Here is a 72,089-nt window from a genome sequence, read left to right as displayed (position 1 = left end):
ATCTATGTCAACGAGCCCAGTTTCTGAGCCATGGATCCTTTGAAAAGACCTGCATAGAGGAATTCTATACCAGAATTAATGAAGCCTACCTACCCGAAGGAGTCTCGGCATGGACCTCATATTTCCGAACCCTCAATGCCAGTCAAATACAGTGGACACTGGGGTGGTTACCAATCAACGAAATCATATACATGCCAGCAGCCATGCCCCATTTTCTCTTGATGGGACTTAAGAGCATTCAACCTTATGCGCCGCATCGGGTTTTAAGGCAACTTGGGAGATGTGAAATAGTGCCAAAAGACGAGGATCTAAGCACCCAGGTGATTGAGATCAGTCCCGACGGCCAGTTCCCTGAAGCAAGGGTCCGCCAAATTTGGAGCCAATGTCAATACTTAGAGGCAAATACTTGTGTACTGAACCGGGCAAAAGGGGAAGTTTCGCCCGGATATCAGGCTTGGTACAAAGGGGAAACGTCGTCTGGAAGGCCGGCTAAAAGACCGCACCTGCAAGAATTTGCCAGGTCCTCACAAGAGCATTGGGGCTGGTTGGCCAAAGAGCGGGAATATCTTGCCGAAGCAGGCAAACTAAAACAACAAATTCAGGATATGAAGTTTGAAAGCCAAGTACAGTTTGCTGCCAACAAGGGAGAAAAGAACAGATTAATCAGAGAAGGCGAGATCCTCAAAGCTTAGATCCGGAAGATGAAAAGGGATGTCGACAACCAACCGAGAAGCCGGGCGGATAAAAGGTTGATAGCAGGGTTAAGGAATAAGGTTGCGGAAGGTCATGAAGATTTGGAAAGATCCAAGGCTAGCATGGCGAGATTACGGACCAAATGGGCAAAAGGTACAATGGCCCGAAGGCAACATCTACAACAAGTCATGAGGGATTATGAACTGAGCATCGGAACATTAAGGAAAACAAACCCCACTCTTCAGGAGCGGATCTTCCAGCAGAAGCAAGATGCCCAAGCAAACAGAAGACGCTGGCACGATGCAATTAACAGAATGGAAGGGCAAATGGAGAAGTTCCAGGATCGACTCGCCAACAATGCTCAAGCACTAGGATTGAAGAACCGGTGCATAGAGCAATTGTTCGCGGAAAGGGACAACATTAGAGGAATGATTGATGAGATTGGGCACTACATCTACATGAGATGCCTAGCATGTGAGCAAATACCTCGGAAAGCCCTCCTTGCTTCCATCATGGGCTGCGTTCACCGGATCATGAATGAGTTGAAAAGCTTGCAGAGAGACCTTACACCAAAAGTTGCGGAAAGGCCGAACGATGCCTCGTGAGCCCCCAAGTTGGAATTGTAGCCCCTAGTTCAATTCTTGTTTAATTAGCCTTTTTTTGTCTTCTTATGTGTTGTTTTATTTTCTTTCGTCAAGTCAGGTTAAGAACTTTGGGGTCTGTACTATTGTTGTTCTTGGTTTAAATCTGTAATAGCAAATTTTGATGATGAGTTATGATTCCAAAAGAATTTTTGTGTGTCTTTACTTTGTGGCAGAACTACGCCCGGTCTGATTCGCGCGGGGACGTGATACGTAGGCAATCCACATAAGATTCGACGGCCATTAATAAAAGAAAAGAAGAAGAAAATACAAAAATAGAATAAAACACAGGGGTTCCCAAAGTACTTTAAAAGGACAAATAAGCAAGCCGGGATGACGCATGTTGTTTGAAATAAAGCATGCTAGAAACGGTTAACTGCCTAGGAGCATTGCATCCCCAATGTGTTGTTATCAAATCTGTTAAACTCTAACGCTAACAACTTTGTTCTTGTTGTCTGAATCCAGACAGTTAGTTGTTAAAGAATTCTGGCAACACACCCTTACCAAACCAGATCCAAATGACCGGTAGCAACAAGCATGACACTTCAGAGAATAGTACCGAGGAAGAAAGGCCGATGATCCAGTTGTTAAAAGAAGCGATGGAAAAGATAGAAAGAATAGGACTAGAGATGAATGCAATGCAGTTAGCTCTAGCCAAAGCACAAAAGAGCCCTGAGCCACTAGGGCACATGCCGGAATACCCTCACTCCGGCCCTTCAACAAGCCTCCCGAATCATCGTTATCATCAGGAGAGAAGCCCCCATAATTCCCAAGCTCCACCACCCCATCAACCTCTCCCAACACCAAATGTTCCCACTTTTGTGGGACCCACCGCAGCCACCCTTCAAAGATCAACTAGCGAGCCATTGTTTCAGGCTCATGATACGCAATACTATCCCCCCTGAACCCACATTCAATGCACCAGAACCCCATACCTACAATCCGCACTTGGAGGTACCGGCAGAGATTGAGAAGCTGATTAAAGTCCCGGAGCAAGATGAGGTATTGAGGAAGTTCAAAAGCCTGGAGTAGTCCTTCAGGAACTTGCACGGATTGGGCAACCAGGTCAGCGTGGCCTACAAGGATCTATGCCCTTTCCCGGACGTCCAACTCCCGGCTGGGTTTAAGATGCCTAAGTTTGATTTATATGAAGGGCACGGTGACCCCATGGCACATTTGCGTGGTTTTTGTAGCAAAATGAGAGGGGAAGGTGGCAAAGATGAGCTGCTGATAGCTTATTTCGGCCAAAGTCTGAGTGGATCGGCACTAGAATGGTATACCAGGCAAGATTCCAGCAGATGGTACACTTGGGATGATCTGGTGCAGGCTTTCGCATGTCACTTTCAATACAATCTCGAGATAGTCCCCGACCGTCTCACATTGCTGAGGACCGGAAAGAAGCCTGGGGAAAGTTTTCGCAAGTTCGGGTTCCGTTGGAGAGAACAAGCGGCCAGAGTTGATCCTCCCACGAGAGAGGGAGAAATGGTGGACTACTTCTTGCAAACACTGGATCCAACTTACTTTGATCACTTGGTGATGACGGTTGGAAAATCCTTCAACGAAGTAGTGAAGATAGGGGTCATGATAGAAGAGGGTCTGAGGTCTGACAAAATCCTGAATTACTCGGCACTCAAGGCAACGACCCAGGCTATTCAGAGCAGCACGGGAGGTGCGCTGGGAAGAAGGAAGAAAGAAGAAATTGCCACGATTGAGGCAAGCAGTTGGTCCAGGTCTAGCAAACCACACTACAACCAACCCAGAACCCACAGGCCAAGCTACCCATACAGCCCACCACAGCACTACTATCCACCTCAAGAACCACCTTTCACCGTCCATCAAGCCCAGACATACACTCAACCTTCGGTTCGCCCACAATGGCGTGCGCCAGCTCCCCACAACCCATACCCACCTTCACATAATACCTACCCACCACCACAAAACACCTATCCTCCACCAAAAACATACAGGAACCCTCCGGGGGCAGGCTTTCGAGGGAGTCAAGCTACCAGAAATGATAGGCTGCAGAAACATAGAGCCTTTACTGAGTTGGGAGAAACCTATACCGCCGTATTCCACAAATTGAGATGGTTGGGTTTGTTGAGTCCTGTCGAACCTAGAGAGCAAAACCCCCCACCCCAAAATATGGACAGATCAATAAGTTGTGAGTAATGCTCATGAATGCTGGGGCATGATACTAAAAAATGTTGGAGGCTGAAGCAGGCAGTACAGGATCTTATTGATGCCAACAAAATCGAGGTCCAGACGCCGGAGGCACCTAACATCAATCAGAACCCATTGCCAATACACCATGAGGCTTACATGATCGAGTTGGTGTATGAGGGAGGAGAGCCGTGGAAGCCCTCACAAACAGTGATGATGATCCAGGCCGCTCCGAAAGAAGGATCGGCCAGTGGAAGACCGGAGATACAGTCGCAGGGGGAAGGCGTCGAGCCAGTAGTGATATTGGGAAAGAGTCTGTCCACCATAACAAGCAAACCCGAGCCAGCCAAGTTGGTAATATCAGGGATTCCACCCATACCCGCAGTTTTGTTAAAAGGGGTATACAGGGAACTGGTCACCATAAAGCCTGTAGTCCAGCTGCCGATGATTGATAGCAAGGCCGTGCCTTGGAAATATGAGAAGGCAGTGGTGATGTACAAAGGAAAACAAGTGGAGGAAGATAGTTGTGAAGAGTAAGGGCTGACTCGATCAGGATGGTGTTTTGCTCCAGTGGGGTTGAGAAGACCCAACCCAGCTGCAACCAAGAAACCTGTGTCCGAAGAAGAAGCTGAGGAATTCTTGAGGAAGATGAAAGTGCAGGATTATTCCGTGGTCGAACAGTTGAAGAAAACACCGGCCCAGATCTCGCTGCTATCATTACTAATCCATTCTAATGAACATCGTCGGGCCTTGATGAAGATATTGAATGAAGCTAATGTGCCCAATGAGATTTCTGTAAACCACCTGGAAACAATTGCCAACAAAATTTTCGAGGTGAACAGGGTAACATTTTCAAATGATGATATACCAGTAGAGGGCACGGAGCATAATAAAGCTCTCTACCTAACTGTCAAATGTGAAAATTCGGTAGTTACTCGGGCATTGGTGGATAACAGCTCAAGTGCCAATATTTGTCCATTATCCACCCTGAACCAGTTAAAGATCGACCACGGAAGAATCCACAAGAATAGCATTTGCGTCCGAGGATTTGACGGAAATGGAACAGCCACTGTGGGGGATATTGTACTTGAATTGACCATCGGTCCAGTCCAGTTTACCATGGAGTTCCAGGTATTAGATGCCTCGGTATCTTATAACCTTCTGTTGGGACGACCGTGGATCCACGCAGCTAAAGCAGTGCCTTCCACCCTGCACCAATTGGTCAAGTTTGAGTGGGATAGACAAGAGGTCGTACTGCACGGCGAGGACACTGCGTGCACCACGGGTGGCGCCATTGTGCCCTTCATAGAGACCAATGATGACAAGGGTCCTTGGGTCTACCAGATTTTCGATGCGATGTCGGCAAACAAGATTTCTGAGGGTGAGATTATCCAGCACCCTAGGGTAGCTTCCGCCACGATCATGATGGTCTCGGAAATGCTGGGTAATGGGTTTATACCGGGAAAGGGCCTGGGAGTTGAGCTTCAGGGGATTGTCCAACCTGTCTCCCTGCCCAAGAATTTGGAAACCTTTGGGTTGGGGTTCAAACCAACTGTAGTAGATGTGAAGCGAGCACGGAAAATGAAGAGGAAAGTCTGGTTTCTTCCCAAACCTGTCCCACGTCTCTCAAGATCTTTTGTTAGAGCAAGTGCCAAGGGGTCACCGGTCCCAAAAATTCTTGGACCATTGATTGGGATGGACGGGGACCTGAATCAGAGTTTCGAGAGGTTATTTGCTGATGTCAATATGGTAGAAGTTGGAGAGAGTTCCAGCAGAGCTGATATACAATTTGTGGGGCCTGAGGCCAAAACCAACAATTGGAAGGTTACTCCACTTCCCGTTCGGGGAGAGTCTTGGCAGTAGGCTTTGATTTATGCTTTTCTTGTTCGGATTATTCCAGGGTGTAATCCAAATTTTATCTTTGTATTGTAAAAGTGTGAACCCTGTTATCCCGCAAGTTTAATAAAGTTCTCTTCTTTTGTCTCATTTTAATTTTGTTTTGTTCTTTTTCTTTATGAACAGTTCTCTTTTTACTGGTTCTAATGACATGGCATGCACAACGGATCTTCGACCTAGTCTAATAAATCAATCCAAGTCTGACTTAATGATACAAGAGGTCGTATGTGACAATGAATTTGAATATGACGAGGATGAAGCCTTCAAAGAGATAAACCGAGAGCTGTACCAATTTGAAGAGAAACCCAAGCCTAACCTAAATGACACTGAGGCTGTGAATCTAGGGGACGCGGATAATATCAGAGAAACCAAAATCAGCATCCACATCGAGCCAAACGTCAGGGAAGAATTGATCAAAACCCTCGTGGAATTCAAAGACGTTTTTGCATGGTCATATGACGATATGCCAGGTTTAAGCACCAATCTAGTGGTTCACAAATTGCCCACTGACCCGGCATACCCTCCAGTCAAGCAAAAGCTAAGGAAATTTAAAACAGAGATGAGTGTAAAGATCAAAGAAGAGGTGATGAAGCAGCTACAGGCAAAGGTCATTCGAGTCACTCGATATCCCGAGTGGTTGGCCAATGTGGTGCCAGTTCCGAAGAAGGATGGGAAATTCAGGGTGTGCGTCGACTACCGCAATCTCAACAAAGCAAGTACCAAGGATAACTTCCCGTTGCCCAACATCCATATCTTGATCGATAATTGCGCCGGGCGCGAGATCGGATCCTTTGTGGACTGCTATGTAGGATATCATCAGATCTTAATGGACGAAGAAGATGCAGAAAAGACAGCTTTTATTACACCGTGGGGAACTTACTGTTACCGGGTAATGCCATTAGGATTAAAGAATGCCGGGGCAACGTACAAGCGAGCAATGACTACTGTGTTTCACGACATGATACACAAAGAAATTGAGGTGTACGTAGATGATGTGATCATAAAGTCTTGGCGTCAGGAAGACCATGTAGCAGACCTAAGGAGATTTTTCCAAAGACTCCGAAGGTATGATATCAAGCTCAACCCGGCCAAATGCGCATTCGGGGTTCCATCAGGAAAGCTGTTAGGGTTCATCGTCAGTCGACGGAGTATTGAGTTAGACCCATCCAAGATCAAATCCATCCGAGATTTGCCACCGCCAAAGAACAAAACAGAGGTAATGAGTCTGTTGGGGAGACTCAATTACATCAGCAGGTTCATCGCTCAACTCACAGCAACTTGTGAACCCATCTTTCGGCTGTTGAAAAAAGATGTTGCGTTAGACTGGACGATGGAGTGTCAAGAGGCTTTCGACCAAATCAAAGGGTATCTGTCCAATCCACCTGTGTTGGTTCCACCTAAGCCAGGGAAGCCCTTAATTCTTTATTTGACGGTCCTGGAAAATTCGTTTGGTTGTGTACTGGGGCAACATGATGTCACAGGAAGGAAGGAGCAGGCCATTTATTATATTAGCAAGAAGTTTATAGTGTATGAGGTCAAGTACACTCAACTCGAGAAAACATGTTGTGCCCTGACTTGGGTGGCTCAGAAGTTGAAGCACTATCTGTCCTCGTATACTACTTACCTCATATCCCGTTTGGACCCATTGAAGTACATTTTTCAGAAACCTATACCTACAGGGAGGTTAGCAAAATGGCAAATTTTGCTCACCGAGTTTGATATCGTCTATGTGACGAGGACGGCCATGAAAGCCCAAGCGCTGGCCGACCATTTGGCAGAGAATCTCGTTGATGAAAAATACGAGCCTTTAAGAACGTATTTTCCCGACGAAGCAGTGATGCATACAGGCGAGCTGGAATTACCCAAAGAACTGGGTTGGAAGCTTTTCTTCGATGGAGCCGCGAACGCGAAAGGGGTTGGAATAGGAGCAGTACTCATTTCTGAAACAGGGCATCACTATCCTATTACAGCTCAACTACGCTTCTATTGCACCAATAATATGGCCGAGTACGAAGCTTGCATTTTGGGTCTACGATTAGCTGCGGACATGGATGTCCAAGACGTTCTGGTCTTGGGAGACTCGGACCTCTTGATACATCAGATTCAGGGTGAGTGGGAAACACGGTATTTGAAACTCATACCATATCGACAATGTTTGCACGATCTGAGCAAGCGATTTCGATCAGTGGAATTCAAACATATCCCGAGAGTTCATAACGAGGTTGCGGATGCATTGGCCACCTTAGCATCAATGTTACACCACCCTGACAAAATGTATGTTGACCCTTTGCACATCCAGGTTCGTGATCAGCACGCTTATTGCAACACGGTAGAAGAGGAAGTAGATGGCGAGCCTTGGTTTCATGATATAAAGGAGTACCTCAAAATGGGGATATATCCGGAACAGGCCACTAGAGACCAAAAAGAGCCCTTCGGTGTTTGTCGAATGGTTTCTTCCTCAGCGGAGGAGTGTTGTACAGAAGAACCCCGGATTTGGAATTGTTAAGATGTATAGACACTGGTCAAGCCACGATGGTTATGGCAGAGGTACATGCTGGAGTTTGCGGGCCACATATGAGCGGATATGTATTGGCAAAGAAGATCCTTCGAGTAGGGTACTATTAGCTCACCATGGAACATGACTGTATCACTTTCGTGAGGAAATTCCATCAGTGTCAGATACATGGAGATCTGATTCATTCTCCACCAACGGAGTTGCATACAATGTCAGCGCCCTGGCCGTTTGTTGCATGGGGCATGGATGTCATTGGGCCTATCGAGCCGGCAGCATCCAACGGCCATAGGTTCATTCTGGTGACCATCGATTACTTCACCAAATGGGTTGAGGCTAAAACCTTCAAGTCGGTAACCAAAAAGGCAGTGGTGGATTTTGTTCACTCCCATATCATCTGCAGATTTGGGATCCCAAAAGTGATCATTACGGACAATGGAGCAAATCTTAACAGCAGCCTGATGAGAGAGGTATGCCAACAATTCAAGATTACGCACCGCAATTCCACCCCATATCGTCCCAAGGCGAATGGAGCGGTCGAAGCAGCCAATAAGAACATCAAGAAGATACTGCGGAAGATGGTGGAAGGATCTAGACAATGGCACGAGAAATTACCCTTCGCCTTGTTAGGTTATCGCACTACAGTCCGGACTTCCATAGGTGCAACTCCTTATTTGTTGGTGTACGGAACTGAGGCAGTAATACCAGCGGAGGTTGAAATTCTGTCCCTCCGGATTGTCGCTGAAGCCGAGATTGATGATGATGACTGGGTCAAAACTCGATTGGAACAGTTGAGCTTGATAGACGAAAAAAGGTTGGCAGCAGTGTGTCATGGTCAGTTGTATCAGAGGAAAATGGCCAGGGCGTACAATAAGAAGGTATGCCCCAGAAAATTTGAGGTAGGGCAGCAGGTATTGAAACGGATCCTCCCGCATCAGGTCGAAGCAAAAGGCAAGTTCGCCCCACATTGGCAAGGGCCTTATTTCGTGACCAGAGTGTTGTCCAACGGTGCTTTGTGCCTAACAGATGTCGAAGGAAGATGTGTCGACATGGCTATCAATTCTTACGCAGTCAAGAGATATTATGCCTAATTTCTTCGATTAGGATAGTTATTGGTCGTTTGTTTGTATTTGGTACTTCTTGGATAATGAAATGACGGAGGCAATTCTTTCTTCTATCCAAACACTTTAACCCTTGCTTTCCCCTTTGAGCTTTAAATTACTCTTTCATACCCCTCTTTTGGAATCACTGATGGGAAAAAGATATGAAAAAGGAGATGAAAAAAAAATTTTAAAAGAAAACGAAAAAGAAAAAAAAAGATAAAAGTTGCAAGAAAAACAAAGCCATAGGAACTACGTTTGACCTGATTCCTTAAAGAGGATACGTAGGCGCCTCACGGCTCAGTCATAGTGTGCGTAATGCGCATAGCTCAACATAGTGTAAATATGAAATTCCCCAAGCAAGAAAACTGGGGCAGGAATTATGTTTGGAATATCCAAAAGGGTTTGATTCCAAGAGTTGTAACGCTTCACCCATCAGTTTGACATTTGTTTGACATACAAAACCAACATCAATGCCCAAAAGACCTCCCGATCAACGTCCGAGAAGTGCCAAGTTAGGACAATGGAAGCCGAGGATAATATGCTGATCTCCAGCAAAGAAGGGGATCATAAATGAGAAATGAACTGATAGCCAGAAAGAATCTCGGAAAGAGAGAGTCATGTCGGCAGTACCCCAACTCCCCGTCGAAGGGCAAAATGAGAGAGTCTCATCGGTGAAAACCTTCGTAGGCACCATAAGGCGACTGAAGATGAGAGATATAAAACGAGAGAGTCTTATCGGTGAAAACCTTCACAGGCACCATAAGGCGCCGGGAGCTGAGAGAAAAGAGAGAGTCTTATCAGTGAAAACCCCTCGAAGGGCACTGTAAGGCGACAAGACAGATTGACAAAAAGATCCGCGTTCGCAAAGAAGTGGACACCTATTTACCCCCAGCGAATAAGGCCATCAGGCAGGTTGATTGATACAAATAGACTGGGTCGAGAATCCATGGAGCACGACATGATCATAAGGACCAGTTATGCCATCCAGATAAGTTCTTTTCTTTTCTTCTTTCCCTTCCCAGCGTTTGTTCAGAGAGACTTTTCTCTTTTCCTATTCTTTCATTTCTTTCCAAAAATTTGTTTTGAAAAAAAAAATTTAGAGTTTACTACCAGGGGCCAAATCGGTATGAAGGAAAGACGAAGGAGTCAGGCCAAAAGTCGAGGCGATAAGACAAAAGGCGTTGGTTGCAAAACCAAAGGACGAATTGTTTAGAAAGTTAAGGGTGACGTGAAGAGAGCGGAAAACGACGGGTGAAGGACTTGTGGACCAAGTTCCGAGAAGGTTTCCCCGCAGAATGTCGATAAATCACGGACCCAAGTCCGAAGTGGTCAGACACCACAGGAAAGAAAAATTGATCAGATGCAAGATAACCCTAACAGTCCTAAAGGTTATCCCCAGGCAATAAAATTCTATGCCTTGCAGTTCTGGGAGGAAATAAACTCCTAAGGGAGTGGTTTCGGGATTGAAGGGGACTCCCACAGATTGTTCTGTAAAGAGAAAGCAGGGAGGGGATAAATGGAAAACCGTCCCCAGCAGGCAGGTCACCCCCAGCAAGCAACTTTAGTTTCGGGAGCACAGAGCAAGGAAAAGAAAAGAAAAATCATCCCCCAACGGGAAGGACACGGCTGCCCACCATGATTAAAACTAACAAAATCCTTTTTGTCTGCTACAGGAAAATAAAGGTTGATGATGGCAGAAGGACGCGACGCAGGAAAGGTCACCAAAATTGGGGCAGAGAATTTTCTGCCATTTTCAACATTTTTCTCGAGAAAACGGGGAAACATACGCCAATATTTTCATGTTTTAGTTTAAATAGGCGCCCACCTGTATAATGAGAGGAATATTTTCATGTCTTAGTTTAAATAGGCGCCCACCTGTATAACGAGAGGAATATTTTCATGTTTTAGTTTAAATAGGCTCCCACCTGTATAACGAGAGGAATATTTTCATGTCTTAGTTTAAATAGGCGCCCACCTGTATAACGAGAGGAATATTTTCATGTTTTAGTTTAAATAGGCGCCCACCTGTATAACGAGAGGAATATTTTCATGTCTTAGTTTAAATAGGCGCCCACCTGTATAATGAGAGGAATATTTTCATGTTTTAGTTTAAATAGGCGCCCATCTATATAATGAGAGGAATATTTTCATGTCTTAGTTTAAATAGGCGCCAACCTGTATAATGAGAGGAATATTTTTATGTCTTAGTTTAAATAGGCGCCCACCTGTATAATGAGAGGAATATTTTCATGTCTTAGTTTAAATAGGCGCCCACCTGTATAATGAGAGGAATATTTTCATGTCTTAGTTTAAATAGGCGCCCACCTGTATAACGAGAGGAATATTTTTTAGTCTTATACTTCAGATTTTGAGATCAGTAGCCCACCAGAAGATAGAAGGTTACAACAGGGATCCCCAGTAGGAAACAATAAAAGTCCCCGGCACCAGAAAGCAGGAGGTTGCAACAAGAGGTCCCAGCATAAATTCGAGCGCCTGAGTCAAAGGAAGCAAAGACGCGTCTTGAAAGAAGCGCCTTGTGAACATTGAATTATGCCCAGCATAACAAATCTGATGAAGAGAGTTGTACCTCAGAGGAACCGCCGAAAAGCTTAATGAAGAAAGCCATGTCCCCAGCGGACCAAGCAAAATGATGAAAACTGGTATTCAGAAAAGCAAAGGGCCAGTGTCATCCCCAAATTCACGGAAGAAAAGCACCGGAGGAAACACCAGCCAACAAGAAAGCAAGGCAACAAGAACAAGTGGAAGATAGATAAGATCTTATGATCCGTAGTCTAGCCTAGCTTCTTGTTTTCTTTTAAGCAAGGTGTAACAAGGAGATCAGTAAGCAATAACAGCATACAGCAGCATGCAATAGCACACAACAGCAGCGAACATTACAGTCACACGGTAGTCCCAGCTACCAAAATTTCGCGAACTACATTGACCTGATTCTCGTTCAGCCCAAGATATGTAGGAAACGTCTGAAGCAAAGGTTCGGTCAAAATCATTTTCAAAAAATGCTTCACACGGAGTACTCGGATGAGCAAAAATCGCTCACTTTATCTTTGCACAAAAACACTTCGTGTCTTCGGGCAAAGAAGGGCAGCTGTAAGCACGTGATTTTTGCTTCACGGACAATCACTCCAAAAGAAATCAAAATAATAACAAATGGCCTCGCTGTACAATTTTTGGATTTTACGTGACATGTGTTGGTAGTTATTTGTGGTTCTGTCCATTTTTTCATTTAATCTTATCAAACAAAAATACAAAAATATATATGTCGTGTGTAATTAAACCATAATTCGGTTATTAAAAGGAAATTCACAAAAAAATATGCATCTTTTATTTTACTTTGTCGCCATGGTGTGATTTTACCTATTTAAATATTTTAATATGTGTGTGATAATTGTGTTAAGTGTTATTTAATGGGTGTTTTAATTTCATTTTAATTTAGTTGTGTTTTAAAATTAGAAAACAAAAGAAAAGAGTGCAAATTGTTTCAAAAATCAGATTGGGCCTATTTTCTTTTAAAGATTTGAGGCCCAAAAGCAGCCCAAGTCCGCCAGTCCAAACAACCCCTCCCCAGGCCACCAAAATGACGTAGTTCAAAACCAAAACTACGTCGTTTCAGGGACAGTTCATCTCAGCCGTTCAAACCAGGTCGATCTGACGGCCCTCGTCCCATCTCCCTTACCCATTCCTTAACCCGACCCAATGAAACCCGGTTCGATCCATTTGATCCCGGACCAACCCGATCCCCTCTTAAGTGGAACGACGCCGTTTTGCATTAGCCAAAGGATCCTGGCCATCAATCTCACCCGATTCAACGGCCAGAATCTAAACCCCTAATTCGTATATAAACCTAACCCTTGACCCTGCCCCCTATCCAAGCACCCCACCCTGTTCCTTCGTCTCCCTCAGAAAAGATCCCAAACCCCCCGAAACCCTAGCAGCCGCCCCGGTTCCCTCTCAACATAAACCCGGCGGCAAGGACGCCGGTGACTACCATAGTTACACCACTGGACCTACAAGCCACCCTGAACACAAATCCCTGGCCACTTAACTTCGAATCATCCCCAGGGTGCTCGAATCTTCAATCAAAGATTCGAGCCGAAACCCTAAGTCACCGGATGAGTTCCAAACTTACACCACAACACCCCTAGACTCCCTCATGCCCTAATCAACTTTGGTTCCGGTCGAATATAGGTAGAACCCTTCGAACCCCAAATCTGAGCTCAAGAACCCTAAAAGCCTGGCCTGGTTCGTTTTGATGTAAGTTTCCGGTGTAATGTTCTTTTCTTTCTTTCTGTTTATGTGATATGCATATGTTCGTAGATTTGTGCTGGATTTTTGATTATTTTTCTGTCAATCCCCCCATCTTCAAAGACCCTTTTGTTTGGTCGATTTCTTTTTCTTCAGTATTAAGTGTGTGTTATAAGATGTCTATTCGCTTCGATTGATGTTGTCGACTAGTTAAGTTTCGTAAACTCCATGTTAAATGTCCCGAGTATTGAAAGGATTTGGTGCCCTGTTTAGTCGATGTTGTTTGTCGATTTATTTTTCATATAATGGTATGTATAGTTGACTTGAGTAACGTCGTCGTATGCTAATTAGTCGCTAAATCAACTAGGATCCACTTAACTCTTACTGCCTGACTTTGGTTGAATAGGTTATTGTTTATTAGCTGTGGGGGTTCGAACTAGGTTTCACTTAGCTATAACTGGCAGATTCAACAGAATGAAAGGGTGGGGGCAGGGCAGTAATGATCAGGGGTTTTGTTGGATAATTTTGTTGTCAAAAACTGACAAATTTAGGATGAATGGCTGTCAATTGGTTAATCAAAATACTATTAATCTAGTATTAGTGTGGACAAAACATAAGAGCATGGGAATTTAAAATGAATACTTTATTGAACCCATGACTCTTGAATGAATCAATATGACAAGCATGCTATAGTGGAGAACCAAAATGACTTGCATCAAGAAGATGCTTAGGCATGGGAAGCTAAAGGGTATGGGGAGGAAACCTGGGATACGGGGCAGTCTTGTGAAGGCCTTTTAGGCCTATAAATAAGCTGATTCTTTTAGCAAGAAGGGGTTGGAAAAAATTGAAAGAAAAACAGAAAGAAAATTTCAGAAACACTGTGAACTAAATATTGTCTGAAACTGCATAAAAGACTAAGGTGGTCAAGCTATCTTTGCCAAGTCAGTTATTCTAGTTGGTTGTCACTATTTCATTAGGGTACTCTGATTGCTCTGTGGGATTACTACTGTATTCGGGGCTTCTGTATGCTGCTGACTGGTTCTGGTCTTATTGCTATTGAAGTTGTTGTTGATTATTCACCGAGTTGTTGTGAACATTGAACTGTTGTTGCTATTGCATTGAATATTCTGGGTTTTTCTGCTGGTTTACTACTCTGTTTTTGGGTTTTTTGTTTGGTGCTCGACCACCTGTGGGTTTATCGTTGTTGAAACTGTTGTTGGTTGTTCGTGAACTAGTGGTTATGTTGTTGCTGTTTGTTACTGCTGTATTACTGCTGCTTGGCTGCTTGCTGCTGATATTCTTCCTCTTCTTCTTGTTCTTGTTGTCTGAATCCAGGTACACATACTAAGTCGATGTAATTCCATGTTTGAAGTTGACATTTGAAGCATGAATACACACAGGAAGAAGTTGGAGTTATAAACTGAATTTAGTTTTCTTTATTAATTGTACTTAAGCCATTTTATGTATCATTGATATGTAGACTCCTGCCAAAGAGCTGTATAATTGGACCATTTTATATACGCAGTCATTTAGCTTATGAACTCCCTATACAGGTCCTTAGCTAAAAGAAGGATATGATGCTGAAAAGCACCCCGCTTACTTCAGTTGTTTGTAAAGATGCATGTCAAACTAGAATTAGGTAAATGGACTTCTAATTGTCATGACAGCCTAATTTCAGTATGCAAATGGTTTGAATTAGGATTAAAACTAGGTCTCAAAGTCCTTCCATGCCAACAGATCGCCTATTTTAAACTTACAACAAACTGTTAAATGAAATAGTATCATGTTTATCTTTCAGCTTTGCAAACTCACGTATAGGCGTAGAAACAAGCAATTAGGCTCATAGCGGAATAAGGACAACCCAAGTCCCGTATAATACCATATGCATTGGACCCCAGCCCACGATTTGGCAAACGGATAAGCCATACGTGCCCTTGTATTTGGAATTTCATAAAATTTCTCTTTTTGTTTGGAGTTCGACCATAACAATTTTAAGTATGTAATGGGATTAGGATCCTTTTCCCTCTTTCATTTTAGAGATGGACAAAAATAGAAGAATGTAGTCGCTTTAGGATATCCTTTTAAAATAAAAATGAGACGAGTCTCGTCAGATAAAACTCACCAGCTGCGGGGCCCTCGTTAAATGTACATATTAAAATACTTAGTTTGCGGGATGGACTGTTTAACGAATTTCATGGCCTTCCCCAAAATAATAATGCGTTAGATTCGTTAGGCGCGATCTAATTAATCTTACCTTCTTAAACTCGGGTGCACATTTATGTGACCAAAATCCAAATCTCAACGGAGTCGAAATGTGGCTCTAATCACGGGTACATTGATTGTAACATGGTCCGAGATGCATGTCCACGACGTTGCAAATTCCTTTAAAAAATAAGAATGGGATGAGCCTTACCGAAGAAAAATACAAAATTGCGGGGCCCTCAATAAATATTTGCTTTAAAATTGCTTAGACTTCGGGATGGACCATTTAGCAAAACTCCATGGCCCTACCTAGAATAACAATACGCTAGTTGCTTTAGGCGCGCCTTTAATAATTTATTTTCCTTAACTCGGCTGCACATTTATGTGACCCAAATCCAAATCTCAACCGAGTCTAGATATGTCAACAACTACGGGTGCATTGATGCAACGTGGTTCGAGATATGTTTTCACGACGTTGCAATTCTCGTAAAATACGATAATAAAAGCGGTCAAGAGTTAAAATTTGCACATAAGCTCATACTTGTATAAAATCAGATAATCAAGCCGAATATGACAGTTGAGCGACCGTGCTAGAACCACGGAACTCGGGAATGCCTGACACCTTCTCCCGGGTTAATAGAATTCCTTATCCGGATTTCTGATGCGCAGACTGTAATATGGAGTCATTCTTTTCCTCGATTCGGGATTAAAATTGGTGACTTGGGACACCCTAAATCTCCCAAGTGGTGACTCTGAAATAACAAATAAATCCCGTTTCGATTGTCCTTTGATTGGAAAAAACTCTTATGCCCCTCGCGGGGATGGAAAAAGGAGGTGTGACACTTGTTGGTCACCTGTAGATAAAGAGATGCTACGGACAAATATTTGTATGAAATTTAAAACATGATGCAGATTCCCCTTGGACCATGAAAGTTGCCTTCGGATAGTTAAGGATGACATCCTTAGACCATGATGTCCTGGGCCATAAATTATTTAATGAGGGATTCGCAGGCCATGAAATGATATTCTCGAGCTATGAAGATGGTGCCTCCGATCTATGACGCCTTTGAATAATGATATGCAAATTTGAGGGATCCTTAGGCCATAGCATGGTGTCTTCCAGCTATGAGGATGATGCCTTTTAGACTTTGACACCTTTGGATACATTGGCGATATTTCAGCCCATGAGATGCAATAATGCGATGTTAACAAGGCAAGGCTCAGTCTTGTGAAATGAAGAGCAGAGCTTAACCCAATCTAAAAGAAAATAGACAGTACTGGAATAGAGAAATATTCATGCAAGGAGGGACAGTGCTTAGTCCCATGAAAATGTGGAGGCAGGGATTAGCCTCATGCAAATATGGAGGCATGGATTAGCGTCATGCAAGTGCGGAGGCAAGGATTAGCCTCATGTCAATACGGAGGCAAGGATTAGCCCCATGCAGGTATGGAGGCAGGGATTAGCCTCATGTAGACATGGAGGCAGGGATTAGCCTCATGCAAATATGGAGGCAAGAATTAGCCCCATGCAAATAGGGAGGCAAGGATTAGCCTCATGCAGGTACGGAGGTAGGGATTAGCCTCATGCAAATATAAAGGCAGGGATTAGCCTCATGCAAATATGGAGGCAAGGATTAGCCTCATGCAAAATATGGAGGCAAGGATTAGCCTCATGCAAGTATGGAGGCAAGGATTAGCCTCATAAAAATAGGGAGGCAGGGATTAGCCTCATGCAGATATGGAGGCGAGGATTAGCCTCATGCAAATATGGAGGCAGGGATTAGCCTCATGAAAATATGGAGGCAAGGATTAGCCTCATGCAGATATGGAGGCAATGATTAGCCTCATTCTATGTGGGACAAGGCTTCGTCCCATGCAAAGAACGAGTAGCAAATAAGAGTAGAATATTTCTTAGCTGGAGATATATTCGATGTCTGATGGCCGGATTGATAGTGAATTTGCTTTGTGGATACATGTTTGCAATTGCTATCGCTACGTCAAATGTGCCTGCGTTCAAAGAAAAATTGTAAGTTGTGAGGGAAAGGTTGGTTCGTACTTTTGTCCGCTGGCCTTGCTTTGCTCCGTTCTGGAGGCCTTATTCGAGTTTCCCTGGGTAACGCCTGACTGTTATGAAAATAGGGTTTTCGAAAATATATGAACTAGTGAGTCATTTGGGAAACGTATTGATATATCAAGTGAGTTTTATATGAACTAGTGACTGTAACACATTTCAGAGACATGTCGCTTCCTCATGTTAGAATTTTGAGGGTCCTCTTCAAAATTCTGCCCTAGTTTGGTAGATAATCCTTCGGCTGTTTGTGGGTAATGAGCCTTGAACCTTCTTCAGAATTTTGAGAATCCTTCTCAAAATTCTGCCCCAGTTTCTTAACCGATTTTTGACCGCCTGGTATATGTTGGTATTGGTTGTACTTGCTCTGGAATTTTGAGGGTCCTCCTCAAAATTCTGCCCTAATTTATGACTTTGGAGGGGATGAAAATTTTATTATGATATGACCAAACTCATAAGACTGTTTACGTATCCCCTCTTAAACGAGAATCATGTCAAGCATAGTTCAATTACATCAGATGAGTAAATGTAAATAGTCTAAGCATAGTATCTCTTGACTGCGTCTGAATTGATTGGTTTTGGCCAAATTTCTCCATCCATTTCTACAAGTATGAGTGCTCCTCATGTCAACACCCTGTGAACCATGTAAGGACCTTGCCAGGTTGGAGAGAATTTACTTTTGGCTTCATCTTGGTGTGGGAAGATCTTCTTCAGCACTAACTGTCCTGGTGCAAATTGTCATGGTTTGACCCTTTTGTTGAAAGCTCTAAACATTCTGTTCTGGTAAAGCTGACCGTTGTTGATACCCATTTTTTCCCTGTATATTTTTAATATGCAAAATACTTTCAAAATAGCAAATGTATACATATATAAGTATGTCCAAATGCTTTATTATTTTTTTTTATTTTTTTTAAGATTTTTAAATCAATTTATTGCCCTATTTTATCCATAAAAACCCAATAATTATTCCCAAAATTATCATTTTGGTGATTCATTTATGGAATTCTTATATTTATGATACAATATAGCTAAGTTAATTTTTGCATACTTTTACAAATTTATTTGGTATTTTAAAGCTAAATTGCATATAATTGTAATTTTAGCCTCTTTTAGGATTAATTATGTTTATATTCATAAAAATTAGGTCTGTATTTTTAAATAGTAAACTATGTGTTATAAATCATTTTGGTACCCTTAATTTATTTTCAGAAATTAATTTATTATTTTTTATAAATCAAATAGGAAATATTGGCTATTTAAATGTTAGCCCAATTTTATTTCGATCATAGCCAAATTCTGACCCCAATTAGACCCAATCTGAAGCCCAATTACCCTGACCCAATCCCCGTTCGAACAGACTCACAACCCACTTAAATAACCCAACCCGGATCCCCTACCTAACCCTCTCTATCCCGGTCGCCAATATCTGCCCTTTCCTTTTTTAACCTGAATTAACCCCTAAACTTAAATCATTTCTTACCCACCGCCGCCCCTGAATCCCTTTCTCTCTCAATTCTCTCTCAAATCCTCTCGAACCCTAGCCGCCGCCCTCAACTACAACCCTAATATCTCCCAAATCAATGGCTTCCAAGGTCATCAGAGGCCTGTTTCCACCCCCCATGACTTCTACGTACTCGATTATTATGGTCTCGAGGCTAGGTCTTGAAGGAGCTTGGTTGTCACGCCCCGAACCTGAAGAGGCGTGACTGGCACCCGGTGCCATTGTGGCCCGAGCGTACCACTCTGCAACTCTTTTTTTTTTCTTTGTAACTAGCATGGGTCCACATGGCCACAACTCATAATGTACAACTGTAAGGGGCAACACTGGATCACTGAACCATTTTTCTTAAAATATGAACACATATGGGTCATCAAGGCCTCTAACATAATATACAAAATGAACCTCTGTCTACAAAGCCTCTAAGATTATTTGACATCAAATGGGACAGAGAACCGACATACCCATAAGTCTGTAACAAAAATGCATACCAAGACCAAGGCAAGTCCAAAGAATGGATCTCGCCAATCACCGCTGAACTGGACAACCTACTGTGGTGGGGGAGCTGCACCTGCCTGTCTATCAGGACCTACAGCACGACATGCAGCGTCCACAAATAAAAGGACGTCAGTACGAATAAAGTACTGAGTATGTAAGGCAGGGAACCATAAATACGATCAGTAATGTAAGCAAGGATAGAGAATATACAACCTGTAACATCTTAGTACCTCTGAGGGCTACTTACATGAAATGCATGATACATATGTATAAATACATAAACCTTTAAAGCATTCGCCTCTGTGGGCATCATCATCATCATATCGTACCCGGCCATAATAGGCTCGGTAGAATCGTACCCGGCCACGTGGAGCTCGGTAAAACCCAACTGATCAGTGGTTGCACAATAGGTGTCGTACCCGGCCAACTATAGCGTGGCTCGGTAGAGTAAAATAGATACATATATATAATGCATGCTCGACTCATGGAATCACATTCTAAACCTTTCGGAGTGACGTAAGGTCGGTATCCTCTGTACACATTATTAGGAACCTTAGTAGGATTTAAGGATCATACACACTTGTTTAGAATAATTTTATAAGGAAAGAACAACATTGACAACCTTAGTTGCTAGGAGTAGAGTCATTATGAAATAACGTATCATTTATGTTCATTTCATTTTAGATCATGCCAAAAGAAAGAAGAAAGTGCCTTAACATACCTGGCCACAAACTGATTGGCTTTGTAAATTGACGAACCTGCATCAATGGTATCTAGTGCGGTTGCCACAACTGGGACTGAATCAATATTTTATTTAACTCGATTCTCAACCATTTGACTCTTAGAATTATATAACTTTTATTTTGTGTTATAATAATTCAGGCAGCATTTTCCCCGTTGCTACTATATTCCCAGGTTCACAACGACAACCAACAATAACAATCAACAAAATTAACTTGGAGCAACTCCAATTCAGCCCAAATACAACATTATTAGTAGCATATACCAATCCTTGCTTTCAGTTCCGCATAATACAAGTTAATTCCTTTATTATAGCACGAGTTCAACTCCAACTACACCAAAAAGGAGTAAGATCTTACCTCAATTCAACTTGCAACAATCATTGATTCAGCTTGTACTATCTTGCACAACCTCTAACAATAAGAAGGAACAGAGGGATTATACTTCGCTATGAGTCTTAGAGGGTAAATCACGTTATAACCTTGCCATGTTGTTACTGGTTTGTAGAAAGATTAATTGATGTTATGTTTGTTTTATTTTCTCCTACAAAAGGGATCATCAAGTTGAGATATGGCTAATGTCTTGTTTTTGGTCTAACCATGGTGAGATGTGCTGACAACAATCTAAAGCAAGTGTGAGAATAAAAGGGCACCTATTTTATTGACTAATGAGTCATCAACGACAAGGTGAGGGGCTGCCACGCGGGGATAGGGTGGGTAAGTTTAATCTCTATCCGCTTATTAGGTAATTAGGTAATGTCCTGTTACCCGGTAGTTAACCAATTACCCGCATAATTTAAAAATTACCATAAATTACTTAAAATTTTATTTATAAAATACTTCGTATATACTTTATATATTATACTATCGTGATCATATGGTACCTTGTATGGTACTAGTTTATAATTATCGGGTATTATCGCTCGACCCGTATTAATCCAAATTGGCCACTTTCAACGAAACTCGTTTTCTTTAATTCGTGTACCTTTTATCCTTCAGGACACTTATTTATTGCTCGTTATAAATAATGTAAATACGTTAATGTCAAAATGAGCTCATCCCCGAGTCTACGTCAATTAACTGAAGACGAAACTTTTTAACGTACGAAAACACGAGATGTAACATCTTTTCCCCCTTAGAAACATTCGTCCTCGAATGTTGACTGATGATCTTATCATTTTTGTAACTTATAACTCTTAGGATGTTACATCATTCCATATTCCCCCTTTAAGGGTGTACTAAGAGCTGAAGCCACGAGGATCTACCTATGGATGTTTTACCTCTTCATCTTTGGCGTCGTTTCTCAACATTAATGATCCTTACTTGCCTTGCGACAATCCTTCTCTACCAAGGATGACAAATCCCCTTACGCGCGAGGGTGACACTTAATGTAACTGGTACATACAGTCTCTTAAGCTTAACTTTGCTAACATTTCTTGCTTTAGGGAAGCGTCTTCCCGAACGACCATTCTCTGAATTTCTCATGAACCTCCTTCTGTTGTTCATCCTATTATTTCCGGATTGCGATATGAAATTCTCATGATGCTGACTATTCCCAATTCCCCCAGTCCCTAATTCATATTTATTTTACTTTTCCTCTTGGTGATCGTGCTAGATTTGCGAACTTATTTCTCGAAATGAGGACATGACTGTATGGCCTATACGCTTTTGTTGTCCTAAGGCCTGTCACCCATCGTCTCTTCCTTTACTTGACTATAGATTTTGTAATATTGTCATCTTTTGATCTACAGTTGTCATTCATGTACCACATCTTACTCATAATGCTTCATTTACTCTTTTCTTATTTCCCGCTATCATTTATGCCTATCACTTTATTATGAAAACTCGAACAAGATATTCTTTTTCTTTTAGCTTCCCTTTTGCTCCATCCAGTGGCTCTTCAAGTTTCTTAACGTTCTTGCTTTTCTAGGGACGCGAGCCACACTAAGATAATATGTATCCCTTCAAGGCTTATAGTGCATGTCTTTGTAGTACTCATATCTGGCTGCACTATTTTAAAGTGTACTATTTGGGTGTCTCACAAGGAGATCTATTAGCACATTTACAATATCCTTCGGAAATGCCAACTGACATAAACAATTCATCCATCTTCTTATACTACTTCTATTAACCCCATAGGGCATATCTGGAATGGGTGCGACCAGTTGTATGCACCTCTATTACTATTGAATATAACTCAAAAAGCGTATGTTCCTCTGTTTGAATTATAAACATTGTTAACCTTTGTTAACTAGGCACCTCGTAGTCTTCTTCGTCTTACTTCTTCTTTTTTTTTGTTGAAACATTTACTTATCTTCTTAATCTCTCATTGTCTTACCATAAAGATGGATAGGCATTCTTGTCTTAAGGCTTCTTATTAGGAAGCTTACACCTTTTAGTACACCCATAATCTGCTAAAAGATCTCATATTTACTTATTGTAGGCATCATACAAAAATTCAATTCCTCTGACTCAACTCTTCCACAACTATCTCTCTTTCCAACCTTCTTTCCGGATGTAGGTATCGTCGAATAAAATAGAATTTCAGAATTTGAATTCTTATAATTGAGCTCTACCACACGATCTAGAGTAATAAGAAAGAGTGAAATCCTAAATGCCCTGTAGCCTCCTGCTTATAAGTGTGGTGCACGACACACCCATAAACAAGACTCTACTAGACATGACTTGTAGACTCCCTAGGACAGAACTGCTCTGATACCACTTTGTCACGCCCCGAACCTGAAGAGGCGTGACTGGCACCCGATGCCATTGTGGCCCGAGCGTACCACTCTGCAACTCTTTTTTTTCTTTGTAACTAGCATGGGCCCACATGGCCACAACTCATAATGTACAACTGTAAGGGGCAACACTGGATCACTGAACCATTTTTCTTAAAACATGAACACATATGGGCCATCAAGGCCTCTAACATAATATACAAAATGAACCTCTGTCTACAAAGCCTCTAAGATTATTTGACATCAAATGGGACAGAGTACCGACCTACCCATAAGTCTGTAGCAAAAATGCATACCAAGACCAAGGCAAGTCCGAAGAAGGGATCTCGCCAATCACCGCTGAACTGGACAACCTACTGTGGTGGGGGAGCTGCACCTGCTTGTCTATCAGGACCTGCAGCACGACATGCAGCGTCCACAAATAAAAGGACGTCAGTACGAATAAAGTACTGAGTATGTAAGGCAGGGAACCATAAATACGATCAGTAATGTAAGCAAGGATAGAGAATATACAACCTGTAACATCTTAGTACCTCTGAGGGCTACTGACATAAAATGCATGATACATATGTATAAATACATAAACCTTTAAAACATTCACCTCTGTGGGCATCATCATCATCATATCGTACCCGGACATAATAGGCTCGGTAAAAAACATACCCGGCCATCATAAGGATCGGTAGAATCGTACCCGGCCACGTGGAGCTCGGTAAAACCCAACTGATCAGTGGTTGCACAATATATGTCGTACCCGGCCGACTATAGCGCGGCTCGGTAGAGTAAAATAGATACATATACATAATGCATGCTCGACTCATGGAATCACATTCTAGACCTTTTGGAGTGACTTAAGAACATTATGGACATCCCTACCATCAATATGAACCTTAGTAGGATTTAAGGATCATACACACTTGTTTAGAATAATTTTATAAGGAAAGAACAACATTGACAACCTTAGTTGCTAGGAGTAGAGTCATTATGAAATAACGTATCATTTATGTTCATTTCATTTTAGATCATGCCAAAAGAAAGAAGAAAGTGCCTTAACATACCTGGCCACAAACTGATTGGCTTTGTAAATTGACGAACCTGCATCAATGGTATCTAGTGTGGTTGCCACAACTGGGACTGAATCAATATTTTATTCAACTCGATTCTCAACCATTTGACTCTTAGAATTATATAACTTTTATTTTGTGTTATAATAATTCAGGCAGCATTTTCCTCGTTGCTACTATATTCCCAGGTTCACAACGACAACCAACAATAACAATCAACAAAATTAACTTGGAGCAACTCCAATTCAGCCCAAATACAACATTATTAGTAGCATATACCAATCCTTGCTTTCAGTTCCGCATAATACAAGTTAATTCCTTTATTATAGCACGAGTTCAACTCCAACTACACCAAAAAGGAGTAAGATCTTACCTCAATTCAACTTGCAACAATCATTGATTCAGCTTGTACTATCTTGCACAACCTTTAACAATAAGAAGGAACAGAGGGATTATACTTCGCTATGAGTCTTAGAGGGTAAATCACGTTATAACCTTGCCATGTTGTTACTGGTTTGTAGAAAGATTAATTGATGTTATGTTTGTTTTATTTTCTCCTACAAAAGGGATCATCAAGTTGAGATATGGCTAATGTCTTGTTTTTGGTCTAACCATGGTGAGATGTGCTGACAACAATCTAAAGCAAGTGTGAGAATAAAAGGGCACCTATTTTATTGACTAATGAGTCATCAACGACAAGGTGAGGGGCTGCCACGCGGGGATAGGGTGGGTAAGTTTAATCTCTATCCGCTTATTAGGTAATTAGGTAATGTCCTGTTACCCGGTAGTTAACCAATTACCCGCATAATTTAAAAATTACCATAAATTACTTAAAATTTTATTTATAAAATACTTCGTATATACTTTATATATTATACTACCGTGATCATATGGTACCTTGCATGGTACTAGTTTATAATTATCGGGTATTATCGCTCGACCCATATTAATCCAAATTGGCCACTTTCAACGAAACTCGTTTTCTTTAATTCGTGTACCCTTATTCCTTCAGGACACTTATTTATTGCTCGTTATAAATAACGTAAATACGTTAATGTCAAAATGAGCTCATCCCCGAGTCTACGTCAATTAACTGAAGATGAAACTTTTTAACGTACGAAAATGCGAGATGTAACATTGGTCCAGACCTTGTTCGGTTTCAGTTTATGGATGTTCTCTGGTCATCTCTAACCTTTCTCCGACCGGCCATGGCTATTCGAGTCTGACTCTTGACTCTCCTTCTTAGATCGATGATTTTCAAAGCCTTTCTCACCACTTGGGGTTCTTCTGAAACCCTAACCTTTAAGGTTCTCTCGATTTCTCTTAGATCTGTTTCAGATCTATGTCTGCTCTGAACTTGTAAGCGCTTTTCTCGAAGTTTCTTTTAAAACTCCGCTTTCAAAACTCCTTATCTTTCTGATTAAGGTTTTGTTAAGTTATTTCGAAACCTTTCTTTGATTTTTTCTAATATATTTTGCTGTGTTTGCTCGTATTATCCTTCTGCCTGAGTTTGCATGTTAAAACCCCTAATTTCTTTTAACTATTTATTAGACGAATGTTTGTTTGCCTGAGTTTTTGTCCGATCTGTTTGTTTATCCTCTTTTTAAGACTCTTCTGTTGTTGAAAATCTTATGGTTTTGGGTTTGAGATTGTTCGTTTAAGTGCATGACTCGATTTGAAGTCTTTATTGCAAAATCTCTTATTCCCTTTGCTTGATTCTTCTGATTCTGGGTTTCTATCTTCTCTAAAACTCAAATATGCTCTAAACCCTAATTTTTCTAAAGGGGTTTTCCTTACCTGCTATCCTGAGATCTTTGCATACCTTTAATATTCTATGTTTACTTCACTACTGACTCAATGTGATTTGACTTACTGAACTATCATGCTTCGAGTGTTGTTGTCTACTGAATTTTCGTGCTACTATTGTATGCTATTTCCTCTTGCCAACAAACCTGGACTCGCATGTATAACGTTTATGCACCCTATTTATATGCTAAAATTCCTTCTTTGTTTGTTCTTCAAGCTTATGACTAATTTCAAACTTTTCCTTTGTGAAATTCTTATTTCACTCGCCTATCAAGGTTAATTGATTTCTTTTCCTATTTTATCTTACTGAATCCTGTCCAAGAATTAGAATTTCTCTTCACCTAGACTCGATTTCTTACTTGTTATTTTACTACTTCTTTTATGGCAACTGTCAGCCTGCTTTTTAAATTGATTGCTTTCCTTATTTTGAACCTGCCATCGCCCATTAAGCAAGTGACCCCTTAATTAAGGGCAATCACTTGTATAATTGATTCTGAATAGGATTGCTTCCATGTTTATAATTTATTACCTCTCTTTCACTCGTTTTCAAAACTATAAATACCCTATGCTTCTTCTCTCTCAAAGCACACGAACACTTTAGTTCTAAACTCACACTTACACTCAAACACTCTCTCTTGCTTTACTATTACTTGTGCTGCTACCTGTTTAGCCGGCTGAAAGCCAACGCTATATTTCGAAGTCCTGTTACTTTTCTTTACTGCACTTTGCTTCTTTGGCTGGTATGTTCTAATTAAGTTTTCAGCATCAACAACAACATGTTTTCTTTACTGTTTCTTTCTTCTTGTATGTCTCCTGTTGTATTTAACTAATCTCCATTGTTAAGCATACTGCATTCTGCCTTCCTTTTTCTGAATTAGTGTTTCCTTATCGTGGATTGAGCACCTTAAATCCCCACCCCCAATATGTTTAATAACTTGTGGTTGGTTTGGGGCATGACAGCATTGAACATTGCTCAGCATGACCCAAACTTGATCCTCATAGGATCATAACCTCCATGTTTCCCTTATACGTTGTATGTTCTGGTTGATTTGCAAGCATGACAGCACTCCATATTGCTGTGCATGCCCAGAATTAACTCATACCTAAGTATATAGGCTCCTTGCAATGGATTCCCAATCCCCTGCCCCCTTTGTATGAATTTATCAACTCTTTGAAGTGTTAATGACTGACTCTCATCACCCTTTCCCTCTCCTTTATTTCCCCAGTCCTTAGAGCTTAGTTTCTGCACTTTTCACTCTCTTCTTTGACTTAAGTCCTGCCCCCTTCATGTGAGCCTTGACTTGGGACCCATGAGCTCCCTCTGAACTTGGACACATGAGGGTTGGCATTTCCACACTGCACTTGTCCCTATTCTGGTTATGAAACTTGGGTGTGAGCACTTCCCGGGGTCCTATTGAGGCCCTTAGGGAACTCTGACTCACTCAAGGCTGAGAAAGGATTTGGATCAATGGTATTTTGAGTTGGTTTATCTCATAACTCAGAGAGGAAGTCAAGAATCAGGCTTCCTCTGGTTGTAATCTTTCTTTGTACTTTTTCTAATGTAATTTATTATTCTAGTTTGTAATAATTTGTAATGAACATTTGGGGCTAGCTAGTAAAAAGGGTTGGGTAATTATGCATGCTCAAGGGTAGAAAATATGCCTATAGGACCACTTTTAATTTTGCACTTTCAGACTGCATTTAGATAATATGCCTATAGGACTGCTCTAATTCTGCATATTCACATTACATTTAGAAACCATGTCTATAGGACTTGTTCAGCATCACATCAAGATAAGCTGCCTATAGGGATCTAAAATTCTGCACATTTGTCACCATTTAGATATCACGTTTTTTTAGGGCCCAATTGGTTATAATCCAGTAGTATGCTGAAATCAGTAACGCATAGAAATCATGCCTATAGGGGTTCTTAAATAAATTTGAGTCGTTCCATTCATATTCAATGTCAGATATCATGCCCATGTGGACTAGAGTCAGTAATAGTAGATACCACCATCTGCAAAATCTGGAACTAGTCTAATTTAAATTCGTCTATTCTGAACCTCTATTTAATAATTCCCTTATTTTCAACAAGGTTTAGCAAGCATGCTTATAGGATTTCAAGCAGTACGTTTTGAGTTATTACTGTTTTACCACCTCCTGAATTAAGTAGATATCATGCCTATAGGACCCATCTAAACACTTAGGCAAACCTTAGAGTAATAACTGTAAAACCGAATCCGCCTTTGTTAATTGTTACAACCAGCAGGCAGGCCTGATTCGAATTTCTTATCTGAGTTATGCAATAGACTAATCTGCCTTAATAATTAACTTCCCTCATATTTATGTGCTTTAAATCAGACCTAAAAAGTATGTGCAAGTCATGCTAATTATGTGCTCTTGTTTTGAGGAGGTATACATGAGCCTTTTGTCTGTTTACATGCTTCCCCTTTATATGCCATATTATCTGTTTTTGTATGTTGCCATAGATTTTTATCCTTTGAAACCAATCAGCCTAATATCCCCTCCCTTTAGGAATAGTAGTCCTAAGTGCCTCCGGGACTAATAGGAACGGGACGAGTAATAACATGCAATAGTAATCGAGACCAATCCGTGCTGTAATACCTTAACATGGTAGGAAGAGTATATATGGATATGATAACCGGTGCGCTAATGCCACGTGTAACCCCTCTTTTGAGGAGTGATTACCGGGTATTGCATTGATGTGATCAATATTTTTATTAAACCTAGGACCCCCTTTTTCTTTATTTCCCCCCTTTCTTTTTTTAGCATTGTAACCCCTTAAGATCAGCTCTTTTAATTGTTCTTTCAAACTTTGTTTACTTTCAAACTATTGTGCATTGAAATCCCCTCTTATTTGAGCCTTATCTGCTTATATGTTAATTGCACCCCAAATTCACAACAATTGTCTGGCCGGGAACCATACTAGTGGATCCTGAGGGGTGCTTAACACCTTCCACTTGGGATAATTTCAAGCCCTTACCTTGTCTCTGGTTATCAACGTAGTTATAAATGAACCTTATTAGTGTCTTAATGCACCTTATCATTAGGCGGCGACTCTTCAAATGCAAAATCCAGTTCCCAAAAGGAACGAGTTGTCCCTCCAAATGTCATAAACCTGATTTTGCGAGAAAAAGAGGCGTGACAAACGTGGCATACTGCATTCATCCTTTTTCCATCTATAAGGGCCAATTGTTCATAGTGGATCCTTATCCATTCTGCATCGTTGAGTTCAGCTTTCGGTATGATTCTTAAAGAAGGAATCTCTACCTCGACTGGAATGACAGCTTTGGTACTATAAACCAGCATGTAGGGGGTTGCCTCGGTTGATGTGTGAATCGTGGTGCGGTATCCCAACAAAGCGAAGGGTAGCTTTTCGTGCCATTGTTTGTGGTTTTCTACCATCTTCCTTAGTATCTTCTTGATGTTTTTGTTGGCGGCTTCTACGGCTCCATTCATCTGAGGTCTATAGGCTGTGGAATTCTTGTATTTGATTTTGAAAGTTTCACACAGGGCTTTCATTAGATCACTGTTGAGATTGGCAGCGTTATCAGTAACAATGGACTCGGGAACTCTGAATCGGCAAACGATACGATCTTTCACAAAATCTGCGATAACCTTCTTGGTTACAGCTTCGTAAGTTGCAGCCTCTACCTATTTTGTAAAGTAATCAATGGTTACCAGAATAAACTTGTGTCCGTTTGAAGCAGTAGGCTCAATTGGACCAAAGACATCCATTCCCCATGCGTCAAATGGCCAAGGTGAGCTTGTTGTATTGAGCTCATTTGGTGGCACTTTTATCATATCGGTGTGCACTTGGCATTGGTAGCATTTGCAGACATACTAGACGCAGTCTGTCTCCATGGTCATCAAAAAGTAACCGGCCCTGAGTATCTTCTTGGCTAGGACAAAACCATTCATGTGCGGCCCACATGTCCCAGCATGTACGTCCTCAAGTAGTTTAGAAGCATCTTTTGCGTTTACACATCTTAGCAGTCCCAAATCAGGAGTTCTCCTATACAAATTTCATCTGCTATGGAAGAAGTGATTGGATAATCTTCGGAGTGTGCGTTTCTGAGTGTGGTTCGCATGCTCCGGGTATTCCCCTTTCACCAAATACTCCTTGATGTCATGGAACCAAGGTTTTCCATCTATTTCTTCTTCAACGCACAATATTCCGGCTGATTTTGAATTCTCACCAGGATAGGATCAATGTAATTCTTATCTGGATGTTGTATCATGGATGATAAAGTGGCCAATGCATCGGCAAACTCGTTCTGAATTCTGGGCACATATTGGAACTCTATCTTCGTGAACCTCTTTCTTAATTCCTGCACATGGTGCAAATATGGCAATATCTTGGAATTTTTGGTGGCCCGTTCTCCTTGTACCTGGTGCACAAGCAAATATGAATCACCGATTACCAGCAACTCCTGAATATTCATGTTGATTGCCATATTGAGTCCTAGTATGCAGGCTTCATATTCTGCCATGTTGTTGGTGTAGGGAAATCTGAGTTTAGCAGATACCGGATAATGATGACATGTTTCTGATACCAAAACTACTCCAATGCCCACTCCTTTGAAATTTGCAGCTCCGTCAAAGAACGTGCTCCAACCGTCATATGCTTCGGTAATGTCCTCTCCTACGAATGACACCTCTTCATCAAGAAAATACATTTTCAAGGGTTTGTATTCTCCTCCCACCGGGTTTTTAGCAAGATAATCTGTCAATGCTTGTCCTTTGACCGCCTTTTGAGTTATGCATATGATATCGAACTCACTAAACAGTATCTACCATTTGTCTAACTTTCCAGTCGGCATGGGTTTCTGAAATATATACTTCAAAGGGTCCATCCTGGATATGAGGTATGTAGTATAGTCATAGAAGTAATGCCTCAACTTCTGGGCCATCCAAGTCAAAGCACACCAAGTATGCTCAAGCAGAGAGCACCGTGCTTCGTAAGGCGTGAACTTTTACTCAAGTAGTATATGGCTTGCTCCTTCCTCCCTATCTCGTCATGTTGTCCCAAAACACATCCGAAGGCTCCATCCAATATAGATAGATAAAGTAGCAAAGGTCGTTCTGGTACTGGCGGGACCAGAACTGGTGGTGTGGATAGGTACTCATTGATCTTGTCAAAAGCTTTCTGACAATCCTCGATCCAACTTGTCTCGACATCTTTCCTCAGCATCTTAAAGATGGGTTCACATATAACTTTGGATTGTGCTATGAAGCGACTGATATAGTTGAGACGTCCTAGGAAGCTTATCACATCCTTTTTGCTTCTAGGTGGCGGTAATTCCTGAATAGCCTTGACTTTAGACGGATCCAGCTCGATCCCTAGGCGACTGACGATGAATCCTGTCACACCTCCTTTTTACACTACCCGAAGGTAGTACAAGGGAGTTTTTCCAATTTAAGTGACATTATTCGAAACGGGATTATTTATTCATTTTTTATTCAGAGTCGCCACTTGGGATGGTTTGTTTTCTGGTGTCCAAAGTCATCGGTTTATTTTAAAATCCCAAATCGAGGAAAATTCGACTTTCCTTTTGAAGTCTGCGAACTAGAAATTCTGAATAAGGAATTCTGTTAACCCGAGGGAAGGTATTAGGCACCCCCGGATTCCGTGGTTCTAGCACGGTCGCTTAAACTATTACAATTGGCTTATTATCTGATTTTAATGCATGTTTTAACCTATGGTATATTTTAAACTTGTTAGACCACTTTTAATTATTTTAAGGAAGATTTCAACGTCATCTAAAACATGTCTTTGGATCACGCCACATGAAATGCACCCGCAGTCCAAGACACATTTTATTTAACGTTGTTGAGATTTGGATTTGGGTCACATGAAATGCACACTCGAGTTTAGGAAAGTAATTTTTTAAACAGCGTGCCTAAAGCAACTACGTACTTTCAAATTTGCGAGGGCCATGGAAAATTCAACTAAATGGCATGTCTCGATTTCTAAGGATTAAAATTAATTAAATAAGGGCCATGTATTTTTTAGATTTATTTGGCACGGCGCACCTTGATTTATTTTAAGAGTCTAACTAATTAAGGAAGGCTTCATATAATTCTAATCGTTTTTAACTAAGAATTAGGCCTTACTTATTAACTAATAGGCATAGTATTTAAACCAATTAACTCAAAGAAAAATTGCTCCAGCAAATAGCAAATACACGAACCCATTTAAAATGCCTTCAGGCTTGGGCCCAAATGAGCCCAATTCTTAGTGAGGAGCGGACGTCCAAGGACACTGAACGTGCTATTAATTTGGGAATTAAACGTTCATTAATTGGGCCAGCTTTAAGCCCAAACTTTTAGAACCAACAATTGTACAAAATGAATTAAATACCAATCAACCAAGAACTATATGAAACATGAAGTTGAACTAACATTTTACTTCTGAATTTTAACCATTTAACACAAAATTAACTAGCTAAATTTCTAATTTTATCTTTCATGCATTTTTGGGTCAAATTTGCTATGAGAATAATCCAGCAGCCAAACGAATGAGTTACTGGGCTCAAGAAACAAGCCCAAATAGCAATGTCTTTGCCAATGACCTGAGAATCCAAGGCCCAATGAACCCAAACCTTGCAAAGAACAAAGATGAGGATCTAGACTCAATATCGAGTCCATACCAAAGCAAACTACCATTTACACCCAAACAACAAACTGATAAATCTCATCATTACACAATAACTGGGACACAAAGAATATTCAAATGCTATTAAGAACACATGACCGACCTCAAACTACACAAAGATTCATGCTTGAATCCAATCCTAGGTTAAACTCACAAACAAAACTTGGACTTAAATTCAATTAACTCTTCCAGCAGCAACAAAGTCTAGGGAATTAACACCATTTACTTGAAAACAAACTCTTAAAGAGCACAAATCCATTTCTACAGCATTCCAATGACATAAGACAAATGAAATAGCATGTATAATGTATGGTTTATTTACAGAACTATTAAAGAAATAGAGGGACACAAATGAAATGGGATTCAAAACAACTTGTATTTAGTCAGGCCTCAAACTCGAAACACATGTTCTTAGTCACTTGTTGACAATGGTTTGGAAAATACCTGGGAATAAGAAGGAAGCAGAAAGAACTGAGGAATCAGTAGACAGCAACAGTAGAACAAAGCCCAGATTCAGCAATAACACAGTAAAACCAACTCAAGAACAGTTGATGGAACAGTGGAAGAACAACAAATCAAAACCCAACTTCAAACCAAAACTCAAACCACTTCTCAAACTAGAAGTATAACTATGGAATTTTTTGAGAGTTTTAGCTAACAAAGAGAATCAGAAATCCAAAACAAGCAGAATTTTTGGTAGTATTCAACAAAGGATTGCAGGGATTTCAATGTTTTTCAGGGTTTTCCAAAGACTAGCCGTTTCAAAATTTTTTCAGGATTTTCTTTAGTCTCTCCTCTCTCTCCAATCTGCCTTGAGCCTGAAGAAAGGATGCCTTTATAGGCAAGCTTTTTAGGGAAGCAGAGTGAATTCAGTTATTGCTTTTTTACCCCTTTTGAAATTTTCATTTTTGTTGTTCAATCCCTAGCTTAAAAATCAGTTTTTCAAATAAGTCCCAAGCCCCACCTTCTAGGCAGCTTCCAATTATTAAAGATTCCCTCACCTAGAATCCTAGACTACCCCTTGAACCCCTGCTATTTACTTCAGAAAACTCATGGATCATGGGTCAAATTAACCCAATGGCTTAAACCAAAATGCATGGGCTGCCTTTTGCAAATGGGTCAGAAGGGACCCAAAGCCCAAACTAAAATCTGTATTCTACGGAAGGCAGAAGAAAAGAAAAAGCCATTCAGATGATTTCAAAACTAAACCTAAACAAAAATGACTAACTACTAATCACAAGTGAGCATGGAATTAACTAAGTTATTAAATCGAAATAAACCTAACTAAACTATGAGACTAAAATAACAGGGCGAAATCAGAAGTTTGACTATGACATTAATAAAACTAAACAGACCAAAAATCCGAGAAAAGCTTTAATGGTGTGAAAAAGAGAAACAAATAGAACAAACGAACACAAACTCAATTCTAGGCTAAGAAATTTGGTCGAGTTTCAATTTTGGTGAAAACTTAACCGGAGGAGAGGAGAAGAAAAGAAGAGGAATAAGAGGTAAAAATAAAAATAAAAAATGGACAGAAAGATGGAGAGAACTCACCGACTAAACTTGAAATACCATTCGATACCCTGACTTACATGAAACTGATGTTAATCACTTGTTCTTTGTCAAGAACAAACGAACAACATCAATTTTGTAGTGAATCAGCCTTCTGATCGTAAAAAACAAAGGCATGGGTCGATGCATGCCACCGGGTTCAACAGAAATTGATTTTGAACTTTTAGGGTTCGAACTTAGATTTAAGATTCGAGAGGTTCTGGCAAGATTTGAGGGAAAAGGAGTGAGGATTCGGAACGGGGAGGTGAAGGGGAGTCTGTGGTGTAGATTTAGGGTGGATTGGAGGCGGCGCCGCCGGCTTGAGTCGGTGGGAAATTAGGGCGGCTCTAGGGTTTCTGGGCGTCTCTGAAGGTGAAAGAGACGAAGGAGATGAGTTAGGGTATAGGGGGGTCAATCGGACAGTTTTATATAAAATAGGGCTCAGTTCCGGACCGTCCGATCAAGTAAGATCGACGGTCCTGATCAAGGGGTAATTGAAACAACGTCGTTTTGGTTCTGAGTGCAGACCGGGTAAGGGAATGGATTTAGGCCGGTTTTGAACTGGTTTATAAGGGTATTGGGGATAATTTATTTGGGCCTGGTGACATTTAACTAGAATGGCCCAAAACCAAACCTGCTTTATTTCCTTTTCTTTTCTCTTTCAATTGTTATTTCAAAAATTGAAAATAAACCTAAATTAATCCCTAAACCAAATTATCCTACCAAATTAACTCTAAATAATTATTACCACGATCAATTAAAAAAACCAAATTAAAAGAAAAACTACAAAATTCGAAGCTAAAAATTAAAAATGCAAAAAAGAGTTTTTTATTTTTTATTTTTTTTGTGATTTTTTTTCATTATTTTATTGTAAAACATACTAATTTACTAATTAATCTAAAAAATGTAAAATTAAATCCTAAATGCAAATGCAATGTATTTTTGTATTTTTTATGATTTAAATAAAATTAAACATGCACACAAAATGCAAACAAACAGAAAAATTTCTACAACAATTCTTAAATCACAAATAACTAAAGGAAAAATCTAATTTTGGGAGTTCTGTAGGAGTAATTCATGTGAGCAAAAATCACGTGCTCACAAATCCCAGTAACTTTCCTGCAGGAACCTCGAATGCACACTTTGTGGGGTTCAGCTTCAAGTTGTACCTCCTTAACCTGTCAAAGAATTTTCTCAAGTCTGCTATGTGATATGTGGCCCTCTTGGATTTGATAATGACGTCGTCCACATACACCTCTATTTCTCTATGTATCATATCATGAAAGATAGTTGTCATGGCTCTCATGTAAGTAGCCCCAGCGTTCTTTAGACCAAATGGCATTATCTTATAGCAGTATACCCCCCATGGTGTAATAAAGGTTGTTTTCTCTGCGTCTTCTTCATCCATCCAGATCTGGTGATAACCCGCGAAGCAATCTACAAAAGATTGGAGTTCATGCTTGGCGTAATTAGCAATCAGGATGTGTATGTTTGGCAGTAGGAAGTCGTCCTTGGGACTAGCTCTATTTAAATCTCGATAATCAACACATAATCTGACTTTCCCATCTTTCTTCGGTACCGGCACAATGTTAGCTAACCAGGTTGGGTACTCAGCAACCCTGAAGACTTTAGCTTTGATCTGCTTGGTAACTTCCTCCTTGATTTTCAGGCTCATATCTGGTTTGAACTTTCTGAGTTTCTGCTTCACTGGCGGACACATGGGATTAGTAGGCAACTTGTCAGCCACTATGGACGTGCTTAGACCGGTCACGTCATAATATGACCATGCAAAATATCCTCATACTCCTTTAAGAAGCAGATGTACTCTTCCTTTTTTGTTGACGATAAGTTAATGTTGATGCGAGTCTCTTTGATGGTCTCGGCGTCCCCCAAATTTACTGCTTCAGTTTCGTCCATGTTGGACTTAGGCTTATTCTCAAAATTTTCAACTTCCCTCACAACTTCCTCAAGTATCTTGTCTTCTTCATCCGAATCACTATTCTTATGTTGCATTGCCTCGTTATATGTCACAGTCACTAGTTCATCAAGAAAAGTAATAATAATGTTATAGAAAGAAAAATATAAAGATAAAAATAAATAATAAAGATAAATGCATTTGATTTATACTTAAAACATCCAAACGAGTACGGCTCGATGAATCGAGCATTTATTTTGAAACAAGTGAATCTTAAAAACAAATTATTGAAAATCTTAAATGCCTAGAATGGCTATAGGAATAAAATCTGCCAAGCTACCCACAGACTTGGCGGGCCCGGGATGGTGTGGCGGTCCAGTTCCTGAGAACATCTCCCTTCTCCACAGTCTGAATAGTGAGGCCTCCTTCCTCCTCCTCAATTATTGCACTGCAGTACACGTCTTCATCTTACAAGAACAGATTCCTCGGCCCTACTAACACTTCTTCTTCTGTAGATCCCCATATTATGTCAGCTTGGTAAAAAGTCTGATCCAGATGCGACACATGTTGCGCGAGAGGGTAATAGGGTCCGCGCCATGGAGGCGACAATCATCATACTCCTGCCATGTATACTGATATCTGAGCCCGAAGGTAGTACTGTGACGCTTCAGCTATATCGGCTTAGTAATACCCTAGAGATTTCTCCCAAGCCCTTTGTCGGGTTCATACCCGGACCATACCAGTATGCTTTCTATTTTGCTACTCCACCATTTGTCTTTCTCGACGACATTGAATGATCGATGTGATGATAGGTTTTCCCTCCTAACCTTCTTCTGTTTCCAATAATCGGGATGGTTTGACTGGTGTAAATAAGGTTACTCCCATCTCCGTGAATGATTATCTCCTGATGGTTCCATTCGAATTTCACATCTTGATGTAGTGTGGAAGCCACAGCCCCAGCGGCATGTATCCATGGTCGGCCCAACAAAAATTATATGAGGTCGATATGTCGAGCACTTGAAATTCAACGTCGAACCAAGTTGTCCCCATCTGTAGACAAAGGTTAATTTCCCCAATCGTGGCCCTTTGGGATCCATCAAAAGCTTTCACATTTATGCTTCTTGCCTGTATTTCATGGAAACCTTTGCCCAGTCTTTTAAGAGTATCCAACGGATAAATATTGAGGCTTGAACCTCCATCAACCAAGACCCTGACAATGAACTTGTCTTCAAATTGCACTGTGATATGCAATGCTCTGTTGTGATTTAACCCTTCAAGTGGCAACTCATCTTCGTGGAAGATTATCTTATGGCTTTCCAGCACCTGCCCTACCATATTGGCCATCTCCCCGCAGATGATATTGTTGGGCATGTAGTCTTCACTTAACACCTTCATCAAAGCATTTTTATGATCCTCTGAATTTTGCAACAGTGACAGTATGGTTATCTGAGCTGGGGTTTTGTTCAAATGGTCAATGATAGAATATTCCCTTATTTGCACTTTCCTCCAAAGGTCATCTGGTCCTATTTCAATGACAGGCTGTTTGGCAGCAGCATCCTTACTTGGTCCTCCCAGGTGTTCGGGTGTATAGATTCTCTCGGTCCTGGTCATTCCTTGCGCAGCATCGGATTCCCCCATTTTTGCATTCCCTTTTCAGCTAGCCTCAGTATCATAATCCCAGGGTATTGCTTTTGAGTCGAAAGGAGATGTGTTTGATACTGTCACCGTGAAAGGTGTGGCCACTTCTACTTTAAATGGAATAGGGATGGCTGCAGGCGGAGCTACCTCTACCTCAAACGGAGCTGATGTGGTTACCTCAACTTTGATCGGTAACTGAGTTTGTACTACAATGGTAGTGAGTATGGCTGCAAGTTTAAAGTCATCGCCTTCCCGAATAAACCCGATTGACCCCTTAGAATCCCATTCTTCGTTGGTTCTATCACATGTATCCCGCCACCCCTATGATCAGGGAGGGGGTTGTTCTGGACATTGGGTATGGTTTCATTAACCTGTATGACCTTGTTGTCAATCAGCGTATGGATCTTATCTTTCAACGTTCGGCATTCGTCAATGGTGTACGCTTTCATACTGGAATGGTATGTACAGGTTTTGTTTGGGTTAACCCATTGGGAGGGGTTCTCTAATGCCATAGCAGGAATATGAGTGACGTAACCAGCGGCTTTCAGCCTTTCATATAGCTGGTCGATGGGTTCAGCAATAGTAGTGTACTGTCTTGGTGGCTTGCGGTCAAAGTTTGGTCGTGGTCTTGGAAAATTTTGGCGAGTTGGAGGTGATTAGAAATGGGATGGTTGGGAATTATAGTATGATAGGCAGTGGCTGGTTGGGAATATCTGGGAGATGCGGGTTGATATGTGGGTGGTGATGCTTGGTATGTGGGTGGAGGTGTTTGATATGTAAGTGGAGATTTCGAGCCTTGAGCTACCATTACTACCCCAACGTCTCTTTTCTTTGATATGCCTCCTGATTGTAATGCTTTATTTGTGGTATGTAATGCCTCAAAATTCATTACCATCCCACTTTTGATGTCTTCCTCAATTCTTTCCCCAAGCTTGATGATATCAGAGAATTTATGGTTTTCAATAACCATCAATCTTTCATAATACTGCGGATCTTGTGCTCTGATGAAGAACTTGTTCATCTGTTCCTCGTCCAAAGATGGCCTGACCTTGGCCGCTTCCAACCTCCAACGAGTAGCATACTCGCGGAAGGTTTTAGTGGGTTTCTTCTTAAGATTCTAGATGTAGAAAACATCTGGTTCATTCTCTGTATTGAACCTGAATCGGTCCATGAAATCTGACACCATACTCACCCAATTGGACCATTTCTTGGGATCTTGGCTGATGTACCAGGACAAAGCATCTCCAGTAAGACTCCTCATAAAGAGTTTCATCCGAATCTTTTCGTCTTTCCCGACCCCGACAAGCTTGTCATAATAGGTCCTTAGATGAACCCTAGGATCACCTGTACCGTCAAACATCTCGAACTTGGGAGGTTTGTATCCCTCCGGCAGTTCTACATCTGGCTGTATTCATAGGTTTTCATAGTTTAAACCTTCTAATCCCTTGTCGCCTTCGATACCCTGAACTCGACTCGTCAACTTCTTGAGTTCTTCAGCCATGTTTTTAATGAGCAGGTCCTTCTCGATGGATTCTGGTGTATAGGATATTGGTTGGATAGAGTGAGGTATGGTTTTCATGTATATGGGGTTGTTCTGGTGAGTGCCAAGTGCCTGGGTGTAATGGTGGTCATTGGTAGAGTTTTGAGGGTCAGGAATGGGTTTTGGTGTATTTTAGGGAGTATGATAAGTGGCGGTAGGTGGGTAATGAATTGGTTGATAGTGATGTTGTGGAGGGGTTGGTATTGGTAGGGAATTGAGATTTTGGGGTGGGGTTGCATATTGGTTCGGTGTAGGAGGGTTTTGTGTATGTTGGTTTGGTGTGTTTTGGGGAGGTGATGGGTTCTTTGTGTTTTGTTGGTTGATGTCGGGGACGTTTAGGGTTAGTGATAAGTTTGCCAAGGTGCGGACCTGCTCAAGCTCTCCCTGTAGCTCCAATATCTTTTGTTCCAACCTCGAGACTAGATCATTTGGTGTCGGAGTACTCCGACCATCTGAAGATTCTGCGTTTTCAGCATTCTCCTTTTGAATACCACTTAAGTCGTCCATTTTCGCTTTTCCTTTGCCTTTTGTATTACTTGGAGGAGGATGAGGTGGAGGGCCTATAGATTTGGTGTGATATGCTGATGATGCCAGTATGAGAGAACGAACCTTGGGGGATAGGAATAAGAAATAAAGAAAAAACGAAAAGGTAAACAAGTCAGTAAGGATTCTGAAATATTTGCAATATTTAAACACATATTGCGGGAATGTAAATTCGTGTCCTAATTTGGGAGCCTCGTTGTGCCCGAGGTAGGCCTAGCGACAAATAAATTTGGAGAAATTTAGTGCCAATAATTGCCTCATTTCATTAAAGTAAAAGTACACGACCCAAAACGAAACTAAATAAGATAATGTCACTAATGGTTCTTGGCCTTATTACATTTGAAAGGAAAGCAAATAAATCTAATCTAGTTGGTCCCAGAAGGACCCTTTCCAGACTGAATGCTCTTGTCGGTCAACTCTCCCAGCTCATGCAGGTTCAGCAGCAGGAATGCCCTCCTTCGTTTCCTTCAGCGTTCTAGTAGTCAGTGACCCTTTTTCTCATCTTCTCTTCCAACTCCATTAAACTGTACTCCAGGTATTCCAGTCTCTCACTGGATTTAACAGTTCTTTCTTTCCACTCATTAATCATCTCCATATCAGCCTTGTACAATGTCATATACTCAGCTTCAGACTCTCGAACTCTTTTCTGCAGCTTATTGTACTTCACCTCAGCTTTAGCAACCTCGTCTATGACCCTGTTTCCTGGCCCAGCCCTTAGCTCAACGACCCTAGTTATGTTGTCCTCCAACGACGAAGGGTAAAGGTATAAGTGGCCCGCATGATATCGGTCTGGCTCAATAGTATCCTTCTCCACAATAATCTTTAAGGTTCACATGTGTTGCACTTCATTCTTATACGGGATGGCGTCACCTTGGAAATTAGCTCTGAAGTGACACATTTTAGCGACCCGTGGTATGATTTGTCTCCTTCCTGCTTGTCTCATAACCCTAAAAGGAGCGTAAAGGTATATTCCCCTCAACCCAATCAACACCAAGTACGGAAAATCCCTGGATCTAATGATGAATTCATCGGTAGGGAACCACTCAAACATCCACTGGACTTGATCCTCAATCAAATTTTCGAAAAGTTGTACCCATTCCACAGCGTCCTCTAGTTGAGCAAATGTGTCTGGAATGTAGTTCATTCTTTTTTGATGATGGAAGGCTATATGATCATTCCACGGCCTTCATAAAAATTCTTGACAGTATTGTCCTTTTTGGAGATGTTCCAACAACCAGACCTATAGCAGCAAGTTGCAACCCTCGAAGAACCTGAACCCCTTCTAACACTGCTCCAAAGTCCGATACATGTCTGCAACGATCATAGGAATGATAGTGTATGTATCCCCCTCGATCCCGTCCATCAGAGTTTTAGTCACCATGGCTAACCTAGTATGGATCCTATCCCCTTGGATTGGGAATACCAGTATGCCTAAGAAATACATAATAAACACGAAGACCCTATGATGAATCCAACCTAAAGAAGTGATTGAGAACTTATCATCAAAAATATGGTAGGATCTGTTGTGACTGTATCTTTCATAAAGGAACTCAAAAGGTATGTAGGAGTCCTTTAGGCATTTCAAGTTGTTATTTTTCTTCAGCCCTATCATCTTCAGAAATCCCCTAGCAGTGCAATTTTTAGATGCCAACAGATTAGGACTATCCCAAGGTAACCCAGCAAATCCTCTTATCTCTTCTAGAAGGGGTGTCATTTCTATGTTCCCAAAACGGAACACAGCCCTTTCCTTGTCCCAAAACATAGTTGCAGCCTCGACCAGCATTTTGTTGAGCTGAAGATCTATCAGAGAAGGCAAGTTTCCTAGAACTCGTTTCACATGGTTTTGGTCACACGAAGGAAGATCCTTCCACCAATCTAGAAAAAGTGAGGGTGTGCTAACCATACCGAATCTAGGGACCTCGTGCCTCATTTTCTGCAAAACAAAGAGAGTTAGGCCCTTTCCCCCTCCAGGTTCATCTATTTATACAGTAATGATTAGCATATTTGCATTTATTTCTCCAAATTAATGTACATAATTGTGGTTACATCCGTTGAGATAATGGAAAACCCGATGGACTTTTGGACAAGGCTTGTTTTAAAGGGTTATTATGCAGACAACATATTAACCTGGCTAGGTTTGACCATGATGCATATACAATTTAATCAGTTGAGGGGGAAAGGCATAGAACCATCGAACGCACCGCTGATCGACTAGTTTTACCGCAAATATGCCTTTTCGAATTTAAAGGGTGATATATACGAAGAGCGCAAACACTCATCAAGCGTTGCTATAGGATTACGCACGAGTGGAGTATGATGATGAGCATGATTTATGCATCAATAAATAGCATGTTGTCAAGTATTTGCACATAAGAAAATGATAAATGCAGTATTTAAATAATTAAAAGACAGTTACAGAAAAGAAAATAAAGAGACAAGTTAGTTTCAGGAATAAAAGAATCATAAATGCTTGAAAATAAACAATTAAATTCAAATAAGGGGAAAGGGTACATGGGATAGAGCATGCTTGGACTAATTCACAAAAGATAAGCTCATTATGGTAAGAGCCTAAAAATATCTCCAGCAGAGTCGTCATGCTGTCGCACCCCCTTTTTCCCTTTTTGACGGGGAAGTCCGAGTTTCGATATTCATGGTAAATAACTCGTTTCCTTTTGGGAATTAGGTATTTGAAGAGTTGTCACCTAACGAATTATATTGCGTTAGGGCACCTTAGAGTGATTAACTCATATAACTAGTTTGCATTACCAGAGATTAGGGTAAGGGCTCGAAATAACCCTGAGGGAAAGGTGTTAGGCACCCCTCGCGGTCCACAAAGGTGGGTCCCGGCCAAACTTAAACTATGTGAATTAGTCATGTTAACAAGTAAACAATTTTAACACATATTTGCAAATAAAAGCATGTTTTTGACATTCTAAGTACACGTATGATTCAAGTAGAGAAAACAAGGTAAAAGGTTTGAACAATTCGCACATATGTAAAAGAAATTAAATTCATTTGAACAACGGGAGTTGGGAAAGAGGGGTCCTAGGTTGGTTAGCCTACAGGATCATACCCACACAATGCCCGATAATCACTCCTCAATGAGGGGCTACACGTGACATTAGCGTATAGTCATCATATCCTTAGTACCCAATTCCCTCCCATAGGCCATAACCTAAAGCGTTCTAGCAAACCTTGAAAGGTGTTTTATGTGTGCACTACTCTTCCCTTCCTTGTGTCTCTGGAGGTATTTAGGACCTCTAATTTAGGTAGTTCTAGAGCATCCTAAGGTACATAAAGGAGAAAATCTAGGCGTCAATCAAAACAGTTAGTACTGTATTAACGAGAACAACTAAAGGCTCATATTTACCTCCACAAACATAACAAATAAGTGCACGTCTCAAACAACAGTTTCAAGTATTTAAGAGAAAACCTTAGAACATGATATCTAGGTGAGCAGCAATTATACAATATTGAATTAGGACCAAAAAATCAAAGACCTATTCAGCTTGCCTACTGATTTTAGACTTGTTTGAATATGAGCAGTCACAGATAACAGAACATAGTTTTACAGTTGCATGATTTTTAAGCGCCCTATAGGCTTGCCTAGGAGTATAATAGTGATGTGCTATGAGCATGGTATCTATTATTGATTAGGAAGGCAGTAAATCAGTAAACAATTTTAAATGGGTAATTTGGATCCTATAGGCATGCTTTCTAGTGATATTGATTAACACGAAAAGAGTAGGTTATTTAGTTAAACTGATTCAGAACTTACCAGTATAAGCTTAGAGTTAAACTAATTTTAATTCTAACTAAATTGGTTTTAGATCCTATAGGCATGATTTCTATTTGAACATAAGGCAGAGCAAACAGAATTTATTTTATCAAAGTGAAAATCCCTATAGGCATGATATCTAATTATAAAGCTGATTTAGATCCTATAGGCATGGTATCTAATTATTAAAAAAGCTGATTTTGATCCTATAGGCATGGCTTCTAGTTGTGTGAAAGTAAAGCATGCAGAATTTATCTAAACCAAAGCAGATCCTGTAGGCATATTATCTAACAAACACATTTGAATCGAAATAGACCCTATAGGCATGTTATCTACCCGATTTTACCCACAATATGCAACTACCCACTATTTCTCACTAATCACCCTAATATTTGTTTACAATAATTATTACAGACCAAGAACTGAATATAAATTACATAAATAAAATAGAAGCTAAGCTATAGGGAGCCTGAAGCAAGCCCAAAACAGTCATGGTGTACCAAGCCCTTACTGGTCTCAAATGCCCAAAGTTCCATAGCCCAATTCTTGTCTAGATGTGTCAAAGTTCCCTAAGGACCTCAAGGATCCCGTGCAGTGCTCACACCTAGACTTTCATCAGACAAAGACTGATTATGTGTAATGTGGAAGTGTCAGCCCTGATATGCCAAAATTCGGAGAAATCTCAAGGATCTCAAAGCAGTACACATACCAGAGGGGCAGGACTTAGTTAATCTAGGAGTAATGTGAGAGTGCATAATGACTTGAAAGAGTTTGGTAAACATTATAAAGAAGGTCTTAGGAATAGGAAGAATTTTTTGAAAATCTGTATTAGTTGAAGTAACACAGTAGTTGGAAAGCATGAAAAAAAACATCTTGAAATTAGAATACCAATCCTAGAACAGCTTCAGAAAACACTTTGGCAAACAGACTTCACACAAGGGAAAAGGGGTAGGGGACACCTAGAATGCACCTTAGTAATAGCAAACAAACACACAGATTCCTCAAGAAGTTATGGAATTGACAAGTTAGTTATAAAGTTATGTTGAGAACACATGGGTCTTAGACACAAATAAGATCTCATTAGTGAAGTACAGCAAGTTAGACTTAGATGAACAAACTAGACAAACACTTCATGAAGCATTCAAGGTTTTAGAAATACTAATCATATACAAAATAAGCAGAATTTAGACATGCTGTCTGAGACAGTAAACACACAATGCAGCTAGGACATACTAGTGAACAAATTATCTAAAGCATGATTGGCATGCTAAACAGTATACTAGCTATAGCTTTAAACAGAATAAACTTAAACATGCTGAGTGACACAGTAATATAGGCATGTTGATTGCTCATTGAATAGAATAGCAAATAGAATTGGAAATCACAACTAATGAACTGCAGCAACAATGAAAACACATAGTTTTGGAATGGGAATTGAATTAGGACATACCAGTTAAGGAGAGAATACAGAGTATAGAGCAAATATGGTGCAAGTAGCCAGCTGTGGCTTACAACCGGCTAGATTAATAAGAGTTGCAAGTGACAGAAGAGAATAGACAACTTTTGAGGGGGGTGAGAGTGTAGATGAACTAGTGTTCGTGTGTAGAAGTGAGGAGTAAAGGAGAGTATATATAGCAATTAAGAGCAAGGAAAATAAGGTAAAAGGAATCAACCCTTCTGCAATTAAGGAAGTCACAGAATTATACACCAATTTAGTATAATTTTTCCTTAATTAAGGGTAATTAACCAACGATAAAGGTAGAATATATTTAAGGAAAGTAAACCAAATGGGTAATTAGGAGTAAATAGACAAGAGTTTAATTAAGGAAATGATCAGTAAAGATCACGGTTAATTGAATAAGGTAAGAAAGCTAATCAAGATGGTAAATAAAGGAGATAGTCAGGAATTAGCACATAGGTCTTAACAAAACAAACTGATAAATCAAGAATCCAAATCAATCACTGATTTAAGGAGAAAAGTATAGGTTTACCATGAATAGGTAAAAAATGAGCATAGACATATAGAATCAGCAGAAAAGTCGAACCAAGAACGTCAATAGAGGCACATTAGGATCAAAAGACATCGAATTAGGCTAAATAAGAATCACAGAAACCAAAGCATAGGACAAAGCAAGTACACAATTAACCTAGACAAATTCAGAATCCAAACAATAATGTCAAAAAATTAGGGCTTTTAGTATTAACAAGTTAGGGTTAAAGCAAACCTCATGAAATCGGTTAAAATACACAAGAAACAGAAGATTAAACAATCAAAATTATCAAACGTTTTGGGGGAAGAAAATTTTGGGAAACCTTAGTCATAGAAGTCAAAAACTTGAAGTATTATAGTGTTTAAAATCGGTCAGTAGTAGAGAAATAAGAGAAACTTGAATAAAAAATCACAAAAACTTGAAAAACATTTTGAGTATTAGAGATTCAAACAGTAGATAGCAAAGAACCCAAAATATAGTGCTTAATCGGTTAACAATAAAGAAACGAGAGATCTTTAAAGAAAAGTCATTGACAAAGTCAGAATCCTTCCAGATCTACAAAGATCGGGACGGATTCATATCCAAAGATTAGGGTTTTGAGGAGAGGGGGGAGGGGTAAAGAGAACCTGGTCTTGAACCAGAGATTTGAACCATGTAACTTCAATAGAAATTACTCGCAAACCATGGACGAACCCTTGAAGAGCTTTGAACGAGATCTGGACCAGATCTCTTCGAGGTTCTTCCACAAAAATCACATAATCGAATAACCAAAGGATGGGATACAATTAGAGGCTTTGTACGGCCATAGGATGCTATAGATCGGACAAGGATTCAAAGGATTAGGATTGATATTGGGTGAACAGCGATTAGGGTTAGGGGTTGGTTTCAGAAAGAACTAGAGAGGAGAGGATCCAAGGGCGGCCGTATGGAGGAAATAACTACGGTTTAGGGGGGTCGTGTGATTAAAAAAGGAAAGGGCTAATTGAGGTTGTTGATCTCTATGATCAACGGCTGAGATTGAAAGGGTGTTAGGGTCGGGTCGGTGTTAAGGTTTGGGCCGGGTATATTTGGGTTGAAATTGGGCTGAGTATTGGGTCTTAGGATCAAAATTGAATAGAAAATAGGGCCAGATTTTAAATAGCCAATTTAACAACTAAATAATTTATAAAAATAATAAATGAGTACCAAAATGTCTTTGTGCAATAAAAATAATTTAGAATAGTTATTTAACATTTTAAAAATATAAAAGATCATTTTATGCATAAATAATGTAATTATACATTAGTATGGGCTATTTTTTGCAAATATGTGTAATTTAGCCTAAAAAATATATATGTAATTACAAAAAATACACTAAAAATATTTAAGCACTATGTTGGCATAAAATAATGAATTTATGTGACTAAATCATCACAAAAGGTAGTATGTAGGATAATTATTGGATATTTATATAATAAAAGAGGAGAAATAAATTGATTTGGAGCCTTTAAAACTATAGAAAAATTATAAAAATGCTTGTCCATGCTTATAACTGCATATGTACTATTTTGAAAATATATATAGGTATAAAAATAAGTGAGAGAAAAATTGGGTATCAACACTCCGCCTGCTGACTACTTTTCCAGGCCGAACGATGAAGGGACTAGGTACACAGAAACTTCTCCAGTATATTTACGAAAAAAACAGAAACATGTAATATTCTCCAATGAATGAAATAAGGCAGCATCTTTACTCTCCACCAAGTCTTTTTACACCTTACATTCGACCTCACTCGAATTTTTCGACATTCGACCTCGCTCGAATTTTTTGACATTCAAACTCGCTCGAATTTCTTTACATTCGACCTCACTCGAATTACTTTACATTCGACCTCGCTCGAATTTTTAGACATTCGACCTCGCTCGAATTACTTTACATTCGACCTGACTCGAATTACTTCATATTCGACCTCGCTCGAAATACCTTACATTCGACTCTGCTCGAAGACTACATGCAAACAGCTGAAAAATTGGGGACTTCACCGCAGAGCAAACAAAAAAGAGAGAACGAAAATCCGGAAACATATAGCAAAATGCAATCATTCCATTTCAATTGTCAAAATGCAACTTTTACAGAGGGTTTCGAGAACGCCCTCACAACATAGCAAAACAAAACAAAAACTAAGTACAAACAGCTGCATGTCGCATCATCCCTATCGGCGTACTCATCATCATACCAAGGATCAGAAGCAAGCCTATCCACGTCGTCGTCATCTTCATCCCCACTAGGCGTACTAGGGGCATAACCACATGCTTCATGGGCCGCACGCGCCTTGACACGGACGCCCTCAAGTTCTGCTTCGGAAACTTTTCCAGCTGCCTTCAAAGACTTATACACGTCAAGTTGAGCCTCGGCGTGAACCCACATCTCGTACAACTGCCGCGGCACACCGGGATCAGCGAGGTATGAGATGTAGACAGCTGTGACTGCCATCGTACCTCCTCGGCCTTCAAGACAACGACCTGCTCATTCAACCCAGATAGCTCCACCTCCAAACCCTAGATCTGTTCCTCTAACCTCGCCACCTTAAGCGACGATATCTCCATCTCATTATCCCGCTCAGACCTACAAACACAGATGGCATCTTTTAAGGCTGCCGCTTTTGCCATAGCAGCCATTTTGCCTTTCTCGGCACGGCTCAGTTCGTCGACCTTGGTGCTCAGCTCGCCCCTTAGATCAACAGTCCTCGCCTCCTTCTACTCTAGTTCGGTCGTTAAGGATGTCATCTGCGCTTGAAGGTCAGCATTCTCAGCCATCACCCCCTTGCTCACCTCGAGCTCATCCTCCTTAGCCTTTAGAGCTGCCTCAAGCTCATTGCACCTACCGATGACCCTCATTAGCTCATCATCCCTCTCCCTTAGCTCATCATATTTCTTCGTCAACTCAACATCTTTCTGTTTAAGCTCGTCACGAAGCGATTGAAATTTGCCATCCTGGATTAACACATTGGCCAGCATTTGGTGCTTAGTACGGTACTCCTTGTACTTGGAGGTCACCTTCTTAAAGATGGTCGTCCTCCGCTCCTCCCGCTGGTCACGCTCGATACCCATGATGAGTGTCTGACATGAAAAAGAAAGGAGTCAATAGAAGAAAACTACACATGCAAAACAAATCCTAACATTAAAAGGCACTTAGTCGCAGAGCCCTGACAAATATACTCAACGACAACTCCGCATCGCTCATTGCCTGTAGTGTCATGTTATCAAAAGCTGCGCACAGGGGAGCAAAGGATGGAACCGCCCGTTTTGAGTTGGCCAAAAGGTCATAACGCACAGGAATGATTATGTGCCGGTTAGCACCCTCCGTCCTTATCTCAACATGAGTATTCCTATCCAGGAAGGTACGTACCTCCTCCAGGTCGATGTCAGACCTAGAACCATCGTCCTCCACAGGGACCGCTCTATTTCCCCCAGCCACTGATGACGCACCACATTCTGCGGCCTGTATAAACTCTCCGCCATCACGAACCCCCTCAACCCTAGAGGACCTCCTCTCTATAACGGCACCCGCCGTGAAAATGGTCTCTATGTCTGGTGCAACTGTAGATGCCGATTCCAAAGCAATGACTTTTTCCGGCTCAACATCAGTGGCAATGGCCTTCCCGATTTCCATCCTTCATTTTTTTCTCGACGGTGACTCCTCGTTGTTAGATGGTTTATCTACAAGATGATAGATGGGCCGAGAAGAGATTTCATCCCTCACAGCAACAGTTTGAGGGGCGGAGGCCCTCATCAGCGGAGCTTGAGTACGACCTCCCCGAGCAGACTCGGCTAAAGCAAATTACATCCCCGCCGACGCGACGGCTTGGCGAAATATCGGCACTGGAGCCTTCTTCTTGAAAATTTGCCGACCTAGCACCAAAGGGAGGTCGCATCAAAGAGCAATGGTAAACAACAATATGCTGAAGTAAAAAATGGCACTTACTGGACGGGATCTTGGGTCCAAAACGCTTGTGAAATGACGTCCAATTGCGAATTCCCACGATGTGAGGTAACACACGAGCACCCAATCTTCCTTATCAAAGATAGGAGATGGTGCATGCCTCTCAGCTAAAAACTAAGCAGGCCACGAATGAGCAAAAAATGAAAGAACGAAAGAAGATAACGTGCATACGGTGAGACACTTACGATTATAGTTCCACTACTCGGGAAACCCTGTCGAGTCCGCTACCAGGTGTCGGTCTTGATGAAGAAGTACTTATGCCAGAACTTCCGATTCGTTTTATCGGCCATCCCGACCACCAACCATCTAGTCCCACGATGTCGTAGGTGTATCAGAGCACCTCTATAAAAACTGGGAGAAAACAGATACAGCAGGTGGCGAATGTCGACCTCGCAGCCCAGCAACTCTGCATACATCGTCAGCATCAAGAAAACTTTATACAAATAAAGGGAGGGTTGTGCTGGGCAAACATTGTAAAATCAACAAAACTCCTCCACCAGCGGAAGGAATGGAAGAGTATAGCCAATCAAGAACGGATAGATGTAGAAGGCGCAGTATCTGGGTCGATGAACCTCCACAATGTCGCTTCCATCCCGAACAATTTCGACGTGAGGAGGAATGTGATATTTGGATCGGAGGTCGGCTATGTGAGGCGGCCCCGTTTCTGAATGTCTCTGAGCAGGAGTAGGAGCAGGCTCCTTTGGAAAATCATTCCTAGCCAAAGGGTTTTTGGGGACTATCTCCTCCGCCGTAGGAAAGCTTTCATCCTCTTCAGTCATAAATTCATCACCGCATGGAGGAAGGGCCACCGATAATGGAGTGGCATTGGAAACCTCATCGTGAACTTGAGGAGATTGAGACATATTTCAGCAATGCAACAATTTCTGACGAAAGAAACAACAACTGGGCAAGAAAGAAAGGACTAGAATTGAAGAAGCTACCAGAAATCAAAAATAGAAATTGGAGAAGAAGACCAGAGAAGAATAGTACTCAGGCAAAGCAAGGAACGGGAAAACTTCCGAAAAATGAAGCCCCCCACCTATTTATAGGGTTGAGTGGTGCAAGAATCAAAACAAAGGACCGCCAATGGCACCAAAATCGAACCGGCAGACGTGCAGACGCTGCATCAGGAAGACGCGAAATGATGACGTGTGTGGCCATGACGTCACCTCATGTTAGCTACATCAACCGTAGTCTTGCTGGCTACACCGTTTTCTCGACCTCGCGCAATTCAATTTATTCAACACAACCAAATTTCTCCTAAATGGACGCAAATTAGGTCCGCTTATCGAGGGCATGACTGGCCACGACCTCAACAAGTGGAGGGACTAACTGTATTGGTCTAAATTTGGCAACTTGGTAACGGTAGATAAAAATGATCGAGGACGGGGTCGACCACGGCGTAATGGCGGGAATCCATCTTCGAGAAGACTGTTGTCGAGGACGGGCAGCTGGGGTAAAGAAATAATGCTAGGATAGGTTCAGAAGTGGATACAAGGAATATTCTTTTGGATATTCCTTATTTTGTACTTTTTAGGGTTTCTTAGAAATACCCCTTATAAATAGGAAGAGATAAGAAACAAAAAGGGGATCTTCACTTTTTGATAAAAACACATTGTAAAGGTTGACTAAGAAATAATATACAAAAGTTGTCTTGTTTACTGATTATTGTATTCAAGCGCACGTTGTTCAATCTTTGTTCATAAGACCCAAAGATTCCATATCCATCTTCGCTTTTCATCCTTCTATGTCGCTGACAGGAGAAAGGAACATCTCAATTATACAACAATTGGGTAGTAGATCCTTTTGTGGATTTGCCAATGGGGTACGGAGAAGAGGGTCGACCATGGCGTAATGGATGGAATCCGTCTTCGAGAAGACTGTTGTCGAGGACGGGCAGCTGGGGTAAAGAAATAACGGTAGGATAGGTTCAGAAGCGGACACAAGGAATATTCCTTTGGATATTCCTTATTTTTGTACTTTTTAGGGTTTCTTAGAAATACCCTTTATAAATAGGAAGAGATAGGAAACAAAAAGGAGGTTGACTAAGAAAGAATATACAAAAGTTGTCTTGTTCACTGATTATTTTATTCAAGCACACGTTGTTCAATCTCTGTTCACAAGATCCAAAGATTCCATATTCATCTTCACTTCTCATCCTTCTGCGTCGCTGACAGTCGAAAGGAACATCCCAATCATACAATAATTGGGTGGTAGATCATTTCTTATTACATTTATTGTCATTATCTACATTTATTGCATGTTCATATTACCATATTCATTGATAATCATTGAATATTAAATCTACTATTTAATACTCCCTGACACTATTTATATTGCAAATATCCTACAATATTTGATCTAGAGTTTATTACATTTAATTAAGATTCACCCTTTACTTCATCATTAATTGGTTTAACAAATGGTTTAATACTTTTTGATCAAACACGTCTCCTGAATTATGATACAATTCACATATGAGAGAGGAAGAAAATTAAAGAATGAAATTTTTTATAGGTTCTCATATATACGTTGGAATCTAAACCGATAGATTAGATATTTTAACCACATGGATAATGAGTAAGAACACTATTGATTTTTATAGGGCAGGAGAGGGAAACAGAATAACTTCTTGCCAAAACTTTGCAATTATGAGAAGCAAGATAATCTCAAAGGTCAATATAATTTTCTAGTATGGAGTCTAAGTTATTCGTGTTTTTTCTTAAAAGATTTTAAAAGAAACAATCAAAATGTAGTTCTTTGTTAGGAACTACTACACACATGAACCAAATCATATCTGAACTACACAATACACTTTTGTCTTCAGAAAATGAAAAAAATAAAACGCAAATAGAACCTAACCCCCTCGGGGACAATATCCTACGTACTCTTTTATCTTGAAATGGTAGGGAAATTACCGGTTATATCCACTCATAAGCAAAATTAGTACAAAATTAATTAATTCATAAAATATTACTAATATTAGTCAAATGCTATCAAAATTAGCCAATTAGTTATTGAAGAATTAACTCAAATAGCCCTCCACTTAACCGTTTAAAATAAAAAAAAATAACCGGTGGATGTATAATATATTCATAATTTATGTATTATGTGTATAATTATATATAATCTATGTATATGGCTAGAAAAATTAAATAATGAATATGGCCGGCTATTTGTGTAAAGATCCCTTAGCTATTTGTAATAAAAAAAGGTTATACTTTTGCTTTCTTTTGAGTGAGTGTTGTTGGAATAGATTGGGTACATCTTAAGGAGTTTGAATCTCAAGTTTTGGGAAGATTTAGTAAAGTTTTGAGGTAGTTTAAATTGAAAATTCGAAGTAGAAGATGAACATGGAACAAGTTGATATATGTATTACACTATGTATCACATATGTATCATATGTGTATCACATGTATATCCAGATATAACTGTGTGTAAGATACATGCGTGATACATATTTGATACATGTGTCGAAGAAGAATTTTTAAACATGATTTTAACTTCAAATTTTGATACCAAACTAGTCCAAATCACTTCCAATCTTGCTCAATTTTTTATTTTGCTTCATCTATCTACATGTTTTCAATGAATTTCAGCCATATCCATTGAAAAGAATTCTTTTGTTGCCTAATTTTTTTAATATTTTATATCATTGGTAATGAATTTTGACTCCAAACTAGTCTAAATAGCTTTCAAACTTCGTCAAATTTTTGTATATTGCCACATCTATGTGTTTTCAATGAATCGCAACAAAACCCATTGAAAAAAAGATTTGCCTATGTTTTTGAATATTGTATATCATTGCTAATTTTTTTGGCTATTTTTGGTAGCACGACTAAAATGGCTAGTTGCAGGTAAATAGTAGTTTTTTTTTTGTACATTTCCGTAAGATTCAAGTGTAACTCTTTCCTACCAATTATGGATTTTTGAGATTGTCGGGTAAAATGATGGGATTTTGGCATGGTATGACAACCTACCCACATAATTAACAGAAAAAAGTCATAGTTATAAATATTGGCATGTAGTGGCCAATAAATGTATATCATAACTTTGTTTTCTTCTTTGCATATATAAACATGTATATTAAAAAATTTCCTTCTTTGTATATCCAAAATATGAAATTATATTATAGTTATTTAAAATTTATTGTTGCCTCTATATCAATATATATCACGATAAAATAATTGTATTGTTTACATATCACAGTGTATAACACATCGAATATGTGTATACCAAAATGTATATCCTAAGTTTATTTTTCTTCATTGGGTATATCAAATGTATATCAAATTTTCTTTCTCTGTATATCAAAATTTTATTTACTCCCATAATTATATTTATTAATTTTATTTTAGAACTTGCTCTACACCTATTATATAAATAATTTATTTTCCTTATTTGATCAATAATAAAATTGAAGTAAGTTTATTCAGAATGAATTTCGCCCATAAGTTTATTGAGAATGAATTTCGCCCTCTTAAAATCAATTGAACAATTTGAAATTGCCAAAGAGACACGAAACAAATCAAACTCTGCGATTGCTAATTGTCGTTGCCGTCATTGTCATAGCAATCTGCCAAAGCAAATCGAAATATATGGCATTGTTAACTGTTGTTGCCATCATCATCATAGCCACTTTTAGGGCTTTCTCTTATTTGTATAGATGGGAATATGAAGAGAAGAGAGAGGGAGAATAAATAAAAATTGTATTCAACCATTACAACTTTTTAAATATTATCAAATAACACATACACTTCCAAATCTAGATTGAAGAGAAAAATTTGCTAGATTGAAGAAGATAAAAAGATTGAAGAAGAAAATTGGAGAAGAAATACGAGGAGAAAAGAAAAAATACGGGGAGAGAGAATAAATAAGAAATTAGGGTTATTTAGGATTTGGCTATATAATGCCAATTTTGTTGGGTTACCTTTGCCAAAACTAATACAAGGCTAAAATATTGCTAATTCTCTTTATGTGTTGTCATACCATGTCGTTTTCTCTAAATTGATATAGCAAGGGCCTAGATTGGGCTCAAAAGTTGAAGGGGTCTATGATGGATTTGGACATATTGTTTGCAATAACTTTGGGCAGAAAAATTAAACAGCAATCACAAACAACCATCGCAACAAATAAGCTTGAAACTTGAAGTTTTTGATTTGTAGGAGGAAGAGATGAGGGGTAGAACTGGTCCCACTGGGCGAGCCAATTTGTTTGCAATAAATTATTTGTGATACAAAAATAAATTATAACCACAATATAAATATGTAGAAATATAATTTTATTGATAAAATAATGGGGGTACAATTATGTTTGTTCCCTTGATTTTTTTCTCTAGATTGTTCTCCGTGATTCGAGGGCTTAACCACCGTATTTCTTGAACGTAGGATGATGCAAACTTTCTTAGATTTGATCTCCAGAAAAAGGAAGAACATCCATTGATCACTTTGGTGGCTTTGAGAAAGACAATATTTGATGTCTTTGATCTCTATGAATATTCCATGAATTTTTATGGAATTTCGAGATCATCTTTGAAGGACATATGTCGCCTTATTTATAGGCATAAATTAGGATTGTCGGGGTGTAAGCTTGCTGAAACTTGAATACGAGAGTTGAAGTACCCGACCATCGCAACAGATAATCTTGAAACTTGAAGTTTTTGATTTGCAGAAGGAAGAGATGAAGGGCAGAACTGGTCCCACTAGGCGTGCCATAATTTATAGACATTAAAATTGCGTCAAGAAAATAATCAAGACCGAAAAATATCGCAACAATCATAGTATTTTATTTTAAATATTTGAGTGTTACAATATCTATGAATCCTCTAATTTTTCTTTCCAATAGTAAATAAATTCAAGGGCCTTTGAGCTTGATCTTGAATGTGTAGTTGTTGCCACGAATGATGATCTTGTTCTTGAGCTTGAGCTTGATTGCTTGAACTTGACCTTGATTTGTTCTTCGTTCTTGAGCTTGAAGTGATTGCTTGAAGCTTGAAACTTGTGGAAGAATTTGCAGTATTTGATCCACGAGCTCTTTCTTGCTTTTTGTTATAACTTTTGGTCTCTTTCTGGGCTATGCCTATTTATAGTTGTGAGAGGGGAGAGTTATGATAAGAACAAACTCTTTCCGACCAATCAAATTAAAGTGTGACAAGGCCTATTTGATTGGTCAGAACATGTCACTTGCACACATGGCGCGGTTTCATTGGCCTTTTAATGTGGCTTGGCATGCCTTGTCATTTTGACACATGACATGATCCTATTGTCTCTTCCGTTTGACTTGGCGCGCCACATCATTTGACACGTGGCACCAAACTAGGCCTCTAAGAAGATGACATATTGGGCGTAATGAATTGAGCTCATCACTTTAGCCCAATTAAATGGGCTAGCCCAATAGATTAAGACTTATTTATTTAATCCATATATCCTAGACCTATATAATTAATTCAATTATATTAGCCCATAATATTTATTTGGACTAAATACGTTTAATTGAGATTAAATCCAACTTCTTATGGATTTAAATTCAATAAAAAATTTGACTGCCTACACATATATTGAGGAATCAATTCATCTAATTTATTCCTATCATTGTATGGAAGCAAGCAGTTGCACGGGGCACCCTATTTGGTTGCCCCCATTTAACCTATATCCATTTTTTTAAAAACTTTTAACTTGTACCCACTTTTTAAGTAACTTCAGCCCCATTTTTTCTCCTCTTTCTCCTTCTTCTTCTTCTTCTTCTTCTTCTTCTTCTTCTTCTTCTTCTTCTTCTTCTTCTTTCTTCTGTTGTTGTTGGTGCTGCTATGGAGCTTTAGTTCATGGGATGATTTTCATAAATATGTTTATCAGATTATTTAAAAATAAATTATAAATAATTACAAATGAATTAAATAACTAGTTGTAACTATATTAGATGAATAGATTCTTGGTGTATATGTTTGTTTGGGATCTTGGTCATCTGTATTTTGACCCTTGTATTATTATTCCCTTTTTTCTTCTTTCAAAACTATGTAATAGTAAATTTAGACTACGCTACTTGTTGATGTAACCAATTAGTTCAGAGGCATGTTAGTTTCAGTTGCAAGATTTTTGTTGAAATTGGTGACTTTACTGATCATTGAATGATGATGAGTTATTAGATTTGTGCATACTCTCGTTTTCTTTTCTTGTTGCATAATTACAAACAAAATACAGATGACCAAGATCCCAAACAAACATAAATAGTGCTGAAATTTTTATAAATGAACTAACTTCAACTCTAGAGCTGAAGTTCTCCAGTTACAAAAACAAAAACTTCAGCTCTAGAGCTGAAGTTCGCCAGTTACAAAACAAAAACTTCAGCACACTTGGTTCAACACACTTGCTACTTCAGGTCCGTCTACTAGAATGCTGAAGTTTTACGTGATTGTCTTTGCTACTTCAGCCTCGTATGCTGAAGTTATGTGAAAAAACGGGTACGCTTGCAATTTTTCTTGCAAAGTAGGCACAAGTTAAAACGTGACACAAAAAACGGGTATAGATGCAAATGCCTCGTATGGAAGAGAGGGAAGCCCAGCAGGAGTCCATTCTTTGACCCGGCCCGTTTTGAGACACAGCACACATTTGAGATAATTTGTCATTTACGAGTTTTACCTACCATTACATTCTGAAACATAAAACCACATTCATCTAAAATGCCGAGCAAAATAAACAACGTATAATGCATTTTCAATCTACAATTTCTTCTCCTCAATGCATCTACATAAAATTCATAAAGTAGCAACCCACTTAGCAATAGCCCGGACTAATACTAATTTTTTTATGGTTAAACAAAATTTCTGTCATTCAAGTCTTCATAGCCTCCAAAATAAAAATTCCAGATTTTCCTTACAACTCTCTTCATTCCAACAATGTAACTTTGAATCAAAAAAAAAAAAAACTAGATCAAATGTATATTGCAATCTTATTTTCCACATACTTCTATCAACAAACTCATTAAAAACACCTACTAGAATCTTTAGTCCTCTAAATTTACTTATCAACTACTAGTATTTATAGAAGATTAATCATGATTTACTGGCTTAAGTTAGAGCAGTGCACAAAATTAGAACTAATTTAATATCTATGCACTGACTTCAGCAATCAACTGTAATTCCAAAGAACACTTCTCAAATTGACGGACTAATTCACGATTCCGTAACCCAACAAGGAATTGAGCTAACCCTTCAAGAAAAACCGCCGCCTGATAAACGTCCGTCACACTCAGTATATCGGAAAGCACGCTCCTCCGCAGCCTATTCGCGTCCACAAAAACACCCACTAACTCCTCCATCTCCGCCGCCGCAGCTTCCACCACAACCCCTTTCATCTCCTCTTTTTTCCCTTCAAACCTCCCCCATTCACCCGCCACTTTCTCTACAAACGCCGCCTGCGCGTCTCTCGCACGCGCCACCAGTGCAGGTACCATTAGCCTTAAACCACACTCTATCTGATCGACCCTCGTCGTCAATTTCTTACTCGGGCTCTTCCATGCCATTACCACGTGCCAATTAAGCTGTTTGTCGAATATTTCCGGGTTAAATTCGGATTCGAATTCGGATTCCGAGTCATCACCAAGAAATGAACGGAGGAGATTTATGAAGAGATAAGGGTGAAGGTCACCGAGCAAGAGGAATGGTTTCTCTAAAGGGTTACGCCAGTCGGGAAAAAGGACCTGAGCGACGTCGTTTGCGGCGGCGAGGTCGAGGGCTTCATAGTAATTAAGGATGTGACGGTGCATGACCTCAACGTGGGAAGCTAAGAGAATGGGGCCCGCCGTGGAAGATGATGACATGGCGTGACGGAGCTGAGGGAGGTGAACGTTCTTGAGCGTCTTGAACCATTTACTGTAATATTCTTTGAATGGTTTTGACGATTTCTTGAACCCAAAAAGAGCTGTATTAAAAAAAAGGAAAAAAAAAAAGGAACTTTGGTTGATTAATTTCTTGAAAAACAAAGTATGAAATTGAATGTGTTGTGTGTGTGTGTGTGTGTGTGTGTGTTAATGGAGGAGGAAAAGGTTCTTACCTATGGCTTTGAACATCTTCGTAAGAGAAGAATCGTCTCTGGTTTTCTTTTTCTTCTTTAGCAGCAGATGAAAATGATGAAGCGAAGAAGAAGAAGAGTTCAAACTTAGCGCGAACTGTTGTTCTGGTTATGTATGAGGTGCTTAAATATTTGGGTACTAGAACTTTGTGGTTTATTGGGCCATATACCTGAGCCCAATAAAAGGTTAGGAAAGGTTTCATTAGTCCAATAGATTAAAGGGATCTTTAAACAAATAGCCGTTAAATTAACGGGGTTTTGGCATGGTATAATAACATATCCATATAATTGGCAGAAAATAGCCAATAAATGTATATCACAATAACAATATGTATATCACGACTTTTTTTCTTATTCTTTGTCTATACCAACATGTGTATTAAAATTTTATTTTTATTCTTTGTATATAAATAATATTATTTTTGTATATCAATAATATAAAATTATATATATAGTTATTGATGTCTTTATACCAATGTATATCACAATAAAAATATTGTTTTATCTGTATATCACAGTGTATAGCACATCGGACATATGTATACCAAAATAGATATCATAAGTTTATTTTTCTTCTTTATGTATATCAACCATTAATTTTCTTTGTATACTAAAATATTATTTACTCCAACAATTATATTTATTATTTTTATATATTAGAACTTGCTTAAACATGCTATATCAAAAAAATTATTTTCCTTTTTTGATCAATAATTAATAATTATATTATTTGTATATCACAGTGTATAACATATTAATAATGTGTATAACAAAAATATTATTAAAATTTTATTTTTCTTCTATGTATAACACATTTCAGATTGAAAACTCAAGTTCAAGACGACTCCATATGTGTATCCCCTATTGTAACCCGTGTATATCTTTATGTACATTAGCGATATCTCATGTATATGATGTATATATGTGTATCCATGAAAATTTGTGTTATATATACGATATACAATGTGATATACACAGGCGTCCATAAACAAATTATGTTGTATACCGATATACAAAGTGATATACGCAGACGTCCTTAAAAACTTGTGTGTGATATACACTGATGTACACGATATACACATGTTGCAGTTGGATTTTTAGGCCTAATATTTTGCCCGAAACTAGTCTAAATCACTTCTAATCTTGCTCAAATTTTGTATATATCCTCGTTTAAGTATTTTCAACCAATTTCAATCACACCCACCCACTCATTCAATCCAACAAAAAAAAAATAAAGAGAGAAGAAAAACAAAGTTGAAATATATTTTTTCTCTCTTGGTTTTTACTAATCTTACTCAAATTTTGTATATACCCTCGTTTAGGTATTTTCAACCAATTTCAATCACACCCACTCATTCAATCCAACCAAAAAAAAAAAAGAGAAGAAAACAAAATTGAAATATATTTTTCTCTCTTAGTTTTTGCTTCTGATATTCTCTGATGTGAGATCAACCTTACCTTTTCATCCCACTATTTTTTTTTTTTGCATAATTTGCAAGAATTTTGCTAAACTATGAGAGCAAAAGAGAAGAGATAGGAGAAGAAATACAAGGAGAGAAAGAGGGAGGGAAGCCAAAATAAGCGTGTAGTTTTTTTTAGAGAAAATATAAAAGGGAGTAGGGTTTTTTTAGGATTTGGCTATATAATGCTAATTGTTTGGATCTATCTTTGCCAAATCTAATATGAGGTTAAAAAATTGTCAATTCCTGTTATGGGTTGTTATAGGATGCCAATATTTCTTACTGTATACTAGGAATCTTTACATAAATAGTCGGTCAAATTTACTGTATACTTTCTCTAGCAGATATACATAGACTATACACTAATAATACACCATTAAACATATTATGCATCAATTATATAAACAATCACATTCACCGGCTTATTTTAAATTAACTGATTGGGTGAACAACTATTTAAGTTAATTCTTCTAGATTAGAATAGAATTTCCATATTTTTCTTAAATTGTACTAATTCATATTTATATGAAAAGTTCCTAAAAGTGTAGAATACTAAAATGACAAAAGGTTAGAAAAGATAATTTTTTTATTTTTCTCAACCAAATAGAGTATAAAAAAGTACTTATATAAAGCTAACACTCTTTTCTTCTGGATTCCTTTGTTCTTAAGAAGTCGTCGATGAGAATAAATGATAGAAAATTTTATCTTCTATAGTAAAGGTATACACCCTATTTATTATAAACCAAAATTATTTTACAATATTATTTTCTGTAGTTACCTTTTATATTTTATAGCAAAATATGTATTTATGGTATATACTACAATTGAGGCATGAAATACGCTATTTATGATTTTCTTCTCTCTTTCTTTCAATTAACACGCGATTCTCTCTCGCGATTTTTCTTCTTTCTCTCTCTCTTCCTTCTCTCTTATGAGATAGCGGCTTTCTTCTACGCAATGGATCTCTTCTGCAAGTCCTATATATGCAATGAATTTTTTACTTCAATATTAGAAAGAAAGAGATAATGGCTTTCTTCTACGTCGGATATTGCAATGAATTCCTCTACACGGATACTGCAATATTTTTTTACGCCGGGGAAGATTCGAGGGCCAGGGTTTTTGTTCGTCTCCATCTTAATTTTAATACAATGTATACAATATTTTGCTTGGCCGGAAAGCGCCATCTCCGACGAACTTTCTTCTCTCCTTTGTTATTTAGTCACATACAATGATATAAATACATTGTATTCTGTACAAATTCACTCAAATACATTATTTTTGCATAAATACATTATTTTTTGCTTGCATTTATGTATTTTGATGGTTTGTATTTTTTCAATACAGCTTAATACATCTGTATTCATGCATGAATACATGATATATACATTGAAATACACTGAACACAAATATTAAAATAGAACAAAATATAAACAGTGAATATATTTAATTTTAAAACACAGTAAAATATACTGAATACAAATAGAAATATATTGAATACAACCAATGAAATATACTGAATACAACAATAATATAAACAGTGAATACAGTTAATTTTAAAGTACAGTGAAAATAAAGTAAAATATACTAAATACAACAATAATACAACAGTTATGTACAACTGAAAATCATTCTAATTAATTGGATTGATAATGAGGCATGTTAGAATTGATTTTGTTGAGTTATATTAGGAGTGTATCCCGCTAATTAATATTATTTCCACTATTAAACAGCTGGACATATCTATTTTTAAGGTGATTGTCGTTACTGCATTCATGAATATATGACGCAAATACATATGAATATATGTGCGTACAGTTGGAATGCCCTAATTTTAGGCGGCTTTTCAGCGCGAATACATCGAATACACTACCGTAACAACTGAATAGTAGTTATAGGAAGTAATTATGTATATGGTAGCTATAGGAAGTTAATAGCCACTAAACAATAGCAGTTTTTGAAAATTCCTCTAAACGATACACGGACATGCGAAGGGCGGAGGCAGATCAAGAGCGAGTTCTATGAATTCAAATGAAATCATTTTTCTTGGATGGAACTATGTATATATGCATAAAATTAAATTAAATTTAATCGTATACATATAATAAGATCCTAAGTTCGAGTTCGAGTCTACTTGGATGGTGAAGAAAATGGATCAGCCCACATACCACAAATGTGGGGCGATTTGCAGTCGTACCTTATTTTTATGCCATCTTTTAACCTATACCATATTTTTAAAAATTATTGATCTCGTAACCAACTAACAAAAAATCCGTAATAATATGATCATTATACCCCTTCCAAAACATATAAAAGTTGCATCAAGCATACCCATATTCAAATTCCAGATCTCCTCCGTATCTCCTCCGTATCTCCTCCATCAGTTCGTCTCTCCTGAGATCGCCTCTCGCAACCAGATTCAAATTCCAAATTCAAATTCAAATACATTGTAAGTATTCAAATTCATCTCCAGAATTCAAAATAGTTTTTGAATTATATGTTTTCTGATTGATTAATTGAAGTTGTTTGACGAACTTCCCTGATATGTTGAATTTGCATTCTAAATCTATTTGACGATGAATTCTAACATTCTAATCCGACAAATATACTGAAACAAGCTGAAGTTATTTAGTTCATATCTAAAAAAATCAACAAAACAAGCTGGTAAATAACACAACGAAGAAAAAATTATATTAAAATATTATATGAGTGTTTTAATATTTAAAACACCTATGCACAAAAAACTTCGGCATAGGTGCTGAAGTTTTCCTATTACACTGGGTAAAAAAAATAAAATATCAATTAAAATTTTATATTGCATAAAAAACTTCGGCATAGGTGCTGAAATTTTCCTCCTACACTGGGTAAAAAATAAAACATAAAATAAAATTTCATATTGCACAAAAACTTTGGCACAAGTGTCGAAGTTTTTTTAGTTAATCTGTAAAAACTTCGACTAATGGAGCTGAAGTTTTCCTCCTGCACTATGTATTTTATTATCATTTATTGGAAAAACTTCATACCAAAAAAATAAAACATAAATTAAAATTTCATAATGCACAAAAAACTTCGGCATAAGCGCTGAAGTTTTTTAGTTAATATTTAAAATTTTCAGCAGGAGGAGCTGAAGTTTTCCTCCTACACTGGGTAAAAAATAAAAATATAAATTAAAATTTCATATTGCAGAAAAAACTTTGGCATAGGTGCTTAAGTTTTTTAGTTAATATTTAAAAACTTCAGCAGGAGGAGCTGAAGTTTTACTCCTGCACTATGTATTTTATTATCATTTTTTGGAAAAACTTCATACCAAAAAATGCTTATGTTTTCAGGAATATGTAAAACATTTTTCATATAATTTTTTGTATGCTGAAGTTTTTTTAGTTCATCTGCTAAAAATGCTTAATATTTTGTCGTGCAATATGTAATTTTCGGATAAGTTTTTGTTAATTGTTCTGTTATTTTCTAAGTTTAAAAAGAATTTTTAGTTCATGCTTGAAGTTTTCATCAAGCACTGTGTATTTTATTATTATTTTTTGAAAAAACTTCATACCAAAAATGCTTAATATTCGGATTAGTTTTTGTTAATTCCTGCTGAAGTTATATAGTTCATTTCCTCTGCTATTTTTCGAGTTTGAATAGAATTAATATTAAAAAAACGCAGAAAAAAATTAAAACAAAAACTGAACATTTCATTAAACATCAAAAAGATATATTAAATTACATATATAACAAAATAATATAAATAACAAAAAGAAAAACTAATCGTCCATATCATCATCATCGTCGTCGTCGTCACTACCAGATGGACGAGCATCTTCATCAGCAAGATTATCAAATCTTGCATACATCACAAGCGTATCAAGCTTGCTGTTAATTTCTTCCAGCTCCCTGTCGTACTTGTCTATGAGCTCATCCAGTTTCAGCTCAAAAGCCTCTATAATGTCTTGCTTGATTTCTTCCACTATTTGCCTGATGACAGCATCCATTTTTCTCCTTTTTGTATTTTATGTCTGCTAAAATCTATGTGTTTGAGTGAATAAACTCACAAGGAATAGCGTGCTTATATAGGGGGAAAAAACTTTTGCATGGTATATGAAAAGGCAAAGAGGAATTTTAAACGTTGTCTAATGAAAAACGTGCATGAATGTGATAGGAATGTAATTATTACACTAACACATACCCCCAATGCAATATAATTACTATTTTAATTGTGTAGGTTACTCCTGTATATTATACAATTAATGCTGAAACATGCTCAAATTTGTTGAATTCATTTGCTAAAACTTCAGCCCAATGTGCTGAAGTTATTTAGTTCATTTCTAAAATCTTCAGCACTTAATGAGCTGAAGTTGTTGTCCCTGCATTCATGAATCCCTGTCATATAGCTTTTTCAAAAAAACATCAGCTGATATGCTGAAGTTATTAAGCTTATTTCTAAAAACTTCTGCACTTAATAAGCTGAAGTTTTCTGTGCAACATTCATTAATTATGTCATACATCTTTTTCCAAACAATTTCAGCAGAAAATGCCTAAGTGATTTAGTTCATTTGTAAAAATTTCAGCACAAACAACCTAAAAATTCTTCTCTTCACTTTCCTAATACTTGCCACTAAACATGAATCTGCAGGATGAGTTCGATTTGCGTTGTTATAACTTTCAATGGGAGTTGGACTCCTGATTTCAAATACTTGGATCATGAAACAAAACTTGTTCTACTTAATAAGCACATATCATTCAATACTTTCCTGAAGAAAATTAGTGAAGTTACAAATATTGATTCAACCAGATATGCACTAAAAGTGTTGTTTGATATCAAACTAAATACAAGCAAAGGAATGCTTGTAACTTCAGATGAAGAACTCAGTACCTGTATATATTTGCTTACAACTGATTCACCCTACAAGAATTGCCATTTCATAATCGAAAAAATACAACCTTCAGAATCTACAACATTCAAACAATCTCTTGCATATGCGATAGATTCAGAACCTTTTGCTGATAACGAGGAAATATTTACTTTGCATTCCAATAATGGAAGTAGACAACGAGCTACTGTAACACCCCAATTTTTTTTTATAATATTTGCATTCTTGATTGAGCATTTTTATAACGAGGAAATATTTACTTTGCACTTCCTAAATGTGAAATGGTCAATATATGAAAATTTCTTACTTTAGGTTGTGTTAATATTGGCAATGAAGTTTCATGATGTTGTTATATGTAACACTTAATATTATTTTGACTAGTTGTTATTAAATATAATATATAATTAAGTTTTGATTTTCAACCTTTTGTATTTATCTAAGAATATTTAGTAGTTGGGTAACCATTTTATTTCATATCTATCCATCTCTCTCTTTCTATCTATCTCTCCTTCTCTCTCTCTCTCTCTCTCTCTCTCTCTCTCTCTCTCTCTCTCTCTCTCTCCTCCGTAGAAACTTGAAAATCTGAAGTTTCATGAAAAAAAAACATGGATTTCTACTAAATCAACAAGCAAATTTCGTTTTTGGTGAAGATCAAGTTGCTCATGTTGGTAAGTTTCTAAACTCGTTTTTATACTAGACACCTACTAAAATTTTCTACATATCTTTTTGTAAAGAGCTCCAATTTAAGTGATCTAGGACTTTATGGAAAGGTATTTCATAAATCTATAACTCTTCTGAAGGAACCATAATCTAGTTTTGTTGGTATTTATCTGAAAAATGATCAGAAAGTACAGGGCATGTGCTGTCCAGATTTCCAGTTTTAGAAATACTCCATGTACTACTGTTAGTCATTTTAGCATAACATTTTATTCAAAATTGATATGGAGGTGATTCAAGATGTTCTGAAATGGTAAGACATAGATCTACAACTTTTGTGAAGACCAGAAAGTCTAGTGTACCCGTGTAGATCTTCAAAACTGAGTCACAACTCGGAACAGTGATACTGTCCAGAATTTCGGTTTCAAACGTTTTTGGGTAATTTTCACCAATATCATATTTAGTTTGACTTGCTAAATCACTGAACTTATTTAGATACTTGATTATGTATTTAAGGTATATAAACCCTTGAAAAAAATCAAAGGGGAAGTGTTTGAGGAAGTGGACAGATTTGGTTTGTTTACGGCGTAGACGATTCGAACGTCCCCAAGTTGTGATTGAACTGTTTCGTGGTAAAACACCAAGGTTTGTGTATAAACTTGTACTCTTTTTTCTTGTTGGAATATGTTGAAATAACTTGATATTTTATTTTTCTTGGCTTCAATATATATTGTTATATTCGTACTATATCAAGTATTGTAAGATATTTGCTAAATCGTCCATTCGTAATTGTTTGATCATTTTGCGTTCTTGTTGGGACTCTGTCCTTCTTGTGGCAGTGACTTTGTCACTCATCTTGGCATGCCTCTTGATTCGGATCTTTTGCCATGTTGACTTTGGATTTGTAGTTCGTCTTGAATTATGGAACTTGTCCGTGTTAAGTACGAACTAGGAAGCCATTTTTAATATGGTTCTTGATTCTCTTGTCTATTGGGTTTTGACCCTACTTGATTTGGGGCTTCGGTCCATCTTGATATCTGATTATGCTTAGTGTGATGGCATGACGTACATATTGGGCGAAAAATGGATATTTGGTATACTCTCTTAAATTGATAGTATACACTTTCTAGACTCTTGAACATTGTTATTGATATTTGGAAACACTTCAAAGTTTGATATTGATATGTTTGATATATTTGTTCACTTGTTTTAAATTATGTTAAATTGAGCTAACTATGACTGAAAAGGGGAATTGGAGAATTTAATGACTCCAAGCCTAAAGTTTATACACCACTAAGCTTTATGCTTAGCGATAGTTGTTTTCTATCGTAGGAAATGTTCGGGATGAAATCTGAAGATGGCCAAGGTGAAGTAGTCTTTTGGGGAGAATTTATGGAGATCACATTTGCATATGCACCTTGGTTTGCATAGTTTTGGGACATGTACATGATATACAGGATATACAGGATATACAGGATATATACATACGTATATATATATATATATATATATATATATGTCACACTTATGTTATTTGGAGGCTTGTTGGATTTTAAAGACCAAAATATTGTAACTTGAATTTGTAACCTATTTTATTGTATTAGGGTGTTTTAATAACTCAAGTCTTGTAATATGCTGAATTTACACTTTGTCTTGTAAATATGTAGAAAAGGAGAAAACTAGTTTCTTTTTTTTACCCGATAGTTTAAAATTTATGTACAATACAAACTTATAGTGATTTTGAATGATTGTATAAATCTGTTAGGAAGTTGCTTTAATCTCTTGATTAATCAAGAAGGGTTATATCACCATATGTTAATATTTTGATATTGTATTTCATTTAAAATGAAATTATGGTGTATTTTCAAAAAAAAAAAAATATGTTGCACTTTGAACCTTTTCGCATGGGCCTACTTCCGCTACTAAAATTATTCTGAATATTTTTATTAATATCTCTTTTAATATTTTATAAGTAAGAAATTAGATTTGTTTCCTAAGTAGTACCCTCCCAAAGGGGTTGCTACAAGTTTTGGTATCAGAGCCACAGTTTGTAATTCTAGGATTTGTTTTGTTGTGATAGTACCTAGTATTTGTTGTTATTTCCTATCTTGAAAATGACTAAGAGTTTATAAATTTTTGCATAATTGTTTAATTTAATTTATTGTATTATGTGTGCATATGCATCATGTACATGTCCCTAATGCAGTGTGATCTTATCTTTAATAGGACTTTTAATATGGCCTCTTCTTCAAATAGAGCTGTTGTGACGAGAAACCTTTCATCACCGTAATTCTTCCTAGTTCCGTGCTTCCGAGGCCCTGAAAACCTCGCTTTTAGTTGCCTCGATTTGCGTGCACAGTTCGGGCGCGTAGCCGGAAAGTTTTTATGTTAGAATATGCGAATTTTGTGAAAATTTTGATGAATTTTGATATTAATATGCATAATATTGACTTCGGTCAACATTTTGGGTAAAATAGACCCGGACCTGTGATTCGACGGTCTCGGAGGGTCCGTAGAAAAATATGGGACTTGGGCGTGTACCCAGAATCAAATTACGAGGTCCCAAGCCCGAGAAATGAATTTTTGTGTGAAATTATTTTCTGAAATTTATTAAGGAAAATGAAGAAGAAAATTGATTAGAAAACTGTGGTATCGGGCTCGTATTTTGGTTCCGAAGCCCGGTACGAGTTTTAAATATGTTTTAAGCACTATCTGTAAAGTTTGGCTAAAAACGGACGTCATATGACGTGTTTCGGACTTAAAATGGGGAATTTGAGTTTTTATGAAAGTTGAAAGAAAATCATGTATTTTGAGGCTTGATCCTATGTATATGATGTTATTTTGGCGATTTGATCGCACGAGTAAGTCCGTAAGGTATTTTCGAGATCATATGAATGTTTGGTTTGGAGCCCCGAGGGCTCGGGTGAGTTTTGAGTAGGGCCTGGGAGGTCTTAGACTTAGAAAAATATACAGGTTCAGATGTTGCAGGCCCAGCGCGGCCGCGGCCATTTCCGCGCGGTCCGCGCTGGCAGCCACGCAGCCGCAGTGCTTTTCTGTGCGGTCCGCGTGGTGGGGTTCAGAGGGTCGACCAGTGCGGCCGCGCACCAAATCAGTGCGGTCCGCGCTGGGTGGGATCAGAGGGAGCCCACTTCTCCCCTCCCTCGGCGCGGCCGCGGTGCATTTCTGTGCGGTCCGCGCCAGCCCCCTGCAAAATGTATAAATTCGGGAATTTCAATCATTTTTCCACTTTTCAAAAACCCAAAACCTAAGAGGCGATTTTCCAAACAACTTTTCTTCTCCAAAACGATTGGTAAGTGATTTCTAACTTAAATTCTTTATTCCTTGACATCTTTTAACATGATTTCAAATTCAAATCAAAGATTTTCATGGGGGAAATTGGGTGTTTTGGGTAGAACCTAAGTTTTCTACAAATTGAGGACTTGGACCTCAATTTGGGGTCCGATTTCAAAACAAAGCATATATTTGGATTCGTGGGAGAATGGGTAACCGGGTTTTGGTCCGAACCTCGAGTTTCGACCACGTGGGTCCGGGGGTGTTTTTGACCTTTTTGGGAAAAACCTTGTAAAAATTATTTTCATGCATTGGGATTGATCCATTTAGTAATTATTAATGTGATTGAGTAACTTATGACTAGATTCGAGCGGATTGGTGGTGGAATCAAGAGGTAAAGCTATACTAGAAGCGTGAGTTGAGTTTGGAGCATTCGAGGTAAGTGTTTGTTCTAACTTTGGCTTGAGGGAATAAGATTAGGATGTTATTTGCTACTTGCTAATGTGGAGTACGGTGTATAGGCATGGTGACGGTTATCTATGCACCAGAGTCTAGCATGACTGTGAGTCTTAATTGCTTTTAATTCGAGTAATGTGACACAATCTCCTTGTTTACTTGATGAGTTTCATATAATGTGAACGATTGAAGTAGAATTGTGATTGGTGTACTTTTGGAGCGTTAGCCCGAACATGAATGTGTTAGTTGAGGAAGAAGTGATTTAAAAAGAGAATGTGTTGTGAGTACTCCCTTGCCGGGATGTGTAGACTGATATATACTCTCCCTTTTCGGGATATTTTTGGTTGTTAGCTGTACCCTTGTTGGGTTAAAGGTATTGAGTTGTTATCCTCTCCTGAAGGGGTCTATTATATGAAGTCAGATATTATATATGATATTATGGGATCGTGTGGCATGCCGTCCACTTATATATGATATTATGGGATCGTGTGGCACGCCGTCCATTTATATATGATATTATAGGATCATGTGGCACGCCGTCCACTTATATATGATATTATGGGATCGTGTGGCACTTCTTCCACTTATATATGATATTATGGGATCGTGTGGCATGCCGTCCACTTATATATGATATTATGGGATCGTGTGGCACGCCGTCCACTTATATATGATATTATGGGATCGTGTGGCACGCCGTCCACTTATATATGATATTATGGGATAGTGTGGCACGCCGTCCACTTATATATGATATTATGGGATCGTGTGGCACGCCGTCCACTTATATATGATATTATGGGATCGTGTGGCACGCCGTCCACTTATATATGATATTATGGGATCGTGTGGCACGCCGTCCTCTATATATATATATATATATATATTATGGAAACCGGAGTTTCTTCTGTTTATTTCCGATATTTCGTTTTTATCTGTTACTCCCCGATAGCATGTCCCCTCCCAGCTTTACTTTGTATTATCTTGTTATTGTTTTCTTGCACTTGTTATATATATCTGTACAGGTTAATTGTGGTAGGTCCTGTCTAGCCTCGTCACTACTTCACCGGGGTTAGGCCAGACACTTACCAACACATGGGGTCAGTTGTGCTGATGCTGCACTCTGTGCATTTTTGTGCACAGATCAGGGAGCAGCTTTCGGACAGCAGCAGTAGGACTTTTGGGAGCTATCTTCAGTCCAGGGACTCTCGAGGTAGCCTAGCTGGCGTTCGCAGGCCGAAGTCCCTTTCCATGTTTCTCATTTGTTTATCTTGTATCAAACAAACATGATGTATTTTCCTTTCAGACATTGTTTGTAGCATTCTGTAGTAGTCCGTGAGCTAGTGACACCAAACTCTGGGTAGCATTTTGGTTCAAACTTCTGCACTTTTGGTTTTCAGTTGTTTTTAAATTTAAAGTCTTCCGCCTAGATTTTGTCTCACTTATTATATTGTTGAAAGAAAGCAGGAAAGGTGTTTTAAACATTTGGCTTGCCTAGCTCCGATAGTAGGCACCATCACGACACCCGATGGTGGGAAATCCGGGTCGTGACAAGTTGGTATCAGAGCACTAGGTTACTTAGGTCTCACAACTCACGGACAGATCGGTAGAGTCTGAGGGATCGGTACGAAGACGTCTGTATTTATCCCGCAGAGGCTACTGAGTTAGGAAAAACTTCACCTTGTTCATTCTTGTCGTGCGATTCTGTTTCTCAAGTACTGATTGTCTTTCCACTCTATTCTTTCGCAGATGGCGAGGACATGTGCTTCCTCTTCTACCGTGCAGCAGCCCGAGCCCCCAGCAGCAGCTCCTATCAGGGGCAGAGGGCGAGGCCGAGTCCGTGCCAGAGGCCGAGGCCGGGGCAGAGATCAGCCCCGAGCGGCAGTCCCAGAGGTGGAGCCTCATGTTGACTACGACGAAGGGGTTCCAGCTCCAGCGGCTCCAGTGGGCCCAGCTCAGGTCCCAGAGGGTTTCATAGCCACTTCAGTGCTTCAAGACGCTTTGGTCCGACTGGTAGGCTTTATGGAGGGCATTTCTAGAGCAGGTTTGCTTCCCGTAGCTCCAGCCACATCTCAGGCTGGGGAGGAGTTCAGACTCCCGATACTCGTACTCCAGAGCCGGTAGCTCCTCAGGCTCAGGTTCCAGCAGTTCAGCCAGCCGTGGCAGCCCAACCAAGTATTGAGGCTCAGTCCAGTGATGGTGCGGCTATGTCCGTGGGTGCTTTGTGGAGGCTTGATCATTTCACCAAGCTTTTCACTACTACATATAGTGGCACTCCCTCAGAGGATGCTCAGGATTTCATATTCAGCTGTCATGAGGTTCTACGGACTATGGGCATTGTAAAGACCAATGGGGTCGACTTCGCCACTTTTCGCCTGGCAGGATCTGCCAAGACTTGGTGGAGGGATTTCTGCTTAGCCAGGCCAGCAGGGTCGCCATCATTGACCTGGGATCAGTTTTTAGAGTTATTTCTGGGAAGTTTCTTCCAGTTACTCAGCGAGATGCTCTTCGCAGGCAGTTTGAGCGTCTCCAGTAGGGTCCTATGACGGCCACCTAGTATGAGACCTGGTTCATTGATCTTGCTCGTCATGCCATTGTGATACTCCCCACCGATAGAGAGAGGGTGCGTAGGTTTATTGATGGGTTGGCTCAGCCGATCCGTGTTCAGATGGCCATGAGTGCCGGTAGTGAGATTTCATTTCAGGAGGCGGTAGATGGTGCCCGCCGGATAGAGATGGCACTTGCTCAGGGAGGTGGTCATAGGTCTGATAAGAGGCCCCGTTATTCTGGTAGATTCAGT

General features: G+C 39.1%; 2 protein-coding genes across 2 annotated transcripts; one reads left to right on the top strand and one right to left on the bottom strand.

Annotated features, from left to right (window-relative positions):
• The first annotated feature begins 8,480 nt into the window (after nt 1–8,480).
• LOC138876277 (uncharacterized) lies at nt 8,481–9,006 on the top strand. Its single transcript, XM_070155186.1, has 2 exons — nt 8,481–8,780; nt 8,929–9,006. Exons 1-2 carry the CDS (start codon nt 8,481–8,483, stop codon nt 9,004–9,006), a joined length of 378 nt encoding a protein of 125 aa, XP_070011287.1.
• Nucleotides 9,007–57,337: 48,331 nt separating this feature from the next.
• Nucleotides 57,338–58,672, bottom strand: LOC104234617 (protein INAPERTURATE POLLEN1). The gene is made up of 2 exons (XM_009788214.2): nt 58,546–58,672; nt 57,338–58,413 (listed from the first exon to the last, which is right to left on the bottom strand). Exons 1-2 carry the CDS (start codon nt 58,559–58,561, stop codon nt 57,602–57,604), a joined length of 828 nt encoding a protein of 275 aa, XP_009786516.1. The 5' UTR covers nt 58,562–58,672; the 3' UTR covers nt 57,338–57,601.
• Nucleotides 58,673–72,089: the final 13,417 nt, after the last annotated feature.

Source organism: Nicotiana sylvestris, chromosome 8 (assembly GCF_000393655.2).
Source record: "Nicotiana sylvestris chromosome 8, ASM39365v2, whole genome shotgun sequence".
Classification (NCBI taxonomy): Eukaryota; Viridiplantae; Streptophyta; class Magnoliopsida; order Solanales; family Solanaceae; genus Nicotiana; species Nicotiana sylvestris.
This window is presented reverse-complemented; position numbering and strand designations above follow the sequence as displayed.

Bases quoted from the DNA above. Each gene is read 5' to 3' on its own strand.
- LOC138876277 (XM_070155186.1), top strand. From the start codon at position 8,481: ATGGTGGAAGGATCTAGACAATGGCACGAGAAATTACCCTTCGCCTTG. The intron at 8,781-8,928 runs GTATGCCCCAGA...TGTGCCTAACAG, and splicing joins CCAGGGCGTACAATAAGAAG to ATGTCGAAGGAAGATGTGTC.